This window comes from Cryptomeria japonica, chromosome 2, assembly GCF_030272615.1.
Source record: "Cryptomeria japonica chromosome 2, Sugi_1.0, whole genome shotgun sequence".
Taxonomy (NCBI): Eukaryota; Viridiplantae; Streptophyta; class Pinopsida; order Cupressales; family Cupressaceae; genus Cryptomeria; species Cryptomeria japonica.
This window is the reverse complement of record NC_081406.1, coordinates 128,669,275-128,741,363: the sequence shown is the minus strand read 5'-3', so window position 1 is coordinate 128,741,363 and position 72,089 is coordinate 128,669,275. Positions and strand designations below refer to the sequence as shown.

The 72,089-nt window shown below is 36.7% G+C and overlaps 2 protein-coding genes across 2 annotated transcripts; both read right to left on the bottom strand.

Moving 5' to 3' along the window:
• Positions 1–996: 996 nt before the first annotated feature.
• LOC131036356 (uncharacterized) lies at positions 997–1,710 on the bottom strand. The gene has a single exon (XM_057968220.2). It carries the CDS (start codon positions 1,708–1,710, stop codon positions 997–999), a length of 714 nt encoding a protein of 237 aa, XP_057824203.2.
• A 14,108-nt stretch (positions 1,711–15,818) lies between these two features.
• On the bottom strand, positions 15,819–66,961 carry LOC131036350 (DNA-directed RNA polymerase II subunit RPB7). Its single transcript, XM_057968214.2, has 6 exons — positions 66,560–66,961; positions 62,042–62,207; positions 17,814–17,864; positions 17,275–17,340; positions 16,453–16,521; positions 15,819–16,268 (listed from the first exon to the last, which is right to left on the bottom strand). Exons 1-6 carry the CDS (start codon positions 66,673–66,675, stop codon positions 16,203–16,205), a joined length of 534 nt encoding a protein of 177 aa, XP_057824197.1. The 5' UTR covers positions 66,676–66,961; the 3' UTR covers positions 15,819–16,202.
• Positions 66,962–72,089: the final 5,128 nt, after the last annotated feature.

Here is a 72,089-nt window from a genome sequence, read left to right as displayed (position 1 = left end):
AAATTCTATAGACTGAAACAAATTCTATAGACTTACATTGCATGATTAGGCCTTATTAGATCACTAATAAGAGGAGAAAGTAACAACTTAAAGTATATCTGAGGATCAAAATTGATTGCAAACATAGAGAAGCTTTCCAAATGCACTCTACAGCAAAAATTTGCAATCAACTCATGGCTGTCATGAAGAGGACAATATGATATTAGCTTGACAAAAGGAGAAATTGACTTCACAGTCCAATATGCTATCAGATCTTTCCATTGCCTTCAGCCCTCTTGGTTTCTGCAGCATAAAATAGAACACAAACAATGCAATCTCTTAGTAGATGTGTAATGTAAATATGTTGATTCAATAAAAGAAAAACCCAGAAAAAAATTAGGGGCAAGCCCAATGTAGGTACTGCATGGTTGGTCAGACATTGACAAGTTTTTTGAGCTGGTTTTTTTGGCTCTTTGAAATGCTAAGATATCATAGATTGACAAGTTTTTTGAGCTGGTTTTTTTTTCTCTTTGAACTGCTAACGCGTAGGTATCACCAACTGCGCCTGGCAATGCCGGTCTAACAAACTACCTTTTCATATAAATGATTTTCACCTTTCAAACCCTATCTACATTCATTCGAGATGCAGCTCCTTAAGTGACTCTCGAACACATCTACTGACTCTTGAACCAGGAAGGAAGGCCAGACATGTAATTTTTTTTATGTCACATTGTTTTATAAATTGATAATAAAGAAAAAATTTATTAAAAAAAAGCAACCTACCTTATAAACCAACAATATAATAAGATGCTCAGAAAACCTAAAATCCCAGCAACTGTTGATTTTGAAATTGACAATTTCCTCTTGGTAGGGACCTGCAAATTCCATATCAAGTAAAGAGCTCATAAAACTGTATGAAATTCCTAAATATTATCCACTCAAATTTCGTTTCAACATATCAACAGATATGAACACATCCAAACTACACAATCATATACAATAAAATAATAAAACCATCTACATAAAAAGAGGAAAAAAGCCAAAAAGCTGAGAAACAATATTTACCACGGATAAAGGAAGCTTGAAGAGATGAAGCATGACAGATAGGTTGAAGTCTATGACAAAATTTCTTTTCTTTTCATCCAAATCAGGGATATAAGCTACAAACTGGCGTTCACTGCGAGGGACAAACTGGGTAACAGAAATCTTGTTTTCATTGATTACACTGCCATGAAATACTTGTATGGCCATTTGGGCATCCTCTTCAGACACAAATCTAACATATCCATAGCCTTTAGAAATACCATTGTCCAATGTAGCGACTCTGGCTGATATCAGTGCTCCACAGGTAGAGAACATCATGTGAAGCTGTTCACTAGTGATGGATGGATCCAAATGATTTATAAACAGATTTCCTTCTAATGCATTGATTTTTGGCCCTTTGGGCTGGATGGCCACTCGAAGAGGTTGGCCCTTCATAGTACAACCATCCAGAACCTGCAAAGCCAAGGCAGCATGCCAAGCTTTTTCATAATTTACATAAGCATAGCCCAAAGACTTCTGAGAAATTTTGTCCAGGATCACATGACAGGAAGCTAGAGGACCATATAACTGGAATCTTTTTACCAGTTCTTCCTCTGTTACAGTCGCTTCTAGATTGCCCACAATTAGAGAGGTTGCAGTTGAATCCACTGCAAGAAGTCTTCCCTGCTGTTCATCAGCTACTTCCATGCCTAGATGCTGCGCAATCAATGCAATTAATTAGAAATCATACAAACAAAATCCCATAAATATTTTGTTTTTGTTCAAGATGGAAAATAGAGATCTTCTTCATTGGCAACTAAGATCACATATCAATCTTTCTAAATAAATAGGCCAATATCACTCAGTGCATGGTATTATCTTTGGCAACCTCAGAGTGTTTTTCTATCTTAAAAAAAGAAAAAAAAAAATTGAACACAATAACTCTAGAATGTTGTTTAAACTTACTTGGATATAGGTTGAGGTCTGGAAACTAGATTTTGTGGATGGCCCTTGTAAATGATCAAAATAATTTCAGAGCCATAAAAACGCATTTATGGAAAAGAAAAGAGATTGTGGCCGATATAAATAGCTTTCTTTTTTGTAGCTACTGGACAGTTATTCCAATAAAATAAAATAAATATTATTTAATAAATGTGTTAGAAATATTTAATATTAAAAAAATATTATTTAATAAATGTTTAGAAATATTTAATATAAAAAATATTATTTAATAAATGTTTAGAAATATTTAATAGAAAAAATATTATCTAATAAATATTTACAAATATTTAATATAAAAATATTATTTAATAAATGTTTAGAAATATTTAATATTGAAGTAGTTATGCATATCAATATTGAGAATCGAGATATTTGTACTGATTTTGAGATGTTAAGAGATAGTAATATGGAGGGTATTGAGGTACCTATATTAGATAGAACAAGATATCATTACAAGGACAATATTATTAATTGTTTTTATTATAGAGATAGACAAATATTAATTGGTTTTATTACTAAGACAATAATATTAAATGTTTTTCACTATTTATATTAATTTTAAGACGAAACTAGATATCATTTCTAAGACAATAGATACTTACGTTAATTTTAAGATATTATTCTCGAGACAACAAAAAATAATTTATTGGTAAAGTGTGCACTTAGGGCCCACTTCTAATATATGAACAAATAAAATTACAAATGGGGAGTACAAAGAATAATTGATTTTATTACTAAGACAACAACATTAATTGATTTTGGATGCTTGTATTAATTTGAAGGCATAGTCAATGGTCTCTTGGTCTAGTGGTGAAGTTTGAAAGGTTCTTAATGAGCCCATTAAATCGCTCCAACACTTAGAATGGATGTCCTGGTCAAAATAAGATATAATTGCTAAGAAAACAACATTGATTGCTTTTGGTGCTTATAAATATTTTAAGAAATAATAGATAAGATATAAATGGTGGTCAACCACAAATGAATTTGTCGACAAACCTCCCTTAAAAAAATGAAGAATTTAACAAATAAGATAGCATTACTGAGATAGCATTAATTGTTTTTGGGTGCTTATATAAATTCTAAGAAATAAAATATAAGACAACAACATTACTTTTGGGTGCTTATATAAATTTTAAGGCATACAACAACAATAATTACTTTTGGGTGCTTATATTAATCTTAAGACAAAAAAATAAGATATCATTACTCAAACAACAAAATTAATTTATTTTCAAGTAAAAAATTGAAAACGTTGTATACTAAGTGTGGAGTTAATAAATTGTTAAAATTGAAGATAAATTGTTATAATTATCTTAAGAATACTTCTAGAGATAGTTTGGATGTGTCTAACTTATGTTATAAATATAAATGCTTTTAAAATATATACTAATATCCTAAATATATCTATTTAATAATTTTTTAATAGATCTCTTAAATGTATAACTTTAAAAAAATGTTCAATGTTTAATATATCAATATTGGAAATGGAGATATATGCATATTCATACTAATATTATGAGTTCCTACAGAGTCAAGTTGCTATGCATTTATTGAAAAAAAAATCAATTACTTTAGTCAATGAATGCAAAGAATTAAAAATTTTCAACAAAAATTTTATTAATATAGATAAAATACATCATTTATTATTATTACTAACAGCAATATTTTATTCTCCTCATTTTCTTTGGTACTAATAAAATTATCATTCAAACTTTGAAAAATCATTTAAACCCATGAATAAAAATTAAAGTTTAATTTTACAATTTTTCATATAATTTTTTTTTTTAATATTTTACTTGAAATAAAATTTAATTTATACTAATTTTTATTTATTTATTTACCTAACATAAACATATTTTTAAAATATTTTATTTTATTTATGCATGCAATACAATTGTAAATAAAAGACTAGTAAATATAAAAATATTTTTAATTTTAATTATATAATATTTTTTTATTATTAATGATTATATCATATTTTCTAATTATTAATAAAATAGAAAACAAAAAAAGGAAGAATATAAATGTGTTTTTTTTTTTTATAAATTTTTAATTTTAAAGAAATTAAGAATTCACTTTTTACATTTTTAATAGGTTTTATTTGTAACTTTTAAAGTAAGAGTTAAAATTTAACATTAAGATTTTTAAATCTAATTTATTTTTATTTTTTATATTTTATATTTTATTTGAAGTTCGTTCAACTTCCACTTTTCTATTTTTTTTTTTTTTTAAATTGAGTTTATCTTACAATTATTGTGTATCTCCAAGATTTATACAAATTCTCACAAGCTATCTATTATTTAGTTTAAAGTAAAATCTATAACTAGGTAATCCAACATCAAACAACTAATCCCACCTAAACCTAACTCTAAATACTTATCCTTACACTATTGATAACTATTGGAGGAACTTGACACATTGTGTCTCTTGTTTTGAGACACCAGTCGATATATTCAACATCATGAAGACAACAATATCAATTGTTCTTTAATTAAAAATAAAATAATTGAAAAAATTATGTATTAAAGATATGGAGCATATAATTATTAAAATTGCATATTTATGATATTCAATAAATAATTTATTAAAATTGTAGATAAATTAGAATAGATATTTTAAACACGTCTATCTTTATAATATCTTTGTATCACAAAATAATCATTTTCTTAATGGCTTGCCAATTGACCTCATGTAATTCACACACAAATGCAAGAAATAGACCATTTTTTTTCCAAAATGACCTTCCACACCTCTTCGGTGTACCCATTGCACACCAAGGTGTGGTTGATAGTTTATTTAAGAGTTATTTTATTTACTTAAAAGTACTTTATTTTATTTTTACATCACACGGGCATTCTCACTCATGGAGAGTTCTTTTCCATAATTATTATGAGTCTCTTCTCATGAGACAAATTGAGTGCTCAATTCTACCTCTCTTAGCTAGATATAGAAACTTATGAAGCCACCAAGAGGGCTTTATTGGTGTAAATGTTTCACAATATTGGAGTCCATTCTTTCGAACCTTGGTGGAAGGATTGTCATTGGACAGCTAATACTTATTTTTTCAATTACAAGTCATGAATGGGTATCGTTGGCTTTCACCACATCTCCCCATTGTGTCCAATTTAAATTTGAGATGGCATTTCCAAATGTTGCTCTTTGTCTAGTAGTGTTGATTTCAAAATATCTAGTCGGTGCTTGTTGAGCCTAAGCTGACCCACTTCAAATGCTTGGTGTATTCTTTTCCAAGGCTTACATATGGGTTATCATCTCAAGCATATGGGTAATCAAGAACCTCATTACTCATTATGTGAGCAACCTGAGTTGTTCAAACACCTTTTCTAGTTTTTTCATAGAGCTCAACAACTATGGAGTTGGATTCATGATTTTTTTGGTGTCTTCCACCTAGAGCCTTTCTCCTAGCATATGTCTCTTTTGGGGGATTGGTCTTGCATTCCCTTCAAGCATACTCAAATTCGGAATGCTTTCAAGTTGCAAATCCTCTTCACTTTATGGAAAGAGAAATTCTATTATTTTTGCTTGATGCTTTATTAATGTACATATGTTTCACTTTATTCAAAAGTTGCCATTTTGTCAAGTATCTATTATAGATTCAAGTGTAAATTAGCAATGTGACCCTAGAGGTGGCTCACCTTTAAGAGTTGCTTGATCATTGTGGTAATGCCTCATGCACTTTTGCTAAGGTGTCTCCAAACCCTTCTTCTTCTTCCAGTCATTCGCCTTCTCATAGTTGATGTCGAGGTTGAAGTTTCTTAGCTCTTGATCCCCAAGATCTTAAGATCCTCATTGTCGATCTAGCAATCACAACAACTCATCTCATCCTATCTAATGATGCTCTCCCACTCCCCCTGTGCTACTTTTGAGTGGCCTTCAAGGGGTGTAAGATTGTCGACTAGTGGTGGATCTAGTTGGACCTAATTTACCAATACATTAAGGAGGAGAGGAATCTAATAGATATAGCCTTGATAGATATAGATTCTTATCAGATTCCAGGCCTCCTAGATGGAGCTCTATCTTCCTTTATTTGAATTGAATTGTATTGTTGAAGATTAGGGAAAGATAGTGAATTATTGAAGCAAACTCATAGAAATAGTGAGCTAAAGATGTCATACGAAGCTACCAACCTGAATCTAAGAAGAAGTAGATGATTTGGATCTATTCCCAGAAGTTCCACCTGATTTTTCAGGATCAGGTAGGATCAATTTGCCATGGTCCTTTGAATTTCTATCAGCCAAAAGTTGAACATGTTCGTCTCTGTGAATCCTATTGATCCTCCTGAATGCAACTCTATACATGTTCTTGCACACATTGAAAAGGGGGAAATTGTTGGGAATAGGGGTTTGCCTTAGGTCAAACCCCAGTTTTGAAATTAATTAACCATGAAATTGAATTGAAAATGTAAATGAACTACTACAGTAAAATACTTTCCTTTTGAGGGAAAGGTAGAAAATGAATGAAAACCTAATGATATACCTTTAATGAAGTTTTATTTGTCTTTACAAGGAATTAAGGTTTCATGTAGATAGTCTTCATAAAACATAGAACATGAATGTCATCTCCAATGCTTGAATCTTGACTTCACTTCTGCTCCAATGCTTTATAGAAGACTTATTGCTTGTTCACTTGAATTGAGGATCTCATTTTTTCTCTCTTGAGTTGATTATGAATTCAAATGAGGATTGATTAGGTTTCACATGAGAGGGGTAGACCTCCTTTTATACTTGCTTGTCAAAAACTTAATTATTTTTTTTACCTAAGTCGACACGGGATCTAATTTCCCATTCTCATAATGTGACTGTTGAGTGGGGTTGAGTTTGGGGCCCAATTGAGGAGCCCAGAGCATATACACCCCAGTCCTGATTAGGCCCAAGGCATGGGCACCATGGTCTTGCACCCTAGTCCTAAAAATCAAGATCTCAATTAAGAGGGTCAGACTGGTGAAAGGATGAAAAGGTGACATGTATGAAGGGTGTTAGCTAAATCAGTGCTTCAAAATTATAAAATACACAATAAAGGCTCTAGGAAGGGGAAGGATTCTTGGTCCAAGATGCAGTTCAATCATTGCCTATGGGATAGGAAGAGTTATTGTCATATCCATAGACATCATAAGATCCTTAGGGGTAGCAATTGGAGTGTGACCTGAGGAACTACCTAAGGCTAACTTTGAAACTATTCTCTTTGCTTTAATATTTTGTTAAGAAAGGAACAATGAGTCTTCAAGAGGTCGAATGGGCTGAGGTTGTTGTAGCCAAAAGTAGTCAAGTGTAAAGTTTCCACGTCTTAACAAAGGCTAGAAACTACTATGAAATATAGTATGCTCTTGTCCTTCAAACAAAAAATTTAAGCACTTATGAACTACAGAAGTGATAACTTTCATGGAGGAGAGCCAAGGATGACCCATATTCACATAAAATTGGTTTGAGGGAGGGCTTATGGTAAATGGAACATCTAAGCTTTTAGGTCCAACCTTAACATTTAGGATTATGGAACAAGTGAAACCATCATGCACCTTAATGAAGACTTCAAATTTATCATAAGTGTCTTGATAAAACTCATATGTGTAAAGGAATTCTCTTTTAACCACATTTACCATGCATATCAGATCAATGAGAGCCACATGTGTGATTTTATCATTAATTCTAGTAGTGGTGTATAGTGGTCCATCAGGTGCATGCATTGATTTATCACTTTGGGTGAAGGTGATATTAGGTTTGAGCTTAGTCCTAGGTTTCTCTTGTTTATGGCAAGGTTGTATCACATTCACTAAATTCTCCTACTTGGTTGGTTTAGAAATCCATGTTTATGTGATTAATATTTGACTCAAAAACATTTATGGCATGGAAAGGTAAATGATTAGTATTTGACCCAAAAACATTTATGGAATGGGAAGGTAAGGCTATGAATTTATTCCCTTCATCATTTACATTAGCCACATGTATGATATTAAAGTCAATGTGGTCTTGGACTTCATGTCTTTGATGCATACATTGCTCAATGTCATGTTGAGGAGTATGATGATATTTACAAAAGGCCTTTGAGTCAAATGAAGGAGGTAAAAGTATGGAAGTGTCTATGGAATGAATGTGGAGGAAGTCAAATCATTTTTTTGTTTAGCAAATGAAGCTTAATGAAATGTAAGGACTTTAAAAAGTTGGTAAAATTGTCTGTTCTTCGGTTTAGAAGAATAGTGGGCTACAATAAGAGGTGTTGTGCCCACAACTTGTGTTTGAATGTTGTTAGAAGAATTTGCATTTATATTAATATTTTTTCTACTTTGTTTCGTAAATGCTTGATAAATTGAAGGAACCACATCAAATTTGCCAACTAGAGTCATGGAGGAGTAACCAAAAGTTGATAATCAAGGTTGTGTACAAGTGTGTAAATGAAGGAAATTTCATAAATAATATCATATCTTTAATTTGTGGTTATAAATTTCCAATAAAAACTCTTTGAACATCAGCACCAAGAAGAGAATAAGAAATTTGAGAATACAAAGTTTGATATCTACCAATGAAATTAGTCACTTTTTATGCCTTGTTTAAATGCAACAAATAAGTTAATGTTAATTGAGGTCCAATATTGTTTTGAAAATGTTGTAAGAATTGATTAACAAGGTGCGAGAAAGAGTTAATAGAATTGTTCGCTAAAAAACAAAACCAATGTAAGGTCATTTCTTTTAATGACCTAGGAAAGAATTGTGCAAGAATAACATCCTCAAGAATGAATCATTGCACAAAGCAGTAAAAGCTACCACGAGTGTTAGGGTCTCCTTTCCCATTATGTTTTTGAAAATATGGTGTCTCAATGTGTTATCGAATAGGAGTCTTGAGGAAGGTATATGAAAGAGGGCTACTTGTCCAATAAGATAGAAGAGTTGGTTGAGATTGAATTTGTCTTATGTTGGCTAACTGTTGTTGTAATGAAGACACATTTTGAAACGATTGGTTAATAACAAAATCAATAGATGAATTGGTTTATGAAAAAATAGAAAGTGAAGGTGGATTAGAATTAATGGTAGGTGGTTGGACATTATGGTAGGTAATAGGTGGAGAGGATTGGTTAATGGTATTGTGGACATTTTAAGAAGTGAAGGGGGGAGTAGAAGATGGTGGAACATAAGCATATTAGATAATAAGATTAGGCACAAGACTAACATGAGTGGCATTGCCATTTTCTACAGTAATAGACATGATAGAAGAAGTGAATGTAGGAATCAGAGGTGCCGTGATGGGTATCGATACATGAGTTTCCATTTGGTTTTATAGAGCCTTATATCCAAGCACTTTTGTGCAACTAGCTACAATCAATGTGTTTTCATCCACTATGTGAGCTATGCTACGTAGAATGAGTCAACATGCATCAATTTCTAGACCCTGAATAAGAGGGATGGCCTCTTCAGCCAAGTGTTATGTACTCACAAATTATTGAAATCCTTCCAATTCCTTGTCTAGCTTCTTCAATTGTTCATTACAATTGATTAAAGTAAAAATAAAAGTATGGAAGCAAAGAACATGTTGGGTTCACCAAAATGATATGTCAGTGAACTAGTTAATTAAGTACATATAAATCAGATATATGCTTTGAAATCAAAAGATATGTAAGTGCAAGGCATGTCAGATTCATCAAAATAATATGTAAAGAAATGAGATCCTAGGCCTATCAATGTAAACTGAGATATCAAATTCTCTTCCATAACATTGGAACACAAATAGGCTCAACTACAATCCTAATAAGAGAGTTGAGAATTAGGGATTTGGTTCCTTTATTGCAAAAGAAATGAGATTGTGAGTGTGAATGAGATCTAGGGTAATGATAACAAAATGATTGAATTTGATAGAAAATAATAGATATAGAAAAAATAATAGAAATGGCAAGCCAGATTTGGAACAAAGATACATAAAGGAACTTGGATCTTAAATATAGAGCTAAAAGTGTCGAACACAAATGTTGGGAACCCTGGTCTGAAGGTGTCCAAAACTAAAGAATGTGATCTAAAATGTAGTCAGAAGGCTCTAAAACACTCTCCCGGAATTAGCTCAAAATAGTTGAAAAGGGGCACTGGGAAAATTGATCCATTGTTCTTCATTTGTTTGAAACCTATATTGTATTCTCTACACTCTTGTAGTCTTATTATTATCGAATCTAAGCCTACACACACAAAAATGGGGAAAATGGGTTGTGTTGTATAAGGACTTGCCTAAGTCAAACCCATGTTGGTGTTCCCACCTCCACAACAACTATAATGATGAAAAAGGTGTGTCCTTAAACTGGTAATGAAATGCAGAAATGAAATTGTATTATCTCGTATGAAACACTTGGCATGAATCTCACACAAGGCTTGATATAATGGAGTGAAATCTTGCAACATGTTAGTGCATGCTTTCATAATGGAGAAACACAATGTAATTAATCATGATTATTGTAACAAACCTGTATGCTTGAATGCTTAGCTCCTTTGCAGAATTAATTTTCAAGGAAGGTCAATAGAGTAAGGAAAATTCTTGCTATTTGCAAAGTTGACTTTCATTCTTCGAAAGTTGAGCTCAAAATTCCTAGGCAAGGACAACTAGCACCCTAGCCCTAACAAAACAAGTCACTAAAAAAGTCATGAATAGAGGAATAAACCAAGTTTATGGAACTCCCCTAAAATTGAGCATAATTAGGCATAAATTAGGCGCATCTACCAAAGTGGGTCTAAAACTAGTGTGAAATTGTTAAGGTGTACAATTTAAGACACTACAAATAGTAAATTTGCATGCTTTAAAGAATTGTTGTCATTGATTGCATATTGTATGTTGTCTTATTATTGAAATGTTTTTTGTCAAATCAATCATGTAGTGTGTGTTAATATATTGATCTCTAGTTTAATCATTGAATAACATTTTATTTAGTTGCATAATTAAAAAAACTCGTGGTAAGATCAAACATTTCAATATTGTGCTCCTGCATGTTAGATAAAAAAGATAAGTCTAAATTATTTCAAGCATTTTTCTTTCGTGTGAAGCCCACAAAAAATGATTTGCATGGTGTGCCTAATTTGGTTAGATTTTAGGGGTAGATTAAATCTAGGAGCTTCCCCTAATGATTTGAAGAGGGAATTTCCTATCATACTATCTCTTTTTGTGTTATCAAGAAAGTAACAAATTAAAACACTAACATGTAACAACAAGGTTATGAAACAATGATATGTAGGTTTGTGTCCATTTGGTGCTTGTTATGCGAAAGTTTATTGAAATGGACCATGAAACATTTTAGCATGAAAACAATGTGAAGAATATGTTGTCATTTGTTCATTAATATTATGCGAATGTACAATATTTATAGAGGTGATGGTGGTAATGCAGTTCCCATGATCAAGTAGGAAGAATATGTCTACCTAATATGCCAAAGCACTTTGTAGTGCAACCAAAATAGGTTGAACAACATGGCAAGGCATTCTAGTCGATACAATAGTTTACAAAATGTAAAATGAGTTGCATACATAATCGATTGTCAACAACACCTTCCATAATGGCTACAATTGTGTCAAATGATAGATCTCTACAATGTTGGTTGCAATTAAATTTTGACATTACCAAGATGCTAACAACATTTCTATTGGCCTCGCATACAAGCAATCATTTAACACCATTTCATTTTCTACAATCCTTGCCACATTGGAAAGCCTACTATGGGAAACTCACACTCCACACCCCTCTCACAGATCTAGCATAGCCTTGGGATTCCATTAGCAAGGATTTCTTGTGTGACATACCTACAACAAAGTGCCAACCTGACTGTGATGGTAATAAAACTCTCCAAAATGGTAATCATGATTGTGTGCAAGAAAAGCCTCATTGCAACAAACATCACATCTTTTCTTATCATTTCAATCCACATCAACTTTACAACATTTATTGTTCATGATTGCAATACCCAATTTGTTAAGCAAAAGTTGTGGACCATGTTACATAAACAACTCGATTGATCTATTGTGTTCCATCTATAGACAAACAACCAAATAGATGTTGTCAACTACACTCGTGCATCTACATAAGCATTTGGGGTGACAACACCCTCTACCACTCAACATGACTACAATAGATCTCTTCACAATCCTAAAAAAAGCCCTTTCCAAGCATGTCTTGCGCTTCAACCAGCAAAACCCCATGTTTGTAATCATGTTACATAAACAACTCAATTGATCTATTGTGTTCCATCCATAGACAAACCACCAAATAGATATTGTCAACTACACTCATGCATCTTCATCAGCATTTGGGATGACAACATCCTCTACCGCTCAACATGACTACAATAGAGCTCTTCACAATCCTTATCAAAAGCCCTTTCCAAACATGTCTTGACTTCAACCTGCAAAACCCCATAATTGTAATCATGATTGTGGGCAATGTTACATAAATAACTCAATTGATCTATTGTGTTCCATCCATAGACAAACAACCAAATAGATGTTGTCAACTACACTAGTGCATCTACATCAACATTTGGGATGACAACATCCTCTACCACTCCACATGACTACAATATCCAATTTGTTAAGCAAAAATTGTGGATCATGTTACATAAACAACTTATTGATCTATTGTGTTCCATCCATAGATAAACAACCAAATATATGTTGTCAACTACACTCTTATACATCTACATTAACATTTCGGATGACAACATCCTCTACACTCAACATGACTACATTATAGAGCTCTCCACAATTCTTGAAAAAAAAACCTTTCCAAACATGTCTTGCACTCAACCAGCAAAACCCCATGACATATACCACGCACCATCCACATCAAAGTTGCACACAATAAAGGGAGTCAACAAGGCACAAAAAGTTTCAACACATCCAACATGTTCACCAACAAGTTTAACAAACACTCACACACTAACAAATCAGGTACAAAGAGTGCCACAACATGCATGATCACCTCACACATTTCAAGACAATGACAACTTTTTGTTGCATCTTCAGAAGAAATGCTTCAAGTCTCCACATCAAAAGACGAAGCTTCTGAGCTATGGTGTTTAATCCATTCTCCAAACAGTTTGTGAGGATGTATTTGTTATTGATCCCCCATAATACTTGGGCGTCCACCCAATATAACCATGGGACTCCTATGAGTATGATACTATAATGTCAATTGATTTCACCAATTCAACACTTCATACGAACTTTTTTACGCTAGCATGCTTTGTCCCTGAAAATGTTAAAAAGCTTTTTGAACGGAAACCTTACAGAAATAAATATATTGAATACTGTTTGAATGGAAATATTAGAGTAAGATATGTTGAAAGCTTTCTAAATTTTAGGTTGCCATCTAGAATTCATCCACAGGTAACCTCTATTGATGATTATAGTAGGAAAATGTATGTACGCATCTTAAAAATTAGTTCAACGCTTTTGAGTTCTGAAGACAATTTAATACTATCCTTGAAAATGAAAACAAGAGGAAACAATAAAAATAGGATGAATGTATCGTTGGACATATGTTGTTATTGATGTCAAAGGTGTGTCAAAGACGTTGTCACTGATGTCAAAGTATCCAAAAGAGTGCAATTACTGTCATGTCTGTCTGAATATTTGAGTTTTGGATTGATAAACTATGCTAGATAGCTCTCTCAATGTTATTACTATGCTCCAGTTTGAGTTGTTTCTGATTGAATATCTTATGTGATGTTACCTGGAAGCATCTCCGGTATGCTTACGAGGTTTGTTGCTCAGAATCAGAAAATGCATTCAGTTGCAGTGTCAGAATGTTGGGTTCCACATTCTGTCGCAAATGAGAGTTATGGCCTACGCTTTGGAGATGAAGTAAGTTAACTCATGATGGTTCATATTCCAAGGTTTCAATGGTTGAGCTTTAGCAGAGAAAGAAATGTCAGTGTTCACTATGCTTGTTGGCTGACTGGGTTCATGTTTTGGTTTGATGCGCTAGTAGATTGTAATGTGTGCCAACCGGAAGCGTGTAATTGTACATTGGGGCCAGTGGAATATGTGTTGGGTGACACATATTCCACGTGTGAGCTTTTGGACGAAGTCTATTTCACATTTGGTTAAGGATTATTCTTGTGGCCAAGTTGCAGATGCATTAATCTTATTCTAAGCCAACATGTGAATATATATATATATAATCTAGGTTCATTGCTAGTGCGGTGTACTTTAATGTAAACATCTGGAAGGTATTGATGTGCGAGTATATGAGTGATGTTGTGTGAATAACATCTCAATCATGTGGTTTCATCTGAAGATCATAAGCACTTTGAGATGGAGTTCTCATGTTGATCAGGTCAAAGAGTAATTGGTGTTTTCAATAGGTTGGTGCTTGCAAATGTAATTGGAAATTGGTGTCTTTAATAAGTTGGTGCTTACTTCATATTGTAAATTCTGTATTATATTCCTGCTTTTGTGGGGCTAGATTTGGGGAATAGATTCCAGCAGCTATTCTCACCATGATTTCTCCTCTCTAGGTTTCCACATAAATTTAGTGTTCATATGTGTAAATGTGTGCTTGTGTTCATTATTTGATTAGCTGCTAGTAGATGCTTTGATGCTTCTAATGATAAATCTGGATGTGATGATTTCAAATCATTCTCAATTTATTGTTGTGTCCATATATCTCGTTGACTTGTTTCACCAAAGAGGCCAATATATAACCAACTCACATCCCCTATATGCGCCTCAAATAAGTAGTGTCTAGACACAATCAAACATCTACAAACATGTTGAGAGGCATACCGAAAGGCAACAAAGTTCTAAATAAATATTAGGCCGAAGCAATCCATTTTGTTGTTTATATGCTCAACTAAATCCCTTGCAAGGAACTTCATGCCCTTGAGGACAGGTAGAAAACCAAAGTTCCTACTGACATCATTGTTCCTCGCCAACAGATCAATTAGTTTCCCCATTAATGCCATTGTTCCACGCCAACAGAATATTTAAATCCCCCGTGCGGTGCCAGCAAATGATGTTTGTTTATTATAGTGACTATTCTAAGGCCTATGGGTTGATCTCTCGGCTCATGTTACAGTAAAGTTTTAGTTGAATAGGACATGATCATGTTACAACATGTAAGAGACAAGGGCAGAGAGCAGAACGCCTGACACACTAACCAATGTAGCAATCTGGAATCCTGCAAGATTTTATCCTAATCCCTAATCTAATAATGGAATTCAACAAGAAATAAAATAATCATTTTGTTGTAGGGCCCGTGCAGTAAAACCAAAGAAACAATTTTATTTTTGAGAAGCAAAGAAAAATATTATACTAAAACGATAACAAATATTATTTTACAGAAACAAATAAGCACAAAAACATGACCAACAATATGGTGTTTAAGTCGGTACTCGTTGTTAAGCAATTGACTGAGAAATGAATCAATACTGGGTTTAATTATTTTCTGTTTTTAATAAAATAGAGATCCCATCAGATCACCCCGTCAAAGTAATATTCATTTTATTATTAGTAAACACACAACTTATCATATTGAATAATAATACTGATAGATATACAAAGTAAATTGGACCAGAACAATCTCAGCTCATTCCAGATCTACCAAGAGCAGATATTCAAAATTTCATACAACTGAAATCTCTGGATTCTATACCTGCCATGCATTTAGGACCTTCTATGAGGGCCATCATTATTATCATCCATAATATGTGAAGGCCCTTATATATGAAAGCCTTCTGCAAGGATCATCATTATTAATATTCATGATAATCATATGTGAAGAGGGCCCTTAAATACAAAAGCTTTCAAGATTTGATCAAATACTGGCTGCACAATTTCGATCTATGGTTCAACAGAGCAATTACAATTAGTTTCTTATTAATTCAATGTTAGAATCACACTAGACATTTATACAGTGGAGAGGCATTTTTCTCCAACAGAAAGTTATTTTCTGCATGCATTCAACTTGTGCCAAATAATAAGTGCTGAACAACAATTTTCCAAATGTATAACACGGTGGGCAGTAGATGCAGAAGGCAAATGCTCACAATTACAATTATCCACACAAAAAAAACTATACACAATACATTCTTTGCCCTGGTAGCGTCTACAAAGTAACTGACACAGATAGAATGATTTACGCAATCTACTTAGCAAAAATCATGTGGATTTCCTAATTTCTCCACTAGACTCCCATTCAACTTTTGCTCGTGTATTCACCAAATGTCTATACTGCCATGCTTGGATCACTGATCACTCCTAAGAAATCATCCTTTATTGTTCCAATGCAGAACTGCCACATGGACAACAAATAATTACTTTAACTTGAGGAGGAACTCAGAAGCAGGTTAGCTTGCATGAAGAAACAAAAGAATCATATAACATGTCACTGAAGGAAACATCACTCAAGACAGAGAACTATAAAATCCTAGGGAATTAAAGGTGACATGAAATATTGAAGCTTTTATTTAACATACAATTTCTGTCGCGTCAACACGTGTACCAACAATTTTCAGCCGCACTTCAGTTCCTCTCTGAATTTTAACCTGAAAGAATAATTAAAACAGAGAACTCAAAAATCATGCTACATAATCAAATGCATTCCATCTTTGAAAATACTACATATATTAAAATAACTACTTCAACTACATAAGAGGAACTGAATCAAACATTTTATGTTTTTTATCTTATTCCATTTTGTCGGTGAAATTATGTAAATCTTTATGCACACTTCTATGAGAATTTATTGTATGTAGCAATGTTTCTTTAAGGGGTAAAATTATGAACATAGATCAAGTTATCTATGGACGGCTGGGGAAGAAAATAACAGTCAAAATTATCAATACAGATCAAATTATCAAGGTATTCAACAAATAGCTATCCTCTTGGATTTTTACTATTTTATTGATTCATAAATACGGACCTCACTAGACAATGGCCCAATAGACATGACAAATATTTTAAATATTGATCACAAAAGTCATACGAAAATTTTTATTTACTGCAGTTTTACTCAAAACAAGAAGGTATGTCTTAAATGGAACTTAACTAAATTGGTTGGGGAAGAAAAAAAGGCGTCAAAATTACCAATACAGATCAAGTTATCAAGGTATTCAACAAATAGCCATTCTCTTGGATATTTATTATTTTACTGATTCATATATATGGACCTCACTTGACAATGACCCACTAGACATGACAAACCACCTCACTTGACAATGACCCACTAGACATGACAAACCTCCCAAGTAAATCTCCCAAACCAAACTAAAAATTCACTAAAATACAAGCACACATACAGATCCATCAGAAGTTGTATAAGTAGGAGTGTCTCCAGATTGGAATTCCATGTCATCTGGTATCAGCTGCAATATAGCAAGATACATATCAGTGAATGTAACTCATGTTGTCCAAAATTACATAAATAGACTAGATATAAGACAGTTAAGTACAAGACCAAGGCATAATCTCGCTGCAACAAAAAACTACAAGATAAATCATAGTTCTAAATCCTACAATGGCAGTACACACCTTATTGAGATTTCATATCGAGTCAAATGGATTGATTTCTTTCTTTCTTTGAATAACATTAATGTTTTCAAATATAAGACCCCCTTTAATATTAATAATTAGTTTGTTTACACATATACATCTCATTTAAACCCATTGCTAATCCAATATCTATAGGAATTTAAAAAAGAAAAAAAGCAAGAAAATCATACAACCTATCAAAACAGAAGTATGATTTATATATTGCATTTGCATGAGTCATCAGATCATTATATTATACCCAGTCACAGTGTTAAGAGAAATGACAGTGCCCACAGCAAATACTCACATGATTAGACACAAAGATCTGGACAGGTCCTGCTTCAGCAAAGAATCCCATCTGTAAAAATTATAAAACAAAAGTTAATTTCTCTCACATTTACCAATGTCCATGTACAGATGCCTTAATTTAAAATGAACATAAAGGCAAAATTGAAATTGAATAGTTTCCATTCCATCCTTTTGTATTCATAGCTATCCCAAAAGTCTATATGATGCCATTACCAAATAAGCAATATGCTTAAAGACTATAGCTCAGTTTTCTCACTGTGATAATGCAGAATTTTGCCATTCAGAAATATTAACAAGCAATGTTTCCTAAGGCCCCAATCACAACATAAGCCATGAACAATCTTAAATAAGATCGAAATTAAGTAGAAATGAGTCTAACCACATGGAACTTTGAATAGGTTTGCACAATGTTTAAAAATCCATGAACTAATTTAAATACTCTTAAACAGCTAATCAATTATGGATATACTACTTGTTGCTTCTCACAAGCACCTCCTAGTTATGGTTCTTAATGTGTTCTTTCAATATACGCTTGAACATACATATTGTAGAACATCACACAGGCATATAAATATGTAACAAGACACAAAAAACTGCATGACAATGACTTAACACAAAGGATTACCCTTGACAAAATCCAATTTGGCAAAAACTCCAGCAAAGCTATACACCTCATTTCCACTATCGAATCAGTCAAGAATTGTAGTATGGCTCTCACACATCTAACCAAGCTCCAAATATCAAAGAATTTGTACAGCCTAAAATGCAGTCTGCAGTTCACCAAAATCCTGCTCTCCAATGGCATTCACTTGCGACCATGAAATTCTAAGATACAAAAACATGAGTGCCAATTGCACCATATCCAAAAATTGATTGCCATAGACCTCCACACACTTCTCTCGCCTCCATACACAAAACCCAATAAGGGAAGTTGAAATGAAACATCAATCCCTTCACATTCTAATCCTTGTCCTGCCATGACAAGATCACCAATTTCGCTAGGGGCAATAAGAGGATGACTACAGTTGAGTGTGTTTGTCGATATCTGATGACATCACCATGTTAGTGAAATATTCACCATTGTATTTGAAATTTTGATGAGTTTACCACATGGAAGGCAACAAATTCACCAAAACTGAAACAAAGCTTAGGTTACAAACCTGCACTATGTCACTCTTCTTCCCCATGATGCTTCAGAACATCCCAAGTCTGAATTTGGTCCACATATGAGTTCCTCAAACTCTGAAATTGACAAAACACATTCTCATTTGTGATTTGTGAAGGTAATCCTGAAGCTGCTTCATGACTGAAGCAAATGAACCACCAATATTTTGACCATGACATGGATTCCTTTTAGAATAATACCTCCCCAAAAGCTCAAGGACTTACTAGGTGAGAGAAATTCTTCCCAACATCCTCTTCGGGATACCATGTCGGCTTGGTTGAAAACTGTCCTTTCAATCCAACCAACCATGCTTATGAACAACACTTATGTAAACTTCCTATCCTTCTTTTGGAGAAAATCATCATGTCCCATTCTTCCAGAACACGTGGAGTGAGATCATCAATTGAAGGTAGAACTATTTCTTCATCCTCATCCAACATGGAGGGCTCAAACAAACAGCGATTCTAACACTAAGCAATGAGTATATCTTCATATAAGGCAGTAAATGATAAACAAATTGGAATTCATTTTTACCAACCTGCTCTAGAATTACAAAGGGTCCATACCTTAGAGGTTTCCAGTTATGCTGTTGACCTTGCAGCCTATCATTTCCAAAGCACAACTAAATTTTATCACCCACCTTGCACTTGTGCTTGGTATGGTGCTGATCATTGATTCGTTTGTACCTGTCCTAACTCTCTTTCAACTTCTCTTGAACTTGAAGATGGATTTGCCATACACTCTCAATGAACTTTCCAGCCTTTGAAAACTCTTATTCAACATTTTATTTAATTTCTTGACTGTCCCATGACAACATCAAGCAGGCTTGGGTGCAAATAACTAAAACACTTTTCAAAAGGAGACATACTTGTTGAAGACTGTATTGCCATGTTGTAGTAATTTTGAATATGTAAAAGACTTTCCTCCAATGTCCTTGGATACTTTTGATTATAACTGAATAGAAGCTGCACCAAAGTCCTACTAACAAACTTGGTTTGCCTATCTGTTTGCAGATGAGAAGTGGTGGACCTTTTCGATTGGGTATACATTTTCTCTCATAATGTGAACCAAAATTTCCAAAGGAACTTTGGACCTCAGTTTAATATGATACTCTTAGGCAAACCAAAATGTATCCTAACATTTGATAAGAACAAATCCATAACATCCTTGCCCATGTGTGTTTTCTTGCATAGAATTAGAACACTTGTCTTGCTAAACCTATTAACCACCACAAAGAGATAATTGGGCACTTTGTTTGACATGGGAAAACCACCTACAAAGTCTATTGATATACTTTACCATGAAGGAAATGGCTCAAGTGGTGATTGATACAAACCCAACTTCCAATGCTCCATTTATTTGCACTACACTTCAAACAATCTTTGAAACATCAGATTACATACATGGTCGATGAAGATGTCTTTGCAAATTCAAGATGGTTTTCGTGACCCCAAAGTGACCAACCACCATGGAAGTATTGTTAGAGCACCCAAAAACTCAATCTACACACCAAATAAACCTTCACAACAACATAGAGAAGCGACAAAAGATGCTATTTCACCAGTTGTGAATAAATTAGATTGAGATATTTTACAATGTACAAACACCTGAATATATAACAGGGTGTGATGAGGTGCGAGAAAACCAACAACCAACTACCCAAACTAGAAAATTGAATGCAATAAACATTATTAAATAATGAACAATTAAATATCTAATAAGGCAAAATGTCAAAAGCCTAAGTAAACTTAAGCCTACACCAGCACCCTACTGATGTGTATTTTGTACACGACCAAACACAGAATAAAATACCTAAAGGTACCTTATCCTCTCTTGAGCAAAGTTTCCCGACTGCTGAAGATCTCGCCGAAGGATCAATCGAGGCAACTCCAAGGTTCTTGTATGTAGGTTCTCTACTCGTGGATAAACTCTTTGTGGTATGATGTGATTTTGCTGGAATCACAAGGGGGCTTACACTTGATGACTAAACATCTGATTTGCTTTGAATATTGTTGGAACATAGGATTTCACTAGCCTAGATTTTTTGAAAAAAGGAAAAAAGGATGAGGGCGAGGAAAGGATCTAATTTTGACACTAAGAATGTAGGAGCAATGAATGATCTTTGATGAAATTCTAACTAAGTCTTGTTTTGACATCCCAGGACCATCTCCACAAGGTTAGTGCGATCTTCGGAGGAAAGCTTTATGATGTTCAGATCATCGCTACAGGCATAGACACCATCAGGTTGATGCATATCAGTGAAGAAGCGACAATTGAAGTTAGGCTTAAGCTGAATGATTCCAGTTGACTACACAAGGCAAGTCTACAATCAACAAACTGCTAGTAGTATGGATATACAAATTTCACCATCAATCAAACACATTTCTTCCACTCATCTAATAACATGAAATCAAATCTGAGAAGTATAGAGACCATGCAAATTATTGAATCGACCCATAGATTTCACCATTTCTTCAATGAAGTTTTACAAGCCTTTTACAACATCATCTTGGCAACAATCTTTGCCTTCTCTTTCTATTCTACTCTAATTGCTATACTATTAACTGACTATTCACTATTTCTAACTATTCACCTTCTAACTACCGACTAACTATTAGCCTTTACAAATGAGGAGCCAGGGCTTATATAGTGCTCTCAATACAATTCAATGGCTCGGATCAATTTGAGATCAATGGCCAAGATTTTACAATGTAAACCCTAATTAGGGTTTGTTACAACAAACTCAATTCTGGCCAATGAAATAATTGCATTATTTGGATACATCTTCTCTGGAATATTCAACCAATGGAGAATCGGGGTAGGTACATCAAAGTTTGTGTCATTTTGATGAGTCAGGTACATTGAACCTGGACACGCTGAGGTGGACCAATCCAACTGGAGGGATGATGACTGGGACGCCACCTTGTCTGATACTTGGTTGATGCTCAAAATTGATAGCAAATAGAGGTTTTGAGAAAATTCGCTATGGACCCTTTGGAAGGGTCAGGAGCGAAAATCTCATTCTTGACCAAAAATCATCATTCTTTCAACTTGAAACTTCATTGCAAGGTAGAATCTCATCTTTCATCGCCCTAGGAACAAGGTTTTAAGCCCAGGAAAGGTCAAAAGGGTAGGTTTGTAAGGAATTTCGCTCTGGACCCTTTGGAAGGGTCAGGTGCGAAATTTCCTTTCCTAGCTAAAATCCTTCATTTTCATAGCTACCAAACACTCTTAAAGGCAAGGTCAAGTTCATTCTCCTTCTCATTATGCCTTGGACATCAAATTTTGGCCAAACAAGGAAAGAAAAGCATCTTAGAGAGATTTTCGCTCTGGACCCTTTGGAAGGGTCAGGAGCAAAAATCTTGACTTGGGCTAGATTCTTCATTTCTCCCTTTCAAAACAACCTCAAGAGGCAAAGACAAGCTACTTCACTTCCATCCACGCCAAGGACTTGACCTCCTTCAATGCAAAAATAAGAGTTTTTAGGAATTTCGCTCTGGACCCTTTGGAAGGGTCAGCAGCGAAATTCACGCTTTTGGTCCAAAATCCTTCACACTTCAATGCTTCCAAACATTCCAAAGGCTACAAGATGTCCATCCTTCCTTTCAAGATACCCTGCAAATCAAAATTTAGTCAAACTTAGGAGGAAATGAGCTTCAAGAGGGTTTTCGCTCTGGACCCTTTGGAAGGATCAGGAGCGAAAATCTCATTCTAGGCTAGATTACTCACTTTTCAAACTTCAAACCACCTTAAAAGGAAAAATTAGATCATTTTCCACCTTAGGAACAAGGTTTCAAGCCCATTCAAGGCAACAAATGAGGTTTATGATGAATTTCACTCTAGACCCTTTGGAAGGGTCAGGAGCGAAATTCTCCTTTAGGCCAGAATCTTGCTCTTCAAAAATCCACCAACTCCATCTCAAGGCAAGATCAAACCAATTCATCTTCAAGCATGCCCTAGAAACCAACACTTAGCCAAAATTGGGAAGGAAACGTGGGCTACAAAGATTTTTGCTCTGGACCCTTTGGAAGGGTCAGGAGCGAAAATCATGATTTGGGCTTGACTCTTGACCTTTTCAACTCCAATTCTCTTTGAGAGGTAGACATAGATCCTTCTTCATGCATCTCCATCAAGATCCTAACTTTAGCCAAGGGAAAAATGAGAGTTTTCAAGAATTTCACTCTGGACCCTCTGGAAGGGTCAAGAGCGAAATTCATCTTCTTGACTAAAATCCTTCATCTTTCAATCTTTACAAGGCTAGAACATTCAAAAACATCACCAAACATGCCTTAGAAACCAAAAGCTTGTCCTAAATAATGAAGAAATTGAGGTCTTTAAGGATTTTCGCTCTGGACCCTTTGGAAGGGTCAGGAGCGAAAATCACCTCTTAGGTTGATTTTCATCTTCCTTTCAACTCATTCTCACACAAACTTGGCCAAATCAACTTCCTCTTATCGCAATCAAGACAAAACTCCATTATACTGGGTCTAGGTGAGGTCAAACTAGGTTTCAAGGTCAAAGGAAGGCAAAAAAGGAAGATTTCGCTTTGGACCCTTTGGAAGGGTCAAGAGCGAAAATCTCCATTTGGGCTAAAATCTTCATTTCCCCAAGGTCTAAAAACTCTTCTTCAAGGCAAAAAATGTATCAACTTTCTCAATTACGCCTTAAAAGTCAAGAACCTTGGTCATATCTTTCAAAACTCCTTCAATCATTATCAAGTGCATTTGTTCATCAGTTTCTAAAATCACCACTTCCATCTCTCTCTAACCACTGACTCTGCTCAATCGACTTAGACCTGGAGGAAAACAGGACTCTGACAAGAAAACCATCAATCCAGACCTACCCTGACCTGAGACCAATTCACCCTCTTTCTCAATCTAACCATCTTGATTCACAACTAACGACCTCCCAAAACTAGGCTAGACTCAGCTTGAAAGAAACCCTAATACGAGCTTTCAGAGATAAACCCTAATCTAGCCATCACAAGCGACCACTCACTCACTCAAAACCTAGCAAGCAGAGAGAAAACCTAACTAAGGGAAAGCAAAAACCCAAGAAAAAGAGGGGGTCCTGTTGTGACGTTTTCACACATCGCCCCATTGCAAATGGGGACCCATGTTTTTTGCTCGTTTTCGCTTTGCTTTTTAGGGTTTTGGTTTGAATCCAGTCGGTTTTGGGAGCTTTTTGAATTTCCTTTTCTAGAATGCAAATTTTGAATGAAATGAATTCGCCAGAATGGTCTATTTTCAATTGGAATTTTGAATGCAGAGCTTAAATTTGTCTAAGTGTTGAAGATGAAATGTGAATTTTTGTCCAATTGAATATTTTTGACCAAATTTTGACATTTTTGATTTTTGATCCTAGGCATCTCTAATGATTTGTTTTCGCCTTGTGAAGTGTTAAAATGTGTAAAATCATGTTATTTTGGCCTGTAGGAGCAAAATCGCTCCTGTCCCTCAGTGAAGGACGGGAGCTCGTTTTCAAATATTTTACTATTCCTGCAGGGTCAAGATGAATTACGAATTGGAAGTGATGGAGAAAGGCGAGATCTTTCCATTGAATATAAATTGAAGATTTTCATGAGCACAGAAATGCCTCCAGGAGCAAAATCGCTCCTGTCCCTCAGTGAAGGACCGGAGCTTAAAATCAAATATTGCTTTGTCCTTGCAGGATTTTAACGTCTTGACGATGTGAAAAGGTCCAAAGAGGTACATTTTATCAAATGAATATAACTTGAAGTGCTGTCGGGGAGATCACATGGATAAGCAAGTCCGGCTTGAGTGAGGTCCTGATCCTGAAATTTGGCTAAGTCTGGAATGTCCTGACCCTGAAATTTGACTAAGTCTGGAAACTGAAAAAACCTCCAAAAACTAGATTTTGCAATATAACTCCTGGAGGTCTGAAACCACTCTCAAACATCCTGAAAGTATATATGGAATATAACTTATACTTAAATGTTATATTCCATTAAAATTGTCCTGATCGAGAGTGCGAAAAGTCAAATTTCGCTCGTGTCCTTCTCCAAGGGTCCAGAGCGAAATGCGCTCCTGTCCCTCTCCAAGGGACCAAGGCGCATCGCTCGTGTCCCTCACCAAGGGACCAGAGCGAAAATGCTTAGTTGAGCCATTCCTGACCTTGTTTGGACGAATCGAGACATCAAAGGCATGGTGAAGGACGAAATGAGCATGATAGAGCATCCAGACTTGATCAAAAACAATAAAATGCTTAAGTTCGCTCCTGTCCCTCTCCAAGGGACCAGAGCGATTTTTGTTATAGATGATTTTCTCGCCAAGTTACGACCGATTCCAAGGCATGGATGAATGGAAGGACGCATTATGAACCCGTTGAATATAAATTTGGAAGCTAACAAAGTGAAGTGAAGCATACAAAGCCAAGATCGCTCCTGTCCCTCTCCAAGGGACCAGGGCGATATGATGATTATATTGCCGTCCCTCCAAATTCAAGACACTCCAAGGCGAAGAACAAGGTGGCAAGGACGTCTTAAGGCATCTTCGTCAAGCACAAAGCATCAAAGGTCATCAACATTGAAAGATTTGCACTAAAATATCTCAGTTCGCTTCTGTCCCTCAGGAAGGGACCAGAGCGAAATTTACATAAAGGCATGAATTTTGAAAGTTTATCACGCATCAAGTGATTGAGGAGGATCAAGGGAACACGTTTTACCCAATGAAAACAATGGCAAGTTGAAAAAGGCAATGACAAGCTCAAAATCATGAAGTTCGCTCCTGTCCCTCAGGAAGGGACCAGAGCGATGTTGAATATATTGGCTAATTCATGCAAAAATCGCGTAAGGTCAAAGTTTTGCAAGGTCTTAGAGGGTCTATGGTGTCTTTTGAAGACGATACACAAAGATTTTGAACGTAAAATGATCATCAAATTGAACATGGAGACCATATTGCTCCTGTCCCTCTTCAAGGGACCAGGGCGATATCACCACAAAAGGACATTCAATCGCAAGGATAAGTCAATCAAGTTCGAAGATCCCAAGGAAAATGGCAAATTCAACGTAGAAATGAAGACCTTGGACGTAAAATATGCAAGGATCATGACCAAGGTAATGGATCGCTCCTGTCCCTCAGTCAGGGACCAGGGCGATGAGGTACGTATCCTTCATCTTCAAAATTTGGCGCTCAAACACATTTTCTGAATTTATTTAAATGCTAGAAAAAATCGATATTTAATTAAAAGCACTTAAATAGCGCATGGTATGTATTTATTAATTATTTTTGCCTTTGTAAAAAAATCGAAATTTATTAATTAAAAATAAAGGCATTTAATAATTAATTATTAATTTAATAAAAATCAAAAGGGAGTGCTTGGTATTTATTTGTTTTTGAAGGTCGGCCTTTTAAATTTGCCTTATTAATTATCAAGTCAGCCTAAGGTGGTAATTGTGAGATGAGCGCTATAAAGGGAGGTGAGAATCATTATTTTCACATTATCATTTTTCATGCGATCTCAAAGGGAGAAGTGCGAAATTATCTTCAAGGTGCGGGTCTTGTCAAGGAAGGCGCAAACATCATCAAGGGAGTGCGAATGTGTTTGAAGGAGCGAATTTCATTTCAAAACAAAAGAAGGCAATAGTTTTATCCAAGGCGAAACATCTATCCAAAGGTGGTGCGAACTTAATCTTACTTGAGCGAACTTGCCAAGGACATATCAAAGGTGGCGAAGTTGTCATTTTGAAGAAGAATCACGTTGATGACCATCTATACGTCAATTTTGCCTAGGCAAATTTTTCTCATTTGCATTCTAGAGTTAGCTCTCAAAGAGGTATGGCGATATTGATCTCTTGTTTTAATCTCGAATTTTGATCGTCATTGCCTTAATTTTGAATTTTGAAATTTTGTTTTTCCTTAGCTCAATCGTTTTTTAGGAAATGATTAATAAAGGACTTATCATTAAGTTTCCTAAAAAATTTCTCTCTAATTTATGTTATGTATTGCAAAATCATGGTACTAATTTTGAAATGTTGTGTAGGCATCAAATGGAGGTCTCTTCAAGGAAAATCAAGCCGGATCCAGGACGGTCTTCGCCGGGACGGTCTTAGCCAGGACATGGGCGACCTCTTTCAATCCAGCGTTCCAAGGCGAGGTACATCATCTTCCTGCACATCAAGGACGCAAGGAGTTAGACCAAGGGCTCGTTGAAGAAGCAAAATAGATCCAGAGGAATTAATTAAAGCAAGTTTCTCAACAACATCAAGATGAATATCTACCAAGTTGCAAGTGTTACATGAGGTGGCGTCCTGTTGACGTGTCTGAAATCGCATTGCTGCAAACTCCATACGGCCAACGCAGAATAGAATAGCCGACTGATTATCCTACTCTCTCTTGAGATAAGGAAGTCTCTAATGCTGTTTTCTAAGTTTGATCAAAGGAGACTACCTCAAGGTTTCTTTTGTCAGGTCTTGACTGCGGGATCTCTCAGTGGCTTGATGTGTTTATGCTGGAAACACAAGGGGGACTTACGTTTAACTGGCAACAAGCTAGTCTGCTGTGATTCTCGAATTATGCAATAAAGGGCAAAAGGAAAGGGTTAGGAGATCTAAAACTAACAACACGGGTATGCGGGTAGACAGATTCAACATAACCAATTCCTGCTTGGCCAGAATAGCTCACAACCTTGCAGGAACGGTGCAATCTTCAAAGGAACTTGGAAGATTTTCAGATTGGAGACGCACGGCTAAGCACCCAATTCTGGCGCAGCTCAGACGGACACCTGCAATTGAACTAAGCACAATCGAAGGCTCAAGTTAACCACACAAAAGGATACACAATCAGCAGATCCTCAGTGGTATGAGCCCGAATCTATCAAATACCTGCACACCCAAAACATAAAGATCTATCTAAAATGCTGAAAGAAACCATGCGAACAGGATGAAAACAAGACAATAAACACCAAATCAATGTTTATATATTGATCTCATCTGCCTATTACAACAATTTCTGTAGCATCTCTATGCTACTGCTAAGATCTAACCTATTCTAACTCTAAAATCTAACTATCTAGCAATTTCTAACAATCTCTCAATCTCTAACAATCTAACAATCTAACTCTTTACAGAAGAAAGGCCTCTGCCTTTTATAGACATTACAATTTTGAATCAGAGGCCAGGATGGACTGCATCCAAGGGCCCTGATCTGTCTTCCAGAAGCTAGCAGCCTTGACCAATGCTGAATTAATTCTCAGTAATCCAACCAACAAATATCTCAACTACCAACCACTTTTGGCTTTAATTCAGGCTTATCCGGTCTTTTTGGTGGTTGGGAATAGTTATCCACAAAAATATCTTGCACGGGACCCATAGGCAGTTTACAATAAAGTAGTTTCAGCTTTAAGACTGAATTTTTGGATTTAAATCCAACTGTGTGCCTTTTCTCGAGAATGCATAAACTTGCAGCATTCAGAGTGTTCTTTTGCCTTTTGCCTCCAATTTTGCCAGTGGACTTCATCTATGTTCAACGGCACGGTTCCCAATGCTCGGTTGCTCTTGCGCTCCTGTATCTTTCTTTTCCAATCTTCAGCGCCTGGCCTTGAATTGCGATCCTTCCTTGATTTGCATTTTCAGGTCTTTCTCCTGGTTCTTCGATGACGTCCTGCGATCAACCAACTTCATTTCATTAAATTAATTTGAAAAAATTAAATAATTTAATTTTAACAAACATTAAATTTAGTTACAACGTCTGGCTTGAGAAGCTCTTTGCGGGATGTATCTTGAAAATGCTTCTCTTTCTCTTCGATTGTGAAATCTGACCCTTGGTTTTTCATTTCTGCGTATTTTACCTTTGGAGTCTTGGACGTTTTAAATGGGTTTATGGCGCGATTCTGGAGGTTTGGAGAACTTCTGCAGATTCTAAAACTCTAACTCTCATGCTTTTCTGGTGAATTTTGGAGAACTTAGACATTTTGAACTGGAGATATTTTCGGAACATGGGGAGTTTTGCAACTTTCGACGCTTGCATATATTTCGCAAATTTTAAAGGCAAATTCGGACCTTATGACATGTTTGGCAAATTTCGGAGCTTACACATATTTTGCAAATTGCGATTTTCAAACTTTTCGCCCCAGGGTCCGAAAATGGACACTTTAGTGTATTTTCAGAGCTTTTCACGCGTTTTCTTGGCGAACTCTATCATTTTCGAAGCTAAACCACCCTTTGCAATTTTGGTGGGTTTTAAAATTTCGGGGCTGGGGTCCGAAATGGGTGTCTAAGGCAAACTTCGGACGCTCAACGCCTTTTGGCGAATTTACCCAGATTTCGGACCATAAGGCATATTTCGCAATTTTAGAAGAATTTCGGACCTAAAAACGCGTTTGGAAATTTCGCGATTTTAATGCGAACTTTGGAGGTAGGGTCCGAAATTGGGCGTTTAAGTGTTTTTCGGGGCTTGAAGCGCTTTCGCCAGTTTTCGAACCTAGTGCGTCCTTTTATATTTCGCGTTTTTAAACCCAGGGGTCCGAAAATGGATATTTCGGGTTTTCGGACCTGAAGCGTCCGTTTTAAAACTACGCGCTTTCTTTATTTTCTTCCAAGGGTCCGAAAAGAGGGACTTAAGTGATTTCGGACCTGGAGGCGCTTTTGCAAAATCGCGTTTTCTAACATTTCGCCCCAGGGTCCGAAAATGGACACTTAAAAGTGTTTTTCGGACCTTGAAACACTTTTTTGCGATTTTGTCATATTTAGAAATTTCAGCCCCAAGGTCCGAATTTGGAGGTCTAAAGTGAATTTCGGACCTTGGAACACTTTTGGCAACTGTTAACCTTTTCAACTTTTGGCTTCTGGGTCCGAAAATGAGCATATGGAATATAACATTTAAGTATAACACTTATACTTTAAGTTATATTCCATATATACTTTCAGGATGTTTGAGAGTGGTTTCGGCCCTCCAGGAGTTATATTGCAAATTCTAGTTTTTGGAGGTTTCCTCAGTTTTTCAGAGTTAGCCAAATTTCAGGATCAGGGAATTCCAGACTTAGCCAAATTTCAGGATCAGGACAGAAAGGCACAAACTGGGGGTCCCTGTCCAAGACGGGGATGGGTGTGCGATTCGCACAACACGTCCTAGTCATCATTTCTCCAGTCAGTGTGTTCCACCTCAGCATGACCAGATTCAATGTACTTAACTCATGGAAGGTGGCGCAAACTCCGATGTACCTACCTTGGCTATCCATTGGTCAATTTTTCTAAAAGGGACATGTGTCCAAGCAATACAATTTTATCATTGGTCAAACATTAAATGTTATGTAATGGTTGTAACAAACCCTAATTAGGGTTTTTCATTTTTGAATCTTGGCCATTGATCTTGAATTGATCTAAGCCATCAAATTGTATTGTGGGCACTATATAAGCCCAAACATTTCATTTGTAAAAAATAATTTAGAATTAGAGAGAGATAGTATAGAAATAGTTGAAAGTAGTTAGTAGATAGAGAGTAGAATAGGAGGACAAGGCAAGAAATTGTTGCCATTGATTGTAAACAAACTCCATTTTCATTGAAGTAATGGTGAAATATGTCGTTTTCTTGCAATTTGCATGGTTTCTTGTTGAGTCTTCAATCTTAGATGGTAGATAATTAGATGAATGGAGGAAATGTGCTTGATTGATGGTGAAATTCGTATATCCATACTACTAGCAGTTTGTTGATTGCAGACTTGCCTTGCGTAGTCAACTGGAATCGTTCAGCCTAAGCTCAATTTCGATTTGTCGCCTCTTCATTGATATGCATCAACTTGGATGGTATCTATGCCTGCGGTGATGATTTGAACATCATAAAGCTTCCCTAGAAGATCGCACTAGTCTTGTGTAGATGTTCCATTGATGTCAAAACAAGACCTAGTTAGAGTTTCATCAAAAATCAATCATTGCTCCTACATTCTTAGTATTAGGATTAGATCCTCTCTTCGCCCTTATCCTTTTTCCATTTTTTCAAATCTAAGTTAGTAAGAGCCTGTGTCCAGCAAAGCAGATCGGAAATTCAATCACCAAATGTAAGTCCCCTTGTGATTCCAGCAAATCACATCGTACCACGAAGAGCTTATCCACATGTAGAGACCCTACCAAAAGGAACCTTGAAGTCATCCTAACTGATCCTTCATGCGAATCTTCAGCAGTTAGAGACTTTATTCAAGAGAGGATAAGATGCCCTTAGGTATTTTATTCTGTGTATGATGGTGTACAAAATACACGTCAACAGGTCCCCATTCTGATGGGGCGATGTGTGAAATGGTCACAACATCTGGCGACACCACTAAAAATGTTCGCGAACATTTGAAAATCAATCCATCTTTAAAGACCACTCGGAGAATTTCCCTCAATAAATCAGGGAGTTAAACAGCATTTACAAGAAGAGACTTTCATATTGAGATAGAGTACCAAGTCCACAGTTATCCATGTGTGTGCAGTGAGTTAATTCCCCTCAACAAGACAATCATGATCTCCAGGTTCCCCTGTGATTAGCTACGTAGTTTATCTGAACCTCAAAAGCATCCTGGATAGAGCCTCGCTGCCAGTCAGACGTCCATAGTGCCGACGAGGTTATCGCCGCAAGCTCACGAATATTGCTCCATTGCCAGCCAGGCGTCCATAGCCCCGATGGAGTTATCCGTATATTCCCGTTAGCTAATTTTGATATTTCTTTTCTTTTTCACCTTTTTCTTCTTTTTTTTTTTCTCTTTCATTTTCTCATTTTTTTTTATCGTTTTTTCACTCCGTCAATTCTTTTGGCTCGTAGGCTGAGAAGCTTACTAGGGTTTGAGGATTGCAGTGGCGCTGAAGCCAGATTTTAGATTTTTCACCAATCACAACTTAGCCTGAAAACCATAACGACTCGGAGATTATAAGTGTGAAAAGATATAATAACTGAAGGACACTAATATCTCACTCCAATAAGCCAATCTTACTTCACTGCAAATACAGCTTGACTCAAAATTCCATCAAGGAAAATTTCTTCGTGTTCCTAAAAGACTTTATGATTGAGCAAATGAAATGGACAATCCAGCGGGATGTCAGAGTGTTTCATAACAAAAATCACCCTTTGCAAATGGATACCCCTCAAAGCAAGCAGACCAACCTAACTAAGACGCAAAAAACCACCTAAACTAAGACCCAAAACAAAACCAAGGAAAACCCAAAACACACCACACAGCAAACCAAACAAACCGAACTGAAAAGAAACTAGGCTAACTATATACAAAGGCAGACCTCCTGAACTTTAGGACTGGAAGTAATGCTTGAGATACCTCCCATTGACAAGTAATGGGACGTCTTCTCCAGTTAAGGTCTTCAATTTGAATGCATTTTCTCCTAGAATCTTAGAGATCTGGTAAGGGCCTTTCCATAGTCTATCAAATTTATCATGCTCTCCCTTCTTTTCATGTGCTTTATCCCAGTGCAAGACAAGATCCGAGATCCGGAATGCCTTGACTCTAGCCTGTCTATCAAACCATCTTTTGACAACTCCCTGATGTTTTGCAAAATTTTCCAAGGCTTGATCTCTCTTTTCTTCAAGATTCAGCAGTTGTGTTAATCGAGCTTGCACAACGTCGGTGTCCTCCATGTATTCTTGGATAAACCTTAAGGTTGGGATCCTAAGTTGCATAGGGAATACTGGGTCTTGACCATAAACTAGGAAGTAAGGTGAAATCCCTAATGCGTTCTTGGTCCTGATCCGATCTGCCCAAAGGGCAAATCTTAGTTGGGCATGCCATTCTCTTGGACTTCTCTCCAGCAATTTCTTGATTACACTGAGTAGGTTTTTGTTCGTCGACTCGACTAACCCATTACCCTAAGGGTAATAATTAGATGAGAATTTAAGGGTTATACCATACTCAAAGGCCCAATTTGAAAATCTCAATGATGTGAAAGCTGAGCCATTATCGCAAACCAACGCATAAGGACAACCAAACCTTGTAATAATGTTTTCCTCAAGGAATTTAATCACGGCCTCAGTAGTGCATACCTTAAGTGCTTGAGCCTCCGACCATCTGGTACAGTAGTCAGTTGCAGTGATGATATACCTGTGTTGTGCCGAGGATGAAGGGTTGATGACACCAATAAAATCCATTCCCCACTTTGCGAATGGTCTTGCTTCGATCACTAGATTAAGCAGCATGGCAAGATTCTTCTCTCTGAAAGCGGCGACTTGGCAAGTGTGACAAGTCTTGACATGATCAAATGTATCTTTGAATAGTGTGGGCCAGTAATATCCTGCTCTCAGGATTTGATGAGCTGTGGCTAGGTTAGCACCATGTCCTGTACCAAATTTTGAATGAAAGTGTTCAATTATTTGTTTGGCTTCCTCCTTGCCAACACATCTTAGATATACTCCTTCATGATTTCTGCGATACAGGACGGATCCTTGAAGCATATAATGCTGACACTTTAACCTCAGTGCTCTCTTTTGAGTAGGTGTCATATGAGCAGGGCACTTCTGGTTGAGCAGGTAGGTCACAATTCCCTTATACCATTCATCTGGGGTGACATCATCCAATTCATATACTAGCTGGACTAAACCAGGCCCATCAACTGCCAGTGTCTGAGCTAGGGCCTGTCCTCGAACAAGTTTCATAGGTTGGATTTCAATATCAAATTCTTGAATAATGGCGACCCACTTGCCTCTTCTCTCGCCTAGTTCATTTTGCATAAGGAGGGTTTTTACTGCTACGTCAGGCACAATTGCATGAACTTTGGCCCTCAAGAGGTAATGTCTGAACTTTTTGATGGCTTAGACCAATGCATAGGCCTGTTTTTCAATATTAGGGTATCTGAGTTCTGCATCCTTCAATGGGGTGCTCATGAATGCAATCGGGTTTTCGTCTCTCTCTTCACTCCTTTGGGTGAGAATAGCTGCACAAGTATATTCAGAAGCAAATGAATACAGATAGAAGGGCTTCATGTAGTCAAGACTGATCAATACTGGAGCTTCTGCAATTGCTGACTTTATCTCTTCAAATGCTCTCCTTGCCGGTGCTGTCCATTCTATTTTGGCATCCTTCTTCAACATCTCGTTCAATGGTCTGACTATTTCGGCAAACCCTATGATAAATTTTTTGACAAAATTAATTTTGCCAAAGAATGATTTAAGTTCTTTCTTACTGGCTGGCAGGTTGATGGTTGATATAGCTTTTACTCTATCAGGATCAATAGAAATACCCTTCTCTAAAATGACATGTCCTAGTAGCTTTCCTTCTGTCACCCCAAATATGCATTTTTTAGGATTGAGGGAAACACCATATCTTTTACACCTCTGGAAAACTTTTCTTAAATCATCCACATGATCTTCCCTTTTCCTGGAGAATACTGTGATATCGTCCATGTATATGATGATGCATTTCCCAATCAAATCTCTGAAAGCAATATCCATGGCTCTATGAAAGGTGGCCCCGACATTGATAAGTCCAAAAGGCATTATTTTATATGCAAATGTCCCCCACTTGGTAGTAAAAGTGGTCTTCAATCGATCTTCAGGTTCTACCAATACTTGATTATAACCTGAATATCCATCCAGAAATGACATCATTTGTGATCCGTTGACAATTTGCAACACTTCGTCCAGCGATGGCAATGGATAATTATCCTTCTCTGAGGCTCGATTGAGATTCCTGAAGTCGACGCACAGTCTGATCTCTCCATTCTTTTTCCTTACAGGAACCAAGTTGGCGACCCACATCGAATGTCTTACTGGAAAGATGATTTTAGCTGAAAGCAACTTCTTAACCTCCTGGTATATCAAAGGTTCCAGTAAAGGATTAACCGGCCTTTGTCTTTGTCTAAAAGGTTTGCTTCCTGGCTTCAAAGGAATTGTATGAGTGATGATTGCAGTATCATAAGTTTTGAGATCTTCATAGCTCCAAGCGATGATATTTGGGAAATCTCTTACATTTTTCAAGATACCATTCCTCTCTTGCAAAGTACAGGTCTTCCCAATGAACACATTTTTAACTTGTCTGTCATCACCAACATTGATTGTGTCACATGCATTTCCTTCCATGCTATGGCTTTTCATCTCCCTCAATTTGTCGGGATCAAAGATTCTTTCTAACTCCACCATTCCTTTTGGAATAGTGTTTGTTTTCAAATTCAAAACTCCTTCTACATCCAATTCTACTCCTTCCACTTCCTCTTCATCAATGATTTGGGCTAAGAAGACATCCGTGTTGGTCAAGAAATCCAATATGTGCTTGTCGTCTTCAAAGACTTGAAAGTTGGTGATGTTGTCCACGACTGCAGGTATTGGAGTCAGCTCTACTGTGAACTTCTTCAACCCTTCCATAGCTAATGGTACCAAAGAGTTGGCGGCCTGTGCAAGAGAATTAGCCACCTGATTCTGATGTCTGTATATGGACTTAATATTGAAGGCATCAAAACTTTCAATAAGATCCCAAACTCGATTCTGGTATCTAGTCAGCCTTTTGTCATGGCACACATACTGCCTTCTAATTTGTCTTATTACTATTTCTAAATCTCCAAATACCTGCAGTATTTTAGCTTTCTTTCTGATAGCTAACAATAACCCATGAATCAAGGATTCATATTCAGCCACATTGTTAGTGCATGGGAATTGTAGCCTACGGGCGGCAAGGTAGGTTTCTCCTGACAGACTAATCAATTCAATGCCAGCTCCAGATCCTTGTTTGGACTTAGATCCATCAAACCTTAGTGTCCACACTAGAATCTTCTGGTCTTTTGATTCTTGGACATCTTGGCTTTCCTCTGATGTGTCGGATAGAATTTCATCTTCTGAAGAGCTTTCAACTTCTAGGTCTTCAAGGATTTAACTTGTGGTGTATTGGGATCATCCAATGCATTTTTAAATATATTAATTTTAATAGCGGCAAAAACCAAAATAGTGGCAAGCCAATTTCATCAAAGAAAAGTCAAAAAAAATGCAATTCAAATTTCAAATAGCATTTCAAATTTCAGCCTTGTCAATCAACAAATCAAAGAACTTGGCTCTCTCTGAACCATGAATTGTTTTCTCTTCGCAAAAGTTTTCACTATGCTCCCAAGATAGAGTAAAAGGCAATGCTGCTTGTGGCACAAGCATTCATAGAAAAATTGAGCATGCAATGGAATCTAGAACGTATTACAAGTGATTGTGACAAAAATCCAGATATTGCTATGCCAATATCATATAACAATACACACTTAATCTCACCTTGTATATTATATGTTATAATCTATGAAATTTCAATAGTCTTGTATCATATAAAAATTGAGCATGCAATGGAATCTAAAACGTATTACAAGTGATTGTGACAAAAATCCAGATAGTGCTAAGCCAATATCATATAACAATACACACTTAATCTCACCTTGTATATTATATGTTATAATCTATGAAATTTCAACAGTCTTGTATACAAGCATGTATCGTGTCCTTAAACATGATGCATATTTACAAGTTCGGTGTGAACCCCATTTTGTCAAGCCCTCCGGGTCATTCATTGTGGATGTGCATTAGGGTGCTTCAGGTGAAGGCGTTCATTTACCCCCTTAAGTATCAGCTTGTAGTTGTGCTTGGGATTATTGTTTACAATAGATTCAAGTTTGGGTTACATTGGGAAAAGGGTCTACTTTGACCTATCTTGGTCATGTTGAATCACCAGGGCCTACTTTTGTGTTTAATAGAGGGCTCGTATATGTTCTAACCATTCAAATTTACATAATTCACATGTATAGATAGATAAGGGTTGTGTTTCATTTAGATCATCTTGCTATATTGTGCTAAAGTGCTATTATGATAATTTGATATACATTTGCAATATCCACATCTTGTATTCTCTATTGTTATCCTCTCTCCACTGTTGGTCATATATACACATAAACACTCCACAATATAAAACCAATGATTTCGAAAGCATTAGAAACTAAATAACAATCAAACTTTCAAAATAAAATAATTCTTGTTCACTGTATGGTAATTAAAAAGTACAGATAATCTCCCAATATCTAGGTTTTACAAACTTCTATACAAATACCTTATGCAATACATAAGAATCTGCATAGAATTTTTACATGTGCATCAGATCACATTATACCACATAGATTGCTTTTGTAAGAACCCACAAAGATCTACACTAAAGAAAGGAGAGCTCCCTCAGAGAATAATATAGAACTATTAAACAAACATAGAAAACAAATACGTGGTTTTAATAAAGAGTTTGTATGAAATCCCAGCCTATCCTTTGTTTTCCCTGATGGATCTCGGAAGGTGGTTATTGGCACTGAGGAGTTTGCTTCTATTGTTGAACAGCTGATAGAAAATATGGGAGACCCAGTTAATGAAATTTCCAAGCACCCCAACATTCTTAAGTGGTTCTTTATGGAGAACAAGAGACTTAAACTCAAAATCAATTTATCGCATCAGAGATCCTGTGTTGAGATTTGCCAGCCAAATTTTGTGGGTAATTTTGATAAGGTGTAGTTATTGAAGAACAGGTTTGAAGAAGATTAGCAAAAACAAAAAGATAATTAATTTCTGGAAAACAAATTGCACTCTATCAAGAACCTGAAGAAAGTAGCCAATGTGAGTACGATGCCTATATAGAATTGTGCTACTGGCATTAATATGGTCCAGCCAAGTATGAAGAAACAGGAAAGCCAATGCAAGAAGGCCCGAGATTGAGAACCTGTAGTCAGAAGAAGTAAGGTTATCGTGATCAAGTAGTCGGAGGACATTTTATTGCTTATCACTTCAAATTTCTTAAAGATGAGTGAAAAACAATTGTTGTTCTCAATTCTCTGCCCTCTTTTCTTTAGCTTGTCTGTGTATTATTGATGTTTTGTGCTGCTAATGGGTTCCAAATTTCTTTCAGCTTCGTTGCAGTATTGTTGTTTCTTTAGCCTAGACCTTCACTGGGTTTACCCTTTTGGTGGCATTTTTGTTGTTTCTGCTTTGTTCATTGTATAACTATAATTGGGACCCTTTCAAAAACCCAATTTTACCCTTAATGTAAGAATTAGAAGGAATAAAAAAAGACAAACAGGTAATTCTCCCCATACACCCAAAGTCAACTCGAAGGTTAGAGTTTCAACGGAGAAGCATGAAAGGCTACTTGACCAAAGTAGCCTTCCTTTGTCCCTCCCTGGACACGCATATCCCTGTATCCAAAACGGATACATATCCGAGACAACCCAAATACATATCTGATACCATATCCACGCATGCCCAAAAAACATTGATTTTCCAACCATGCCAGTTAGTATGTGATTTGATTTTTAAAAAATTTGACATAAATCTTCCTAAATTTAAATTAAAAAAACTTCATTCATGCATTTTCAAAAAAAAAGAAATTGGTATAAACAAAACCTACACCAAATGAGAAAGACAAATGAAATGTTGTTCTGTTTCAGTGACCCATTTTTGGGTTATCTTCCAATGCAACTCTACTATTTTTGCATATTGTAAATTGTTAAATCAGCTTATAATTATTTATGTAACAATTATGTGTCTATATTGCTTTTGGAGTAATGAAAATCTCCTCTAATAACTTAGAAAATTGTGTTAAATATATGTGTATGTGTTTTATATGAATGTTGTATCCAGCTGTATCCATATTGGGGTTCTTTAAATAAAGGCTGTATCCATATCCGTATCCGATACGGTATCCATATTTGTATCCATATCTGTGTCCACACAACTTTGGCTACTTCAAATGAGATGGAAGACTACAAGAGAACAACATTAACTTTATCACTTGCAATCCTGATACTGTTCTTTTTATAGTCAACTGGGTATAAATATATGCAATTTTCTGTAGAGTTGTAGACAACATCCTTACTAAAAAGCAAAAAACGCGTTATATATTATATCATTGATTAAGCATTGTTGAATTAACAAACAGATTTCAAACAAAAACCAAGTTTATAGTTTGTTCATTATTAAAAAATTCACTATTTACTAGAAGACTAACACAGAACTATGCTTGAGCAAAACTCTCTGAAGTGCTAAATCTACATTGGCAAACTATTATAAACCAAGTGTACATTTTCTGCATAAAAGAACATATGCATTACGAACCTTCCATTTCTTATGACTTCAACTTTTATCGTTTCTGATTTAAGGAAACAGAAACAAAAGCTTGGTTATAAACTAGACATGGAAATGATGGAAGAAAGTTTGGTTATAAACTAGACTTGGAAATGATGGAAGAAGGTTTGCAAAACAACAGCTAAATATTTCAATTTACAATACAGCACTATATTTTCAGAATAACAACCATTTCATATTTTGAGATAACGTGCACATATATCTAAAGCCTTATAGCAACATTTCAGCATTCTATGGTAAATTTGGTTGTTCTCACTTTCAGTAATTTTTTTTTATTGTATCTGTAACAAAATTCAAAAGATATTAGATTTTAATATTTATGGGTGATGTAAAAAGCATCCTAAGATTTAATTCAGAATCCAGATTAAAGTTTTCAGCCATCTTGAAAATTTCTCCAAAAGGCAAAGTTCTTGTTTAATCCATAAATTTTCCAGCAGACAATTATATCGATCCTTGCATAAGAGCTCACTTAGCCACCATATTGCAGTTTTGCACGTCTTAGAAAATGCGACAAAATCCAGGTCCATAAACCAATCTAAATATTTCAAGCAAATAGATATTTAACATGGGGCTACATGCTGATGATATATGCTTATGCTAAAAAAATCATTTTTCACCATAAAGTTCCAGTTGTTCAGGCCAACAGTTGCTTCATACCCATTTGACAAACTTGTAAAGGGTGTATCTTTATCATACAAAGACATTGTTCAACCATTTGGATTAAATATAAATGTATAATTTTTAAATGTGCATCCTGTTAGTGAATTGAAATTCAGCTTTTATTCCTCTAAAAAACAGTTTGACCGTATTTGCATAAAATTGGGTTCAGCCCTCATTTCCATTACCAGTTGTCTGTTTCAATGCTCTGAAACATCTTATGTATTTTGTACTAATGGATTATTTGAAGAAAATAATTAATTTGATGGAAGCCAACAGCTATTTGCAAAATGTTGAGTAGATTTGCAAGGAAATTTATAACTCTGTGAGAATAATAAATTTATGGAGAAAAACTGAGCCTCCAGGGCTTAAGAAAACCTCTCAGAGAATAAATGTCCATCAAGGACAGCCTCTTACACATCCCACAAGGCAAGGTCAATTCCCTCGATATCCTTATTCAAGACATGCAATTTCAAAAAGACCGCCAACAAGATCTTAAGAATTCACACACACACACAAAATCATCACCATCAAAATCAATTGAATCATGCGCTCATCAAAATCCCACATTGACAAAGTTCAGGATAATAAGATGATTTTGAATGTGGTAAAACTACTCTTCAATTTAGAGCAGCATTCCAAAGGTGTTGATTCAACTTCACTCCACAAAATGGGGCACAAATGCGATGGAATAGTAAACATAATAAGCCATATTTGAAGTCTCCGTGTTCTTCACTTCTGGAAGACAAGAAATTCAATGCCATGTTGAAAGGGAGTCAATTGCACTCTCATCATTGGTGTCAAAGTTCTAGCCAACATAAGTAGCATTGCAATATTTCTTTCTATTATAAATTGTGAAAAAGTAGAAGTGAACAATTTGGAGCTGAACTCCCACAATTTGTATCTTTTGTGGATTTAGAGATAATAATTTTAATTCATGGCAACATCTTCAGTATTGTCGATAATCATCTTATTCTTTGACCACAATTCAGATGCATCATCTGCCATGACAGCTGCTGTGAATGCTAATATCTTTTGCATTGATTGTTTTGCACTCAGCAGGATAGACTATCTACCAAAAATGCATATTGTTTATGGAAAAACAGTGATCCATGACATTTTGATGTCATTTTCTGGTGTTTGATTCAACTTGCACAAGTGATCTTGCCTTCAGAATGTTATTTGAACTTTGAAGCACATGTATAGTCTCATACCAGCACTATGCTTAGTGTTAATTGATCAACAGTTTCCTTCAATCTCAAGTTTTCTTCAGCATCCTGTTGTGACGTTTTCACACATCACCCCATTGCAAATGGGTACCCCCACTTTTTCGATTGTTAGGGTTGATGTCTTGCTTAGGTTGCCTTGGTTTAGCAATAGTTCCCTAGTTTTAGCCTTTGCTTATGAGAGGGTGTCATGTCAAAATGACAAAGATGTTAAAATGTTAAAATGATCCTAAGTGTCAAGTTGCCTTAGAGTTTTGATTTATTCTTGCTAAGTGTTGAGTTTCAATTTTGCCTTGAAATGTGAGTGAAAATGATAAAATGTTACAAATTGGTGTGATTTTTGTGCACAGTTGCTAAAAGTCCTTATAGGAGTCATTTTTCCACTCCTATGAGATGAAATAAGTCAAATATGCACAAAGTTCCAATGGAAATAGAATTTCCACTAAGAAAAATGAGAAAATTTAACAAGTTTGGGCTTTTACAAAGTGAAAATCTTCATAGTCCCGATGGAAGACGTTTATCCCCCATGAAATTAAGGCCTAAAAGTGAATTATCCTGATGGGAAGCGTTTTTCCACTAAGTTTTAAAGGTGAAAATAGACTTTGTCCCGACGGAGCATGATTTTCCACTGTGTTTTGAGCACACGGAAGTGATTTTTATGATGAAAATGGTCTTTGTCCCAATGAGGTGCGTTTTTCCCCTCATGGACAGTGTCTTTTTGGGAAAATCCCGACGCATCTGGATTCTCAACTAAGGTTGTCCAGATGGAGATCGTTTTTCAATCAAGCCTTAATGAGCAAAAATGTACAAGGAAAGTGAGTCTAGATGACCCACGTTTTTCCACCAAGAGGTAAATGACCAAGTCAAGTGCAAAAAGGTTGTCCAGATGAGGTTTGAATCTTGGAAAACAAGTGTTACGAACTGAAGTGTGGACAAATTTGCATTTTCCCGATAAGGTGCCTTTTTCCACTGGGACGAATTGATGAAGCTTTGATGCAAATTTATAGTCCAGATGGAGTTTGAATTTCCCTTGGAAGATATTTTGGTGAAATTGACAAGTTTTAGTGAGATTTTTGTGTCCAAATGAAGGATGTTTTTCCACTAGGAAATGTTTTTACATCAAATGATGAATTTTCCCCAAACGGCAAATTTGTGAGCAAAGTGGATTAAGTGATGGAATTAATTTGTCCAGATGAGGGTTGACTCTCCCCTCAAGGTTATATGTGGCAAATGGAGATGAATTTTAACGGAGTTATGTGTCCAAATGGGGTTTGATTTTCCCCCATGTGGCTGGAATTGAATCCAAATGAAGTTTAAATGGTAAAGTGTGCCTAAGTGTTTATTGATTTTACCTTACCACAAACATTTAATGCTAAGTGTGGAATCCCTATGCAAATCATTTTTCCACTAGGCTTGATAAGAAGAGAAGTTTTATCCCACATTGGCTGTGTGGTGATTTTGTAAGGCAAAAACAAGAATAAAAGACCCAGCCCAGCAATTAAATAATATTATATTGCCATTGATGTGACTGTTTGGAAGCTGATTGGAGGTGTGGCATTATTCAAGGGGCTGTGATTTTGCTAAGTGGTTGATTGTACCACCAACACTTCAACCCAAGAAGTTCAAACCTGGAAAAGTGTTTCAAGTATCAAAATCTATCATTTTCTGAGTTTAGCAAGGCGTCTTCAGACCTCGAACACTTTTTACCAGTCACTATTCTCAGACTGAAAGGTCATTCCCAATTGCCATTGATGTGACTGTTTGGAAGCTGATTGGAGGTGTGGCATTATTCAAGGGGCTGTGATTTTGCTAAGTGGCTGATTGCACCACCAAGACTTCAACCCAAGAAGTTCAAACCTGGAAAAGTGTTTCAAGCATAGAAACGAAAATCGCCATGAATCGCCTAAACTCGGCGAGTCCGAGTCTAAGTCATGCTTGCCGAGTCTCTGGGACTCAGACGTCCGAGTCTGGCGAGCAAAATCGCCACACTCGCCGAGTTGGCGAGTTTGGCTCAAACTCGCCAAACTTGGCGAGTCCTAAGGCTCAAACTCGCCAAACTCGACGAGTCCTGAGCCCCAAACTCACCTACTGGCCAGGTTAGTAAAATGACAAAAAAAAACATTTTAAAAAGTTTTTTTTAAATGAATGGTATCGTCTTTGTTCACTACAACCTCCGCCTGAGAATGAGAAAAATTAGGGTTACAACATGCCAGCCAATAGAAAAATAACACCCGACGGCTTTATTAAATAATAAGTTTTTTTGGCCTCGCAGGGCGCTGCCCCTCGACCCCGCCCTGTATTGCGACAGGGAGCGCACAAGGGGCGCTACCTCCAAACCCCCGTTGAAAAATATGGGGGGAAACTACGTTGATAGAAGTAGGGAAAATTTAACCTTTGAGTCTAACACTGATTGGATCGACCAGGTAGATATAGAGGCTGAGACTGTAGTCATGGCAGAGGAGGAGTGGAGAGCACGAGCATAGACAAGAGATTCAGAGGCAGATAGTGACACGGATGTTCCTGATGTTGGTGAGCATGGCATGGTGTCACGGGGAGTGGCTATGGCTCTCGAATCATCCAGGACCTACCTTAGATGCCTTCGCAGGGGGCCGGGGCCGGAGGGTGCAGGCTCCTCTAAGCCATAGGCTTGTAGTTGTATTTACCTTTGGTATTTGTATGAAACATTTGATGATGATCATATGATGACATGGATTTTTTATTCCATGAGTCTTGTAATATTGTATACATTTGACAATATTTATATATCTATGTTTGTTATTTCCTTCAGCTACAATTTGCGTTTATGCTTATGTGATTGATGTATACTTGTGTATGTAATCAAATGAGCCGAGTTTGATGATGTTATTGTGTCTTTAAGGTGTATTCAATAAAGGGTGCCTGAAACAAGTTTTAAATCTTTAAAAATCTCTAAATTTCTTGAGTTTTTCACTTTCCCGAGTCCAGCCGAGTTTGGAGCCGAGTCTGACGCTGAGTCCCGAGTCCGAGTCCGAGGCGAGTCCGAGTCTCGTTTCTTTGGTTTCAAGTATCAAACTGAAAGGTCATTCCCAGCCATAGATTCAGGCAAAACGTAATCATTTCCAACCAAGTAAGGGCCAACTGCTTCAGACATATGAATTGCACCATGAGGGAGATGATTTCCAGCTGATAAAACGCAATTTTCAAAGATGTTTCAGACATTTATACTCAGAAATCAAATACGAGACAGCAAACTGGGTTGCAATACCATTCATTTTCTGAGTTTGGACGGACATTTTCAGGCTTAAGCATCAAAATCAGACTTATCCTAAGTCTGAAAATCAAGCCTTTTGAGGACAAATTTTCCAGATTTCAATCCGGACTTTCACATTTTCCAGAATTGGTGTTAAAATTTTCTAATCGGGACCTAAGTTAAATTGATTGTTCAGATTACCTATCACAAGTTGGGACAAATGTTCGGACAATCAGTCCCGATCAGGATCAGATTTCCACTTGAGAGCAGAATTACAAAGTGAGGGACAAATCAATTCAAATGAAGATCAATGACAAAATAGTCCCTATAGGCATCAAATTTCCACCAAGTGAAGAAATGGACAGAGATAATGCAGATGTTTCAAGGACTGAATTAGTCCCTACAAGGGTCGATTACGAACCAAGGTTGAAACAAAGTTTATCCCATATGTGTTGGATCCAATATTTGTTTGTTTTGGAGGTCTGCTGCGAGGAAGGGAAGTATGATGAACAAGGCTTGATGTGAAAGAGGATTGCCCAAGGCAGGGAGGAGACTTGACAAATATATATTTCAATGAGGAAGATCAACATTTCAAGGATGGGAAGAGATTCCAAAAGCAAGGATGAAGACTAGCTCAAACATGAAGAATGTTGATGAAATAGCTTCTGTCGATATCCTTCATAACTAACGACATAACTAATTTGCCTAATTGGCCAATCGGCCTTAGACAAATTAAATAGTTGAATATAAAATGATTAAAGTAAAACACGATTTGCATAAATCTAATCATCATTAAATATGTTGAGTTAATCCCGTCAACCTTCAGGAGTCGTGATTAATGAACCGATGTGTAATCAACTTAAACCAATGCAAAATTATGACGTGTGATTGGAAACCAACTTTTGGAGGAGTTGCAATGGTTGAAGGCTCACTCAATCGGGTATACATATGAAGGTTTGTATTCTTATCCAATAATGACAGATAGGAGATAGTCCTTGAATATCAGATTATACACAGCAGATAGTTCGTGGATATTATATATTACACAGCAGATAGTTCGTGGATATTATATATCACACAGCAGACATTTCATGGAGATTGCATAGCAGATCGAAGATATATATAATAGTTCGTTGATAGTGTATGATTGAAGAAGACAATCTACAGCAGGTTGAGGATCAACAAAGGAATTCCTATTCCTTATTGCAGGTCAGATACTCTCCACATTGAATTATTATTATATATAGCTTCAAGAGTGAAGCAAAGTCCTTTGTAATATCTCGACACATTTGAAAAATTAAAGTCATATTTAATTGCTGGGTTTTTTCACCTTCAAGAGGAAGGTTTTCCCAGGGTAATAGTTGTGCATTTGTGTGAATTATCGCATCATCCAATCTGATCATAAAATTTAACAAAGAAAGCTTCACCATGATGGTGAAAAAGTGAGGAAAGACAAATCCAAGATATGAGCACACGGGATTCCACATTGTGAAGTAGGAACTACATCAAGGGGTCTCAAAGTCGAAGAATATAAGGATGAAATGCAAGGAATTCCAAGCATCATGATGAATGTTCAAGGCAAATTGATTAAATCTACAAGGCAAGCTGAGGTGGCATCCTAGTCACCATTCGTTCAATCAAAGGGTACCAAGTCCGCATTCATTCAAGGAGTGAATAGGTGACATGTGGCGCTACATCAAATATTATTTATCCTACCTACCCTCATCTCTCATTGGTCAATGTAATGGTGGTTGTAACAAACCCTAATTAGGGTTTTGTTGATGTGATTTTGTACACGACCAAACACAGAATAAAATACCTAGAGGTATCTTATCCTCTCTTGAGTAAAGTCTCCGAATGCTGAAGATATCGCAAAAAGGATCAATCGGAAGGACTTCAAAGTTCTGCTTTGTAGGATCTCTACATCATCCTGGACATTCATCCAAAAGTCTTCCACTTGAAACTCATGTTTGTACTTCTTCCCGACTGTCTCTTCTATATGACCATGAGGATCAAAATTCTCCCTTGAGGCAAAGGATGTGAATGAATATAGAGATAGTTCCTTCTCCTCATCTTCCGCGGCCTGAGTATTAGGACACACTTCAACTGAGTTCCCTAGTAGGATGGGTACAGGAATTCCATTTCCATGCTTGTGTCTTGATGCCTTTGCACAAGCTGCCAACTGCCTAGTCACCTCAAGTAGTATTATCCTATCTGTAGGATATCTTGGCAACATGTAGGGAGGTGAAGGACATCCATGAACTCTGATGTATGTGAATTTTGGAAACTGAATGAACCATGCACCATGCTTCTTCACGAGCTCCTGCGCGTCCAGAGACAGTCAATTGTGAATCCCTCCTTGCAATGTCCTGGTGATATACATCGTGAAGGTGTCATTGACTAGCTTGTAGTAACTTCCTAGCGGATGATGCAGTTGAACATAAGAATCACAAACTCTTATTTCTTCGGGTCCTCTTCCAACAACTCCTCTGTGCAGTAGCCCTGCGTACTCAAAACTTCTAATCAAGGCATATATAACATATGAACTCATGTGAAATGACTTGGTAGGAGTTAGCCTTCTCAACTGCACGTCTAGGTTGTTGCTAATGATTCTAGCCCAATTGAGCATTCCCTTTCCTTGGACGATCAGTTGTATGAAGAAGAACATCCACTTGTCGAAGAAGAAAGCGTGAGAGGCACCCATGACCCGATTGAGCATGGTTATCAAGTCCTTGAATTCTTCTTGGAAATCAATTCGGTGTGGTGTATTGGGAATCTTGTTCAGGTGAAAATCCTTCAATCACCTTTTTCTCCTTGCAAAATCAAATCAAACTTAGGTTGGATGAGAAAAGATAAGTATTTCCTAGCCTTGTGAGGAGAATTCAAGATGAAAAGATAAAGAAGGGAGCTACAGACAAGAAATTCGCTCCTGACCCCTCCAAAGGGTCCAGAGCGAAAAACCCTAAAACCACCTTTTCCTTCAAAACTTGAGTGAAGTCGGGCCTAAACAAAGATGAAAGAGGCTATTTGAAATTCCTTGGATAGTTTTTTGACCATCAATGATGCATATTTTGAGCTAAAATGAGAATTTCGCTCCTGAGCCTTCCAAAGGGTCCAGAGCGAAATTCTAGATAGGTCCTGTCCCTAGCTAGCTTTTGAGCAAATTTGACCTTTTGGGTCTTGTAAGGATCAAACCAATACTAGCAAGTTGAGAAGTGGATTTGAAATGAAGGAGTCTAGATGAATTGAAGTGAAGGAGATTAAAAAATTTGACCTGAAGGATGAATTTCGCTCCTGACCCTTCCAAAGGGTCCAAAGCGAAATTCCCAAAATGCAATGTTTCCTCCAAAATAGTGTTGAGCTAAGTCAGTGGTCGAGATGAATGGACCTTGGAGATTGCCTTGAAGAAGGTTGTTGATCAAAATTAGGTAAGTGGTGACCTAAAAAGTGAATTTCGCTCCTGACCCTTCCAAAGGGTCCAGAGCGAAATTCCCATTCTCACCTAATTTACCCATGTGAAAGACTAACAAGTTGAAATCCTAAGCTTTGTTAGGCCAGAACAAGCGTAAGCTCACCTTCCGGAGGATTTTGGAAAGAAAAAGGTTGTATTTAAGGCCTAATCAGGAAAATCGCTCCTAACCCTTCCAAAGGGTCCAGGGTGAAATTCTTGAGGACAACTATTATTCACCTTTGTTAGAAGCAAATTGCAAAATCATGATGACAAGAACATGGAGTGATGGCAAATCTAGGTTGTAAGGATTTTGATTCATGAAGTGAACAAGCCTAGACAAAAAAGTTCAAACAAGCCTCCTTGGAGAGACCTAAACTATGAACATTCTAGTGCCTAAGGAGAATGAAGATTCATCAAACCTTGATCAAGCTTTAGCATTCGCTAAGCTAGCCTAAATCTTTCCATTAAATTTGCCAATTATACATCTTTGGGAGACTAAGACAAATTCGAATAAATTGAGGCACTTATAAATGGATAAATTAATTTTTCTAAGCCTTGAAATAAATGAAGAATCCACCTTAGCTTTGAAATTAATTTAAAAAATAAAAAAATCACACTTGAGCGCTCAAAATTCATTATTTTCCCTTTACAATCAAGTCGGCCAAGCTTGTGGAGGAGTTTTATTTTATTTTATTTAAACCTTTACCAAGTCGGCTTAATGGCAAACAAGGTGAGCGCCCTATAAAGGGAAGGTGTTCTTTTGAAATTTTAAATCATTCATTCACTTTCTCTCATGTGAATTTGAAGAGCAGACCTATAAGGCGAATTTCTTACTAGTTGAAGGCAAATTTCCAGATCTTGAAGGTTAATTGAAAGCAAATTTCTGATTAAGAGGCAAAATTGAGCAGGATGAAAGATAATTTCCAGATTTTGGAAGATATTTGAGAAGCTGGTTAAAGGCGAATTTCTGATTGAGAAGCTGATTGGAGGCGAATTTCCAGATTTTGAAGAAGGATTGAAGGCTGATTGGAGGTTAATTCATCCAAAAGAGGAGTCTAAAATTCAGATCAAACATCTTTGTCCAGCAAATTCTCATTTTCCTTTATTCATTTTTCAAAGGTTGATAGCTAAAAATCAAGGAAGAGGTATGTGTAATCAGATTTTTTGAAAGTTTATTCAAGATTTAGTTTGATTTTCCATAGCAATCCTTTGAAAATCTAAGTCTTGTACAATCTGATTTCAATTCTCAATTAATATTAATTTGAAAATTCATAATTCTAAGATTTATCACATTATTTTCAAATTAATATTTAGTTATTTCCTTGAAAGGACTTAAATCCCATACCTTAAGGTATTATGCTCAAACCCTAACTTTAAGTTTTTGTGTAGGTATCAAATGACGACCCCCAAGGCCGGAGGATCCACTACCCGACAAGCTCTCATCAAGGAGGATCAGAAAAATGATGAATTGGAGACCGGGATCGTGTCCAAGTGGAGCAATATTGGAGACACCAATCTAGGAAACTTCAATGTGAAGAAGTTTCGGGAAGCGCCCTACATCGGCAAGCCGTCACCTGTTGCAAAGAAGATAATTGCGAGTGGCATCATCAAGGCTGCAGGTTTCCCTCCCGCAGTCAAGTGTCATAGTTGATGATCGAGTGTGCATGGAAATGGAATTCTCGTACCCATCCTACTAGGGAACTCAGTTGAAGTGTGTCCTAATACTCAGGCCGCGGAAGATGCGGAGAAGGAACTATCTCTATATTCATTCATATCCTTTGCCTCAAGGGAGAATTTTGATCCTCATGATCATATAGAAGAGACAATCGGGAAGAAGTACAAACATGAGTTTCAAGTGGAAGACTTTTGGATGAATGTCCAGGATGATGTAGAGGTCAAAAGAAAGATGCATTCCAGGTTACCCTTGGATCTCATAAGGAAATGCAAAATTTATAGAGTAGCCGATCAAGCCCAGGACAGTGGTAGATACCTCCAATCATCCTATGAGAAGGAAGATAAAGAAGTGAAGGTAGATTGGAATGAGCCCGAGGTTTTAGACCTAAGAGCTTTGATGGCTCCCGTTTTATCTTGCACTCGCAGATGGGTGGACGTACAGCATCAAAAGTTGAAGAAGCAGAATGTATCCATGACATTCACCTTGGAAACAAGACCAGAAGAAGGAGAGGCAAGTGTGAGTGAGAATACTTCTCATTCCAAGGGTTCAAAGAGGAAAGGACCTAAGAAGAGAGAGCCTTCCAAGAAGAAGCAGAAAGTGAATCCTGATCGCCCACCAAGCACATCTTCTAGGCATGAAAAGGAAGCAAGTCAAGGAGAAGATCAGAGGCAGATAGTGTATGAAATTGATGAGTCTATGGAATCCATGGTACAGAATGATAAACAAGGAAAAGGACAGACACCTCAGTGTTCATCAAGTCAATCTCCCCAGGTTGGTGCTAATGAGCAACAAGAAGAAAACAATGATGATGAAGCAACATCTCCTTTCAAGGAAGATAGACCTCTGCCTAAAGAAATACAAGTGAGGGAAAGGAAATCTATCATTCCAGATTGGCTAAAAGAGAGGTTGACAAGGGTAGTTGTGGTCGAAGAGGAAGAACAAGTATTTGACTTGGAAAGCCTCATAGGAAATTCTCATGAAGAAATAGAAAAGAAGAAGGCCACAAAGATGTCAAAGGTAATTAGGGATGAGACAGGATCCAGAAAAGTGCAGATAGCTACACCAGTGGTGGACAAGTATGAGGATGAGATTCTAGCAGAAGAATACGACCTGGAAACATTTGATCTTGGTCCACTTACCACCGTGCAAGCCATGGAAGAAGCAACTGATTCACTGAAAGCACTTAATGACAAACTCAAAGAAGAAATGGAAAAGAATAAGAAACTAGAAAAGGAGGTCAGTGCTTGGAGAAATTATTTTAGCCATCTTAATCAACCTTTGAGACGACAGGATCCAGCAATATATCCTTTGCATGCACTTCCTCTTGAATCAATAAATGAGGCGGAAAGGGTAAAGAGCTTGGTCCAACTCATGAGTTCTTGGATTGATGAATCTTACAAGGTGGCCATGGAATTTGCAACAAGGATGATGAAGACGGTCCACCGTGCTATCCAAGTTCTTGAGATCATTCATAATCTATTGGTAACTGTGGATGCATTTGCTCACACTAGAGAGGTTGTCATCCCGATCTTGCAAGTGATAAGAAGGACACCAAGACAAATTTTGGCACAAGAGAAGATAATGAGTGGAGAAACCCATAGTCTTCTGCAGTGGTCAACTTTGCTCCAGATAAAGGAAGTTCTTTTCGAAGATATCAGTTCCAGGTGCGGCCAAGTTGAGGGAACTATCCACCCTATTCAAGACAAGGTATTTGAGGTATTGTGTACGATCCTTGGCAAAAGAATTGAGATCGAGACGGATGTAGACATCCAAGAATTGGAAGACAAGATCAGGATCATCTTTTGCGAAGAGGAGAACACAGTCACCAAAGAGCAGCGAAATCAAATGCATGCTACTATGTTCCTGATTGAGAAAACAAAAGAGGTGGAGCTTGGATCGGAGACAACTCTTCTCACTGCCTTTGATCAAGTTCTTCACTTGGAAGAACGGATGAAGAATCTTCTTGAGATTCCCATTGTTGAGATTGAGGCGGTCACGTCTAGATTCATTGAATATGCTAGAAAAGAGCATAGAAAGGGGAACAAAGTTCTAGATGAAAAGTTGTTATAAAATGATGTGGCAGCTTAATTCCTATTGGTCTATGTCCCCTCGTTATTTGTGCCAATTTTTTTTGGCTATGGATTAATAATGTTTATCTAATTGGGGACTTTTTTGTAACAAACCCTAATTAGGGTTTAGGTGTCAAAATCTCAGCCATCGATCTTCTTTTGATCCAGGTCGTTCATTGTATTTGAGGATGCTATATAAGCCCTCACTCATTTCAGTTAGAAAGGTTAGAAAAGTTAGAAAGTTGGAGAGAAGCAAGTTTAATTTTGTTAGTAGCAAAGAATTGAGTAGTGAAGAGAGAAAGTTGAACAATTGTTGTTTATTTGGCTATGAGATCAATGAAATATTGAAGTTATGGTGTTTTGTTGCAATCTTTGTGGCCACTTTCATGGTTGTTTATCTTCTTGAATCACTCTTAGTAGAGATAGCATTTAAATTTTAAGTTTGAAGGACGAATGTTGTGCCTTATCTTCGATAAGACTCACATTCCAAACCACTAGCTTCGTACTGATTGTAAGAACGCCTTGTGTGGTCAACTGGAAACATTAAGATTGATTAAGAGTTCAATCATCATTAGAAGTATTGATATGTATCTCCCTGATAGTATCTATCTCCTTGGTGATTTGAAAATCGTTGAATCCCCTTAGAAGATCGCATCAATTCCAGTGGAGTTGTAATCCTTTGGCGATACTGAAATTGGTAAAATCTTATCAAGACCAGTCCTCATTAAGTCACTCTTAGGATTAGTTTAAGTATCTCTTCCTCGAAACCTTTATCTTTTGATTTTTGTTTTGAAAATCTGTTAGTATTAGGAGAATCCTGTTTCCTCATTTGGAAGGTAGTTGCACGAACAAGCTTTCTTTGAAAGTACGTAAGGCCCCTTGAAAAAACAGTAAACACAACAACCACTGGTGCTTATCCGCGAGTAGAGATCCTACAAAGCAGAACCTTGAAGTCCTTCCGATTGATCCTTTTTGCGATATCTTCAGCATTCTGAGACTTTACTCAAGAGAGGATAAGATACCTCTGGGTATTTTATTCTGTGTTTGGTCGTGTACAAAATACACATCAACACACCCCCCTTAAGTGCAACTTAGGGAGATTATTATGCAATATGAGATGCAAGATGGGTCCCATAACAAAGCCTTAGGTACCCATGCACAACTACAATGCAATGCAATAAAAATCTCTCACAAATGGAGAAAAGGAGAAAAAAACATGTGGGAGAAAACTCTTCTCCAAAAGAGAGAAAACTTAAAATGCTCAAAAGCAAAAAGCAAAAGGAAAGACTCCTCAAGACCCCACAAGGACAACTCCCTTCACCCTTAACATCGATCACAACAAAAGATGGCGAGGAGATGCCAAAGGTTTAGTGAAGATGTCTACAACCTGCTGCTCCATAGGCAAATACTCCAAACTAAGAACACCATCCTGAATGAGCTGCCAAATGAAGTCCAGATGGATCTCAATATGCTTTGTACGTTGATGCTCCACTGGGTTGCGAGAGATATGAATGGCACTCTAATTGTCACACCAAAGAGTAGTGGGATGATCAAAAGGAAAGCCAAACTCAGCCATCAGCTTTTGTCGATGATAATGAAATAGCAGTTTGCTTCTTGCAAGACCAAGCAACCAAACCAGAACCAAGACCAAAAAACAAAGCCAGAAGTAGACTTTTGATCATCAACATCACCTGCCCAATTGGAGTCAATGAAGCCCACAATCTGAGTAGCTCTTGATGTGTATTGAATGCCAGCTTGAGTAGGGCCTTGAATGTACCTCAAATTATGTTTAACCAACTTCTAATGACTCTCATGAGGATCTTGAGAGAAACAAGAGGCAAGACCAACTACAAAGGAAAAATCAAGACAACCATGTGTCAAGTATAAAAGGCTGCCAACCAATTGCCGATACAAAGTAGTATTAACTGATGGAGTGGTGCAACCGATAGACAACACAACACCCTATATACATGAGTTGCAGAATTCTAGAACATCAAACAAGTATATAAAGTATAAACACACCCTAGGAAAACCCTAATTTCTCCTATCAAATCAGTCAAGTACAGCATAGCATGGCACTTCCACATCAACAAAGAATATGTACAAACTACAATGCAGTCTGTAGATCACCTTGAAACCTAGCCTCCAATGACATTCAATTGCAAACATGAATTCTAAGAGAAAAACACCAGTCCCAACACTTGCACCACATCCAAAATTGACTGTTACAGAGCTCCACATAATGCTCTGGCCTCCAAACATGAAAATCAATACATAGAAGTTGAAATGAAACATCATTCTGGACCATGTCTTAACTATGAAAAGATTGCCAATTTTGCAGGGGAAATTGAGTGTACATTGCAAACTAAGTGCATAAATTGCGGTCTCTAACAAAATCACCACGGCAGTGGACTATTTGCTGCAGTAATTGTCGAGTTCACTGCCTGTGGAAAGTGATGAATTCACAAATACTGGAAACCACTAAGGTTATAAACCTGCACACATGTCAATCTTATTCTCTTCAATGCTCCAGAGCATCCCAAGTCAGAATAAGGCTTGCATTCAAGTTCCTCAAGATTCAGACTTGGGATGCTCTGGAGCATTGAAGAGAATAAGATTGACATGTGTGCAGGTTTTGTGATGTCCCCTTCTAGCTAGAGACTTCAGTCTAGCAGTGGTTTAGCCTATTATTGGACCCTCGTAGGCTAACACAGATGGATAGGGGGTCAGTTTGGGCACAGGAGGAGTTGGTTGTCTGGTGTCTTCCACAGAGCCTAGTGCCTTTGATTTGGTATTCAAGGACGTTTTAGACTCCATTTGGTTGAGATTTGCTATTTTTAGCAGTATGTTTTAGTCACATGGGGAATAATTGTACCGACTCTTGTTTCAGACGGCGTAGCCAGATTCATAGTATTGATGGAGTTATGAATTTTACAGCGAATTGATATTAATTAAATGGTTAAAGATTTAATATTAAGTCCAAATTACTTAATATTAAATCACTTAAGTGAAGGGGTCTTTCATCATTGAAAGGGGGGCATTTTTTATATTAGTTGAACTGGGAAATATTTTACCATGAACTATAGTCTCCATATTATTAAATGTTAATCATTTAAATGATTAAATGATGGAAATCGTACCTTTTGGGGAGCTGTGCCAAAACCCTAAGTTTGGCGTTAAAAGGAGGGAGAGAGACTTTCTTGAGGGATTATTGATTATTGACAACCTTGAATTGATTTTTTGCTCTTGCTTGGAGACCAAGGGTTTCGACTTGCAGCCGCCATTGGAGAACGAAGATTCTTCTCTGTGCTTCCATCTGAACTGGTGAAATACCCAGCGAACTTGGAATATTGGAGGGTTCTATACTGGGACTCTATTTGTGCTTCAGTTGGAGAGATTTGGTGAAGATTGTATCAGATAGTGAAGGGATTATATTGCAGAATCAGAGAGAAGGGTTACAGCAGAGGAGCAGCAGTATTTAGGACAGCCACAACAAGTATTTGCAGGCCTCATCAAACTTGGCACAAATTCCAAGAAATTGTGATTTTATTATAAGGGTTTCAAAAGAATGTAAAAATCCAAAGGAGGATGGTGATCTATGGTTTCTTGGCCACGAATTTGTGACGCAATTTCATAGCAATAAACCTACTGGCTGTTGGGAGGAAAAATCAGGTTCTTTCTTGTTTTTTTTTCCAACATTGCTTATATTGTGAATTTACTTGGTAGAAATCAGATTTCTTCCTTGTTATTTTATTTAAATCTATGTTCAAAAACGTCCAAAAAACCATAAAACTATCCAAAAACAATCACATAAAAAGAACAGCAACAAAACCTTCAAGGGTTCTTACATTGGTATCAGAGCAAAAATCCTGTCATCTTGAGGGTGAGGAATTTACATGCAGCCAGAAGAAGTTGGTCAACACAGGTATAACACACGGAGGAGAGCCTTACTTGAAGGTGGAAAAGTTGCAGATAGGCAACCAGATACCGTGGGTGATAGGCATGTAGGCAGCCCACCCAAAGGGAACAGGGCTGAACATGAGGAGACTAGAGAGTTCTTCAGGACTATGGCTACGGGGCAGCAGCAGGTGGCCCAGGCAATATAGGCACTCACCACTATGATGGAGCGCATGAATCCTCCAAACAGACAGAATGTGGATCATGAGGATAACAGGAGTGCTATTGGTTCTCAAAGGGCTCAAAGGACTCAATCCAGGACAGCTGATAGACCTACACATCCCACATTTATTTCCGAAGAACCAGAGGAAGCTCCAGCAGAAGAGGTTGCAGCAGACCCCATATTTGCAGATACCCTTATGGCTGCAAATGATGAGTGGGAGTTATTAGCTCCTCAAGTACGAGAGAGAATGACCTTTGAAAGGTTTGTGAATCAAAGAAGAGAACACTACAGGGCAGCAAGACAAGACAAGAGACCACGGAGCCAGAACAGTGAATTAAAGTGTGCTACAGGCAAGCTTTCCTTGACTACATTTGATGGTAGTAGCAGAATGACAGCACAGGCTTGGATTCACAAGCTTGATACCTTTTTGGCACTTTGACCTATGACAGAAGTGGAGGCAATAAAATATGCCACGCTACATTTAGAGGGAGCTGCACATGATTGGTGGTACCATGGTATGATTACTTTACAGCATAACCAGGTGACTTCCTACCAGGATTTTGTGGACAGGTTAGTAGAGAGGTTTGACAAAAAGGATCCAGAAGTCTACTTCAGAGAGTTGGCACAATTGAAACAGACAGGAGGATTGGAGTACTTCATTAGTAATTTCCAGAGGCTATCTGTTATGGTGCCAGATATCTCAGATAGGAGATTGGTAGTTTTGTTCATTGAGAGATTATCCGAACCACTAAAGGGTTGGGTAAAAGCCTTTGATCCATTCAATTTGCAAGAAGCAATTAAAAAGGCTAGGAGTATGGAGCATGCAGCCCCAACAAATAAATTTCAGTCAAAAGGTGCATCATCTAGCAAAGACAATAAACCGTTCTTCAAGACACCAGAGAAGAATGAAACAAAGACTGAAAATAAAAACAAATCATTTGCACCATTGGATAGAGAGACATTGAATGATTTGAGAAAAAAAAAAATTGTTTCTATTGCAAAGGACCCTATGACATGAACCATGATTGTCCCTTGAGACCTAAGGGTAAAGCAAACAAGGTTATGTGGGCTTATTATGAGGATTCTGATTCTGAAAATTTGGACCAGCAAACTGAAAATGAGGAATCTAGTGAAGGAAAAGAGAGTTTGGATGATGAAAAATTTAAGCAAATGTCTATCAATGAAGAGAAGGTTGAGGGTAGGCTGAACGAGGCCCGTCTAACTAGTGTGCAACAAGAGGGATCATTTAGGATGAGAGGAGTGTTGGCTGGACAGCCAATTATCACATTGCTAGATACAGGTGCCACGCATTACTTCATTGATTCCAGGTTGGTTGAGAGGCGTGGGATACAGACCGAGCAGTTTGAAGGTCTGAGAGTGAGGGTAGCTGATGGCTTTGTCCTCAAAAGTGAAAGAAAGATCACAGGTCTACCTCTGAAAATTAACAACTATGACTTCAAGGCAGATTTCTATGTTGTTAATATGGGTGACACGGATTTGGTTTTGGGCATGACTTGGTTGCATGATGTTGGGGAGTTCACTCTCAACTTGAGAGAAATGGAGATGAGATTTCAATCGGATGGGAAGACACACATACTTAAGGCCATCCGGGACAGCGAGTTTAAAATGATGTCTTGCAGACGCATGGAGAGCTTGTTGAGACATGACCACGTTGAGTGGGCAGCCCGTTGCACTATGATGCCATCACAAGGGCAGCAAAAATCAGAATATCACCCTGACATACAGGAGCTTAGAATCAAGCACTATAAGGTATTCAGTGACATTCCACCAGGTAGACCTCCGGATAGAGGTATTAAGCACATTATTGAGCTAGAGGAGGGTGCCAAACCCATTATGATAACACCATACAGGCATCCCAAAAGATTAAAAGATGAAATAGAAAAGACCATCAAGGAATTACTTGCCATGGGCCATATTAGACCAAGTAAATCCCCTTTTGCCTCTTTTGTGGTTTTAGTGAAGAAGAAGGATGGTACTCTCAGAATGTGCATTGAATATAGGGTTCTGAACAGGAAGACTATCAAGAATAGGTACCCCATCCCACGGATTGATGAGTTATTAGATGAGCTCCATGGTGCATGTCTCTTTTCGAAGATTGATTTGAGATCGGGTTATCATTAAATCAAAGTGAGGGAGCAGGATATAGAAAAGACAGAATTCAGATGTCATTGTGGTCACTTTGAGTTTGTAGTTATGCCATTCGGGCTAACTAATGCCCCAACGACTTTTCAGTCCACAATGAACAAAGTCTTCCATCCTCAGTTGAGGAAATTTGTATTGGTCTAATTTGATGACATCATTGTTTACAATAAAACATGGGATGAACACTTGCGGCACTTGGATGCAGTGTTGAGCATTTTGAGTAGGAGTCCTTGTATGCAAAGGAGTCCAAATGTGATTTGGGATTATCAGTTATTATATCTGGGTCACATTATCAATGCACAGGGGCTATGCATGGATCCTGAAAAGATTCGAGCTATTGTGGAGAGGCCCACAACGGTGAGCCTTACACAGTTAAGAGGATTTTTGGGGTTGTGTGGGTTCTATAGGAGGTTTGTTAGTATATATTCTAGGCATGCAGCACCCTTGACGGATTTGATGAGAAAGGGGGCTTTCATATGGACTCCTGAGGCACAGGAGTGTTTTGACAAATTCAAGGAGTTGATAACTTCTTGTCTAGTGCTCGCTTTACCGGATTTCAGCAAACCATTTGAGCTTCATTGTGATGCATCTAGTGAGGGCGTTGGAGCGGTGCTTATGCAGGACAAGCACCCGATCGTGTATGAGAGTAGGAAGCTCAGAGGACCTGAGAGGAGCTTCAGTATTTATGATAAGGAGATGTTGGCCATAATGCATGCTTTGGCCAAATTCAGGCAATATTTAGTGGGCAGCAAATTTTGCATTAAAACATACGATAACAGCTTGAAACATTTCCTGGGGCAGCGAGATCTCAATGATAGGCAGCAGAGATGGGTGAGTAAATTACAGTCATATGACTTTGATATTACCTATTTCAAGGGGACACAGAATGTTGTAGCAAATGCCTTGTCACGCAAACCCCATTTGAGTTTGATGACAGATATATCGGAGGACTGGAGACATTTGATCCTTGCGGAGTATGCAAAGGATACATGGGCATCAGGATTCATAGATGGATCGGTTCAGGATAGTGACTTCACCCTTGTGAATGAGCTCATCATTTACAAAGGGCGTATTTATTTGGTGCCAGGATCAGAGGTGAGGAGGATGGTGTTGAGAGTTTATCATGACTCACCGATGGCAGGACATCCAGGTTTTTATAAAACCTACCGGCAGATTCGTGAGCGCTTTTCTTGGAAAGAGCTCAAAGCTAAGGTGTTACAGTATGTTAGAGAGTGTCCTACTTGCCAGCAGAATAAACAGGAACACTCTTATCCAGTCAGTCTACTTCAGCCACTTACAATTCCAAATAGGAAGTGGGAGTGTTTGTCCATGGATTTCATCACAGGACTGCCGAGAGCCCAAGGCAGAGACTCTATATATGTTGTTGTTGATTGGCTTACGAAGTTTGCCCACTTCTTTCCGATCACTACTACCTACACTGCTACACAGGTGGCAAACTTATTCTTTAGGGAGGTATTCAGGTTGCATGGCTTACCTTGGAGCATTGTTAGCGATAGGGACAGCAGGTTTATGAGTCACTTCTGGCAGGAGTTATTCAGGTTGTGCGGGACAGAGCTCACTCTGAGTACTAACTACCACCCCCAGACGGATGGACAGACTGAGATAGTCAATAAATGGGTGGAGGGATACCTCAGGAACTACATAGCAGGGCAGCAGAAGGCTTGGGTTAAGTGGATATATTTATGTGAGTATTGTTATAATTCCACTTACCACATGTCTATCCAGATGTCACCCTTCATGGCATTATATGGATATGAGGCACCCAGTTTCATGGATCTATTGTTATCAGATAGTAGAGTGCCTAGTGTTGGAGACTTGTTATAGGAGAGCCAGGACATCGTAAAGGCTCTTAAGGAAAATATCACTAAGGCACAGAATCAGTAGAAGCAGTATGCAGATCAAAAGAGGATTGAGCAGACTTTTGAGGTAGGCGATATGGTATATTTGATGTTATAGCCTTACCGCCAATCCACTCTCAAAAAGAGTGGTGCCGAGAAGCTTAGACCGCGTTACTATGGACCTTTCAGGGTGATCAGGCGAGTTGGAGGGGTGGCTTATGAGTTGGATTTGCCGACAATGAGTAGGGTGCATAATATTTTTCATGTGTCACGTCTCAAAAAGGCGTTAGGACACCATATTATTCCTTCTATAGTGCTTCCACCCCTGGATGATGAGGGGAAGTTGGTTTTGGTGAGTTCAGGGAGAGGAAGTTCAGGAGACGTACCATCACCGAGTACTTGGTGAAATGGAAGGACATGCCTATTGAAGATGCTACCTAGGAGAGCGAGGAGATCTTACAGCATCCTGAGTTGAGATTGCTTGAGGACAAGCAATTTCAGGAGGGGCGGACTGTGATGTCCCCTTCTAGCTAGAGACTTCAGTCTAGCAGTGGTTTAGCCTATTATTGGACCCTCGTAGGCTAACACAGATGGATAGGGGGTCAGCTTGAGCACAGGAGGAGTTGGTTGTCTGGTGATTTGTCTTCCGCAAAGCTCAGTGCCTTTGATTTGGTATTCAAGGACGTTTTAGACTCCATTTGGTTGAGATTTGCTATTTTTAGCAGTATGTTTTAGTCACATGGGGAATAATTGTACCGACTCCTGTTTCAGACGGCGTAGCCAAATTCAGAGTATTGATGGAGTTATGAATTTTACAGCGAATTGATATTAATTAAATGGTTAATGATTTAATATTAAGTCCAAATTACTTAATATTAAATCACGTAAGTGAAGGGGTCTTTCATCATTGAAAGGGGGCCATTTTTTATATTAGTTGAACTGGGAAATATTTTACCATGAACTATAGTCTCCATATTATTAAATGTTAATCATTCAAATGATTAAATGATGGAAATTGTACCTTTTGGGGAGCTGCGCCAAAACCCTAAGTTTGGCGTTAAAAGGAGGGAGAGAGACTTTCTTGAGGAATTATTGATTATTGACAACCTTGAATTGATTTTTTGCTCTTGCTTGGAGACCAAGGGTTTCTACTTGCAGCCGCCATTGGAGAACAAAGATTCTTCTCTGTGCTTCCATCTGAACTGGTGAAATACCCAGCGAACTTGGAATATTGGAGGGTTCTATACTGGGACTCTATTTGTGCTTCAGTTGGAGAGATTTGGTGAAGACTGGATCAGATAGTGAAGGGATTATGTTGCAGAATCAGAGAGAAGGGTTACAGCAGAGGAGCAGCAGTATTTAGGACAGCCACAACAAGTATTTGCAGGCCTCATCAAACTTGGCGCAAATTCCAAGAAATTGCGATTTTATTATAAGGGTTTCAAAAGAATGTAAAAATCCAAAGGAGGATGGTGATCTATGGTTTCTTGGCCACGAATTTGTGACGCAATTTCATAGCAATAAACCTACTGGCTGTTGGGAGAAAAAATCAGGTTCTTTCTTGTTTTTTTTTCCAACATTGCTTATATTGTGAATTTACTTGGTAGAGATCAGATTTCTTCCTTGTTATTTTATTTAAATCTATGTTCAAAAACGTCCAAAAAACCATAAAAACTATTCAAAAACAATCACATAAAAAGAACAGCAACGGAACCTTCAAGGGTTCTTACAGGTTTATAACCTTAGTTTTTTTCAGTATTTGTGAATTCGTCACTTTCCACAGGCAGTGAACTCGACAATTACTGCAGCAAATACTCCACTGCTGTGGTGATCTTGTTAGAGCTACACTCAATTTCCTCTGCAAAACTGGTGTTCTTTTCATAGTCAAGACATGGGTCAGAATGATGTGGCGTCGGGCCTTCGATCCTCGAGATCCTTTATTTGACTAAGGACATTTTAATTTGTAACTTGATGCTTGATAAAAAATTTCCCACATACTAATATATGTTATGACTTGCTCTTGAGGAACGGACACATTACTTTTTCCTAAACAAACTTTAATGCCTAGTTCAAAGAATGCGGCATAAATGAGCTTTCACACAACTGTATGAGCTTGGATTCCTAATACCACACCCATGCAAATCCAAGTATAAAACCACACCACCTAGAAATTGTTGTAACTCAAAAACATATTTCCAAAGGGAAGAATTTGGATCTGTTTTGAAGCAAGATCAGCCAACAGAGCTAGAACTAGCTACCATTATAATCCCAATGGCAATAAATTCATAAACAACACATTCAAATCAAATGAAAACAAAAATATTAAATATATATATATACACACCTTCAGATCTATTGAGTTGAGATCAATTGATATACTAAGATTTCATTTATGCCTAATACCTCTTTTTGGCAAATGCTTCCCTAGAAGTGATATGACAATGTCTCATTGATCTACATAAATCATATAACAGCGAATGCAATACAATTATATCATATATTAAAGGATTGATTCATGAAAGAGGATATAAACCTACCTTATTCACCATTGTCACCACAGCTTCTAAAATCTCCCCTTTGAAAGGTCTGAAAATTACACATTGGTATTTAACTGGAAATGTTACAAATCCAGTTCCCTCCCGGATAAGCCCCTTTCCAATGTTCTCAACTCCTGTTATAGCTACAACGAATCCATATCGACCACTGGATATAACAACATGAAAACAAACCAGATCAGAATTTTCAATAAAAAGCTTCTTTCATGTGACAAAACTGCCAACTACTGGGGGAGCAAGCTCCTAAGACGATACTGCCTTAATATTCTAAGAGAATTTGAATTTAGGAAAAGTGTAACTGTCTATCACTTACCAAATACATAAAAAATACTCAAACAAGTTGTGAGATCTTAAAAATTTAATGGTTAAATGTTTCTTATATCTAAATTTTCTAAGACCATCAGTAGTGGTCTCTCCAAATTGGGAGAATATGGGAGAGGAAAGAACAGTCTTCAACATACTCTAAGAGACATGTTGTAACTATTTTCGATTGGATTCCTTTTATAATCTGGGCTATTAAAAGAGATAAATTGAATGTGGGGGTTCTTCTCCAGGCCTTTGGAAAGCTGTAATTTTTGTCTCTTTGTAGCAAACTTGTATGCTTTACTCAATTATCTATTAATGGAATGTTTTCATATCACATGAGAAATAGGATTTTTGTTTCCTTTGGAAATGTATGGTTACTTCTGGGACAAAAAATACTGCAAACAATTCTGTATAAGAAAATGTGGCATAAAGTACAAAATAGCATTTTGACTGAATGAGGTGAATTTGCTGCTCCCATCACATGTAGATGGATTGAATACTTGTAAAATTTAACATTTGCCTATGCTAACTAAACCAAGCAATGTTTAATCAATTAAGTCCAGCATGAGGAATGTTAACAACAAATGTCAACCTTCAGCATGTGTAAACTAGATCATTGCAGCCCCTAGGAAGACTGTGACATGTTTTATACTGTAATGAATTGTTTGGTTAATTGGGTACAAAATAACAAATTGAGTGATGTGTCGTAGAATGCAAGCTAGAATTTTGAGTGAATATCAATGTGCATGCTTCCAATGACATAAAAAGGGCAGGCGACAAGCAGAGATACATATCTGGTATGCACAGATGGTAGAAGTGCCCTTAAAACTAAATATTTATCCCCCATAACTTTAGTTGGATAATGTTTATCCTTAGCTTTAACTTGAGAGGTGTTACAAAATCATGAACCTTTGACGAATGTAAACTATGTTTCTGTACATGGGAAATAGAGAATGAAAGGGGAAATTATACTGAATGATATTAAGGATTCAAACAAGGGGTAAACATGTTTGGGGTTTTTGTGTTCATATGCAATAATTGTTATGTTTGAACTATCATTTGGAACAAATTGAAGTCATTCAACTTTCTAAAAGAAGATTTAAGAATCATAAAAGCCCCTAGACTATCATCAAAACTGTAAGAAATAATTACTAGGGCTTCTTTGCAACACCTTCACAGGCAGCTCATTGTAACTTTTATCTCCAACATAATCCCACATCTCAATAGATCCAGTAAAGTATTCTGCTTATGGCAGAGAAATAAGGCAACTATTTAAGTCATACTCATCACATCTTGAGCCTTGAGAGTGGGTAGAAAATTTTGTTTCACTAATTGGATAAAGGATTACTCACTCCAATTTGCTTGCATGACAATGAAGTAGCCACTTGCAAAGTGAATGGAAATCGTGTATTTAAAATTTAAGAATAGAAACTTGAAAAAAAAAAATGGCAAGATTTTTAATTTAAAGATAAATATTCAAGATCGGTTTTGAATTAACAAGGTAACCTGTTAAAAATGATGAATGGCCAGATATAAAAGTAGGAGAGCACTAACTATGAGTTAGTCCAAAAACTTTACATTATCAATTATTATCCTGTTATATGCATGATCCTGATATGCAAGGTGATCTTTTGATCTCAACTAATTCCAATCTCAACCCATATCTATATAACATCCTCACAAGCATAACAATTGTTCACAAAGCATTCCAAACTTCCATTAGCAATTCGTCTTGCTTTGGTCTCTTATAAAATCATTGGGTTCTTAATGAAGATGCCACTAATGAAGACGGCAATGGGGCGTGGTCTATCTTGTGACACTAAAATCCCACATCCCTGGTTGCATTGTTTATTTTAGAATATTCATTAAACATTATTTGATGAAGCTTCTCCCTCTTTTGATCATAGCTTCCATATGCATCCCCTTTGTGCACTCTATATTGTCGAACATGCAAAAAAACTAAAATATTGGAGCAATGGCAGTCACTGCATCCTTCATATTCATCAAAAAACATCTGTAGAAAATCATCCAATGAAAAGATATTCATCTTCTTTACACTTTAACATGATAAAAAAATAGATCCCTTCCACATTTGCTGCTCAAGGAAAACTACACTTCTATTTGATTGGTTTGCTTTTAGAAGGCATTACAACATGATGATTGTAGAAGCAAATCTGTTTATTTGCACATCAGATAAGTTGCAAGGTGATAAGTTCCTGTAAATTGTCAAAAATGTTGCATAGTTAACAATGGAACTTTGCAACAATTATTCTTCATTTACTGCCTATCCAATGGTCCAGCCTATTCATTGTTATTAATAAGTCAAATTCATACTTTAATTTTCTTTTGGAATGGAAATTCTGCACGCAACATCCATAACTGGAAAGTAAAAATCCAAATGCAACTACAAATAAAAAATTGTGGAAAATGGTAAATGAGAATGAGAAACCACCTACGGATGCAAATAAATTACTGGATTGGCAAAGCATAGATGATAAAGCCAAAGCCATTATTGGTCTTGCTCTATGTTACCAAATTTGCCAAAGGACCAGCCAGATCCAAGTTTGGGTTCAAACCTAATTTGCAGTCTAGTCTAGTTCCCTTGCAGATTCTGACAAGGCATGTGTTTGGGGAATTGTGTTCATCTAGAACAAACCTAGAGCAAACCCATCAGAATTCTGACACTTTTTTTTTTTTTTTTTAAAGTAATGCGTTTTTTATGTATAACATAATGATGAAAAATTATAGGAAGTAAAGCATAGAAACAGTAATATACAACTGGATTACACTTGATTGAATGACAGTTTCATTATCATTTTCAAGCTTCATAAATCTATGGAAAAAGAGCACAGGAATTGATGCAAATGATAAAAAACAAAATCAAGATGGATGTCATATGTTACGGTATGATTCAAATGGAGCTCTTTGGAGTTATTTAGAGGCCGTCTCTCACATTTATCTAGCCCAAATGTGTTGTATAGTTCGTTTTAGGTTCTTATTATTATTTGAAATGATTGGATGATAAAAACAATAAAAATGAGCTAAACAATGGGGATATACATTATTTTCAATCACGAAGGTACTGCAAAAAGACTTTATCTACACTGTAATATGAAAAGTTGGTACTGGATAGTGACCTAACGGCTCTACTTTAAAGGGGAAAAAACATGGTGAAGGATATACTTAGACAGGGCCATTGCACAGTATCGCAAACTCGGGAGTGGAATCTAGAGAGTGGTCTGCAGCATTTACAGATCACTGCAAGAATTAGGCAGCTGGGATAGAGCATTTTTTAGAAATCAGGAACAGTGCATGGGTTACATCCTTCCTTGCTCCACATTTAAGAACATTTTTGTCAAGATTGCAAAAAATATGCAGTTAATCACAAAAAAGTCTGGATTGAAAAAGAGAAGAAAAAAACTGATAAAGGGAGGAGTAAAGAAGAAATGAAAACAGGAGTTCAGACAATAGCTGCAGTGGGCAACGGTTGAGAAAGGATCGGATTCTGTTGCACAGATGAGGACATTTTCTTCTGCCTAAAAAATGAACTACCCTGTCCTTAACGATAATTCACTGTTGCAAAAACAAGAAATATAAAATGGGGCAATCCCGTTGCATTTCTTGCAACGTAGTCCTAATTTCCTAAAGCTCTGGTTTTGAGTAAAAACGTTATAGACTTGAATAGCTCCTGTGATAATAACTACAGGATTTTTTTATTAAATTCGAGTAAACAATTTAAGAAGATCTGTCCCAACTCAGTTGAAAAGAGTAAAAGATAACCATAAAATTTGCATTGGCTTTGCAGAAGCATGTTAGCTGTGATGACATTTTAATGAAAAAACTTTGTTATGGCACTGTCGTTGGATTGATGCAACTTTTCTGTTAATTAAAATGATATAGTTTTCTTCCCCTGAGCCCAGCAAAATTCTAAGGAATCAAAATATTATACAAGTAGCAACAAACGTTTTCAGTTGAAATTTTTATTTAAAGAGATGTATATGTATATTCTATATGCCGATAGTTTTACAACTGATTGCTGGTTGGGGGAATCGAAATCTCGGGAAGAAGAATGAAAAAAATTAGCTAATTGACTTAATAAAGGATTCTATTGAAAAATTATCTCCCTGATCAAATACTCTTTTAAGAAAAGCAAAAAAAAAAATGAAGAAAGAAAAAGAATACAAAAGAAATTACCTGCAAGTTCCTTCCACGTCCTGAAGGAGCTTGGAGACTAGCTTGTCTCGCAGGTGTGGTCCAAAGTGGCGAGGATGTAGCTGCATGTTCCTCTCCAATACTATATGAAAAAACATATTTCTCCTTTCTTCTTCTTCTTTACGCTAGGGTTTGGAATTTCTGAAACTAAATAAATTTCGGGTTTCTGACGAAATATAAATCGATCTGTTCAGACAAGAAAGTATTTATCTATTGCTTTCAGCAATCCGTCAAGAACTGCTTGACCAATTGCTTTGGGCAGATTATAACAAAGTGAATGTCTGGTTGTTTCTTCTCTGTCAGTGCAAAATTTAACGTAGTGGAAAGGATTCGGCAGTTGTGCACCCTAATTTTGCACTTCTCAAAATCTTACTTGAAAATTTCAAATCACTCAGATTTTTTTAGACCAGCTTACTTGGCAAGTCCCCTGTTTTTAACTAAGGTTTCAGGGCCACATCATCAATCAAATATGATGCCACATCAGCATGCTTTTTGTCAAGGTGTTCAAAACAGCCCAAAAAAAAAAGTGAGACCAATAGACGTGCAAAAGAAACCCCAATAGTTGTGTAGCAGATATGGCATCATCTGATTGGCTACTTTTTACAATATTAGTACATTTCTTAACAACTATTGGTACATTTCCTAACAACTGTTAGTACATTTCCTAACAAAAATTGATATTTTTTGTTTCAAACAATAGATTTTATTTGTTCAATTTTTAGAACAAAAGGTATCAACAACCCTCACAACAATTGGTACACGCTCAACTACTGGGTCCTTTCCCCTAGCTTTGATATATAGAAGTGTAGATGTTTTATCAAAATGTTACCGCCCATATTGCTATATGTAATAGCCGGAGAAAAATTTAGTATCAATTCTACAATTTTTGTGGACGATGATTGGGGCACAATTTTTATTTTTATTTTTGGTCAAAATGTTACCGCCCATATTGCTATATGTAATAGCCAGAGAAAAAATTAGTATCAATTCTACAATTTTTGTGGATGATGATTGGGGCACAATTTTTTATTTTTTTTGGTCAAAGCGAATAGGTAATGGAGCAATAGGGAATATTTTTAGGATGACATTTTGAAATGACTATCTTTTTTACCCTTGTACATATATCAAATTCCATTGCATCTGTCTTTTTTACCGAAAAGTGAGAACAATAGCTATTTTAGGAACTTAGGGTGTGTGAAGTTAGCTATAATGGTATGTTATAAGTATGTGTTGTTGTGGTTGTTATTGATGTCAAACTTGGTGTTTTGAATAGTTGTTGGTCTGAAATGTATGTGGTACAGAGATATTTTGTTGTGTTAGTGTTGCAGTTATTCTATTGGTTGTTGTGAAAGTGTTCAGGTCCGAGAAGTGTTGTTGATGTTGTTTGATGTTCTTTGGTTATGTTTTTGGTATTATGGACGAGTTACTTTTGTGGTCTGGAAATATCTTTTTTTTCTCAAGAAGTTGTGGTATATTTCATAGTCGGTTGTGATATTCTATGTTAAACCTATCTTTGGGTCCGGATATGATTTGTAGAAAGTTATTTGATATGTTACAGGTCTCACTATAGCGTGTGGAAATCTGAATGAGAGTGATTTGCATTAGAGAGTTTTTTTTTACCGTTAATTGTCTATTAGGATGTGTTGCGTGTTGGGATGTTGTCTTTGGAAGATGTGTTTTGGTCCCCTTTCTCTTGGAGTGGATCAGCGTGTGTATTTTTGGTCTAGAAGGTGTATTGTGTTTCAAGTCGACTTGGTTCAAGCTTTGATGATCTATCTTGTATATAAAGGATGTATGTGATTAAGTCGTATAGATGAATGTAAGAGGATGAGAGGAAGTATGTGATGTGAAGATAATCAGTGAAATTTAGAGCAGAGAAGAAGAGTTATGTTCGAATGATATGCAAGTTGTTTGAGAATGTGGCAAAGTTATGAGAGAGAGTGTTGATAGACGAGGTCTAACTTGTGTGTGTTGATGTTAGTTGCTTGATGTAGAGTTCAAGGACAGCTTCATGATCAGGAGATCCTTCTTTTCAAATTATTTTGTATCTTGCCCTGTTGTCATTAGCATTAGGTTTGCAAGTCCTCTTTTTGTATCTTGCCTTGTTATAGTTAGCATCAGGTTTGCAAGTCCTCTTTTTGTATCTTGCCTTGTTGTAGTTAGCATCAGGGTTGCAAGTCCTTTTTTTGTAACTTGCCCCAAGAGTAGTTAGCCTTGGTTTGCAAGTTCGGAGTAGTGAGCTCATTCATTGTAATCTGATATACATAGTGGATATATTTTGTGGACAAGTGTTCACCGTAGCTTTTCCCTATTTAGGTTTTCCACATAGAAAATCTTGGTGTTCATGTGTTGGATATGTGGTGTTGATTAATTATTTATATGTTGCATTAATTTTTGTTCAAGACTGATTCACCCCCCCCCCCCCCGCCCCCTGTCAGTCTCGCCTTGGGTTCAACACAATTACCATGCTCTTCCCCTATGTAGGTATGTCTAGATGTTAATTTTTATCGAACTACAATTGTGTAGATATTTTTTTTAAATATAAAAAATGCACAATTGTTTAGAATAAATTTATTTCTTATAAATATGAATGGATTATTTATATTTAAGATCAATTGTATTTAGATTGTTATTTGATTTGCAAAGTCTTTAACAAGTTTTATATCTTATGAATCATTTAAATAGGATGGCAAGTTAGATAGACTCAATTTTTGGAAATTTCATAGTAAGCACATTTGAGTTAGAGTAGTGCTAAAATAGGTGACCTTCCAAGAAGTCTAATACATCACCTCTACGAGCATCACTTAAATGTAATGATTGTTAAATGGACCATTCATGTTCATGACACACAGGTTCATGGGAACCACTATTCATGAAATATGGGTTAATAAGTTGGATTCAAAAACTATGCAATTGATTTTTTATCAAACATCATAATATGACACATTGTGAAAAATACTTCTTACTTATTAATGTATTTTTTTTAATTATCAAAACTCTATTATTAACATTGTTGCTTTAACATGTTCAAATAGGTTGTATATCATATAGGTGTAGTATAGGCTAATTGAATAATATTTACTTTTGTCTATGAAACATAAAATGAATGGTTAAATTGTTGAAAGGCGTAAATATTGGTTGCAAATTTGAATCCTCAATTTTAACCACTACATGAGTAAGGGAAACAAATGATATATCATTTCCAGTAATACCATAGGTAAATGACAACAAACATGGATTGTGAAGAAGAAGAATACCTGGAACAAAAAATGTGTCTTCTTGTTGTTGTGTCTTCTTTATGACTGCAATGAGATGATTTCACGTCTATTTGTATATTGTATTTGTTGTTTTACCATCTTTAATGTATATACTATTTCCAATTTGAATTTTGAATCTCCATTCAATTTACAAAGCCAATTTGTTTTCGCCATTTAAGTTTGAGTTGATTGATTTTTTATGGAAATTGGTGGCCTTATACGTTTCTTGCAGTGGATGCAGGTGGGAGTGTTGGTGACATGACCAGTATGTGTGCAATGAAGTGATCACTACATGCGTGTTCAAGTTGGATAGATGGGATGGAGGGTGTATTAACATGTTAAGGAGGTCACATTGTAGGAGGCACATGTGGACACAATAGTCTCTTTAGGTGACCATTGATGGGCCAGTTTGGAGTCCATGGGTGCGTAGGTGGCATTGTACTAGTTGTTATGTTAGTTTCTATGTATGGTGGCGGGTTCTATAAATAATTTATGTTTTCCTTGTTTATGCTTTATGAAAACACTTATTTTTTGAACATATGGCCCATTCTTAGGCACATTGGATTGTGGACCTAATATGTACAAGTGAATTTTGAAGTAGTCCAGCTTGTTTGACCACTAAAATTTGAACTCAATGTTATATATACAAAACATTTTTTTACTAAAAAGTGTTAAATTTATATCAATTACTTAACTAATTTGTAAATGTGTATATTTTGAGTTTTGACCTAACATGTACTAGGTGATCATTCGCACACCTATGCACCCCTAACCACCCCAGTACTATCGCATGTATTGGACCCCATGCATGTTCTAGCTCCTCTCCCCTACAAACTCTTGGAATTATCTCTACGAACATATCTAAAGAGTATTTGATATCCCAAACCCCTAAACCCTAATCTCGAGCTTCGATGTATCACAAGCTCTCAACTTTTCACTATTGACATACTAAACAATTATATGATATCCGAGAATCTTTAACCCTACCATATCAATATACTTTTAGGTTTTTCTAAATTCCTTCATCACTTTGTTATTAGGCTTGTGTTTGGTTCATTATGTAGATTATTTTGCTTTATCATGAATTGTCGGTTTCAATTTTGTTATTATTGTTAACTCATTTTCTTGTAGCCCAAATAGTTAGGTTCAGTTCCTTTGTTATTATGCTTCCTTACTATTCATCTTTAAAGAATTCTACTTGGACAGATCTCTTCCTAAGGAATCCACCATAATTATGAAAAAGAAGGAAGAGATTAGGTACCCCTACCAAAATCCTCTAGATGTTCTACAAAAACTTTGTGGGCTTTAATTTATTATTGAGTATCTTGGATTGGAAATGAAATTATAAATCCAATCAAACTGTTGTTTGCTAAAATCATATTTTTCTATGAAAATTTATAAAAAACTGTTTGACCCAACCTATTATAAGCCTTCTTCATTTCCATTTTTATTATCATACTACTTCTTTGTATGGAGTTTATCAAGTGAATGGATTGTTGGAAACTTAGTACTACATCGATTATAAATCTCCTATGCACAAAATCACTCTATTCTTTCATATGAAATTTATTAGAATTAAATTACATCATGTATAAAATTTTGAAATTAGTATCAATGTTGATCTCAACATTAACGTACCTTGTGTGGTTTGTTAAAAATGAAATGCACTTATTGATAGAATTTGAAATTTCTAGACATGAATGTGAAAATGGATTGGTGGTGGAAAATATCAAGTTAGCCACAAGTAGGTCCTATTTTTTAATGTCAAACTATCTAGTATTGCTATTAATGTACTTTTAATTTCTTATAGGAAAAAGTATGACTCTTATTGCAAAGTAGCAAAAAAATTTAAAATTAGAATAATCTAAATATATACAAATTGGATAAAATGATTCTTGTATATGACAATGTACATACACTCCAAGATATTAGGAATTAATCCCTTACAATATTAAATAATTTGAGCTCCTTTAATTCATGTAGTATTTAGTAAAGAAATGTGCTTCATAAATTACCACTCTTTTAAAGTGATGAAGTGTAAAATTATTGTTGACTATTTGACCATTAAAGAGAGTGATGTTTGAGTGTAGAGAGATGGAACATATTGTGTACAAATCTTCTCTATATGGTGTACTATATTTGTATTGTGATTGGTACGATAACATGAAATAGATAAATCAAAGAAATACCCCAAAATAGTATTTTAATCCTGAAATGACAATAAAAAACAAAATAATCTCATTCAATATTTTAAA

Bases quoted from the DNA above. Each gene is read 5' to 3' on its own strand.
- LOC131036356 (XM_057968220.2), bottom strand. From the start codon at position 1,710: ATGGAAGTAGCTGATGAACAGCAGGGAAGACTTCTTGCAGTGGATTCA.
- LOC131036350 (XM_057968214.2), bottom strand. From the start codon at position 66,675: ATGTTTTTTCATATAGTATTGGAGAGGAACATGCAGCTACATCCTCGC. The intron at 17,865-62,041 runs GTAGGTTTATAT...TAATTTTTACAG, and splicing joins TGGTGACAATGGTGAATAAG to ATGGGATTCTTTGCTGAAGC. The intron at 16,522-17,274 runs GTATGTGTGCTT...TTATTCTTTCAG, and splicing joins ATACAACTTCTGATGGATCT to GTTAAAATTCAGAGAGGAAC.